The following is a 71,756-nucleotide window of genomic DNA, read 5'->3' on the forward strand; positions in this document are numbered from 1 at the left end:
GAACTCGTATGCCTTCACCGAACATCTTCTTTCTTCCTCATAATTTCATTCTATATTTAATCACTTGCAGTGCCATACATGCAGTACCATTAACATAGAAGCTACAGTCAATATATACGCCTTTAAAGCTGCCACATCTCATATTACAAAATGACGTTCTGGGCTATACGGGTAAGTTTACATCCATCTAATGTGACAGTTATTAATCACACTTCATTGGTTGCCCATACATAGCGCCCTTCTCTTTATCATTGGCTGCTGCTCCAGATAGAATGCCCAATTCCGTTCACCGCTTTAGTGCCGTGGAAAACGCTTGCCGTTGCACTGCCACGCCGCCCTGCTGCTATGTACTGAGAACTGGTCTTATCACTGTATGGCAGTCTCTGAGTAGGAAAGTAAGCTCAAACTATTGAACTGAAAAAAATTTCAAGAACTTGCTTCTGATAGTAATCAGTGTCGTAGAACACAACAAAACAATGTAATAATAGATGAAGTAACAACCCTTGAAATGTTAGAACTGAAAAAAAAGGAAATGACTACACTCAACGAACGATTCCACAGGGCAGCAAGCTGCCTGAAGCGTAGTGGGAACAAGTGTCCTAGCGGTGGGGTGAAGTTTGGGCAATTGCAGGTGCTAGAATAGCAGCTACCGTGGCATGGCTGCGCGTCCACTGCGCCTCCTGAATTAACCTCTCCACTGCTTTGCCAACCCCGAACTAGTTTTGAACCTAGCATTAAAGGTGAGCGATGGTGTCATTTCGTAACATTTTCGGCTCTTGCAGCAACGGCTAAGTAATTTCATCCAAAGTAATGTGTTGTGGTTACATGTCACAATAAAGTATTGATATATGTTTGTGAACCAGGAAGGTCGCCACATGTCGATTTGCACACAGCACTGAAATTCGATGATTTCCTGCATTTAAATAATGTAGAACTGGAGTAGCTTGCTGCCCCCTGACTGCTTAGTGGAGAAAAATTTACAACCTCGGTGGTATTTATTAATTAAACAACTCGTGAAATAGGATTTCACAAAAGCATAAGAAGCCTATCATTAATGTACTCACTAGGACATACTTATAAAATTAATCCGATTATAATATTTGTAAAATACTAAGATAAATAAATAGCCCAAAATCGCACTGTATATTGTCAAAATTTCGTGAGCAATGTCCCAAGGAGAAATAGGCGCTAGGCGCTAGCAGTTAATTGTGAGGCTTTTGCCATGTAGGTAAATGCGTAGTTGGGTGTTTGCGTGAGTCTGAGAGAAAGTAGGAACAATTTCGTTAGGAATGTTTCTTTTTCTTCTCATCGTGCATGAAAAGCATTTTTGTTGCAACTGTGGATTGTCTTGCACGTGGATTGTAGATCGTTGATCGTTGTCGTTACCCAATTTTGAGATAAACGTTGTTTTGTTACTTTAGCCAACGCCATCGTGAATTGAGTAACTGACATTCCTAGTGAAATACCGATTACATCACATAAATGTCTGTCTAAGCCAGAATATCTATGTTGTGTACAGTAGCAATCCATTTCAGACAGCAGTACCTGTCGAGGTCCGACACCTGACCTGTTACTAAGACGGGGAAAACTACTTGAAGAGGCTCTCACACGGACAGTGCAAATGAAGTCACTACTATGGACACACGGGTAAAACTGTAAGAAGGCTGTCCAGATGTATTTTGCATACAATAAGAATAGCAGAGGACCAGCAACTTTTCGTTGAGGAATGACATATATAACTTCAGGTTCACTAGTTGGATTCCCGCCAATTGCTATGTATTCCATGGCGTCAACAGACATTTTTCTAAGAAGTGTCAATATTTGAAAACTGCCAGTATTGAAATATTTAACTGTAAATATACAACTCTAATTGTATCTTACACATCCAACAGTTATCCATTTAATGTTCCATAAGCAGTTTATTTTTATATCTAAAAGGTAAGAATATTCCGTTAGTATACTATTAATAGTCTACTAAGATACTAGAGGGGGGTGTTACGGGACCATTGCTTTTTACAATACATATAAATGACTTATTAGATAGGGTCAGAAGTTCCATGCGGCTTTTCGCGGATGATGCTGTAGTATACAGAGAAGTTGCAGCATTATAAAACTGCAACGAAATGCAGGATGAGCTGCAGATGATAGGCACTTGGTGCAGGGAGTGGCAACTGGCCCTTAACATAGACAAATGTAATGTATTGCGAATACATAGATAGAAGAATCCTTTGTTGTATGATTATATGATAGCAGAACAGACACTGGTATCAGTTACTTCTGTAAAATATCTGGGAGTATGTGTACGGAAGGATTTGAAGTGGAATCATCATATAAAATTAATTGTTGGTAAGGTGGGTGCCAGGTTGAGATCCATTGGGAGAGTCCTTATAAAATGTAGTCCATCAACAAAGGAGGTGGCTTACAAAACACTCGTTCGATCTATACTTGAGTATTGCTCATCATTGTGGGATCCGTACCATGTCGGGTTGACAGAGGAGATAGAGGAGATCCAAAGAAGAGCGGTGCGTTCCGTCACAGGGTTATTTGGTAAGCGTGATAGCGATACGGAGATGTTTAGCAAACTCAAGTGGCAGACCCTGCAAGACAGGCGCTCTGCATCGCGGTGTAGCTTGCTGTCCAGGTTTCCAGAGGGTGCGTTTCTGGATGAGGTGTTGAATATATTGCTTCCGCCGACATATACCTCCCGAGGAGATCACGAATGTAAAATTAGAGAGATTCGAGCGCGCTCGGAGGCTTTCGGGCAGTCGTTCTTCCCGCGAATCATACGCGACTGGAGCAGGAAAGGGAGATCATGACAGTCGTACGTAAAATGCCCTCCGTCTCACAACGTTAGGTGGCTTGATGAGTATAAATGTAGATGTAGATGTACATAATTGACGTTGCCTTTTTTATGTAGCGATTTGCAATTATACTCTCATATCACTAAATTATGCCTAATCAGCTAGTTACGAAATGAAACTAAAAATTAACACAAATATTTTTCGTTCACCTGTCTGCAGAGCTACTCTTCCACTGAAAATTAAAAATCAGAAGCTGGTAAATAAATCAGCTCGATTAATTAAATTCTGCTGAATTTTACCATAACACCATAATTTTAGATTCCTTCTCATTTTAGCGTTGTGCAGAATAATAAAAGTTCACTTGGTGAATTACATATTAAAAGGTCAAAGAGATGCTTTGAAAGCTACATTTCTTAGTTAAGGCTTAACTCAGTGACAACACACGACGAAATGAATGTAGGAAATTTTCAAAACAACAATAAAACTAGTCAGCAGAAGCGTCTTGTATCATCCATTGACTGATCCAAGATAATCATCATCTATCGAATTTGACATAATATGGTGCAGCTATGGCAACTGGATTCTGTTTTGTGTCTCTATTGAAAGGGTACATTACAGCCTGACATTGAAAATAGGTATAACATTCTTTGTTAGTCTCTGTCAGAACAACATATTTTTTGTAATAATAACTCAGTTTCACTTAATACACCGAAGCAGGATACCAGTGTAAGAAAGAATGACAATTTATTTATTTAATTGATCACATGTGCACTCCCACAAAACAAATCCCTATATCCAATTTGGTGAGATCTGCGAAATGAATGAATGTATGGTCGTCTGCTAACCGCAGATAGTGAATGTGCAATATATGATCATCTTTGACACGGTCCTTTGGTCACCTTTGGTGGAACCAAAGATATGAAATTTACTTGAGCTTTGAGCGCCTAAAATATGGCTGAACAATGGGTAGCATGGTCTTCCCCAACCTCGACGGAGGTGCGAGATGACCTGAAGAACGGCCATGTTTCAGCACTCTGGCGCTGGATCTTGTGTTGGTAAGACCGGTCTTAGGTGTCCTACGTAAAGACAAAAGAGTGGAGAGAATGGTATGCATGTGGAACACTTAAGAGTTACATCTTGGGTTGTCGGGTTTTCTGCCGGATATCAGCGTCGTACTTGCACGATATTTCGGTCACGTAGCTCGTGACCTTCATCAGGTGCGACCTGAGACTGCTCCTCGAGTGGACCTGGTCTAGTATTTATGCATATGGCCTTCCCCCTCCACCAACGGCTGCAGGCGCTTCCTCTGTGGTCCGCGCCCATTCCCTGCGACCTGTTGGAGCGTTGCTGCTCCGTTTTTCGTCCGCTGCGGCTCTGGATGTTCCCTCCGCGGTCCGCGCCCACCAGTCCCACTTCTGGGTGTTCCATCTTCGGTCTGGTGCGCCTGGCAGTCCGTCAGGGGCTCGTTTCACATCTCCATGTCTCTGGCTCTTCTGTTTGTGTAGTGTTGCAGCTGGCCCCGTTGCTCCTTTAACAATTCCAGAGCCGGATCCCAGGCTCTGCTTAGCTGGTACCCTGTGTCACGGTTCATAAGATCGTCAGCCATTTTAATTTCTATCGATTCTCTTATAACACTGTCCAAAATCTGGGTGTTTGTGCTAGAATCTTGGTATCCTCATACTTCATGGCATGATCTAGTTCTAGACAGTGTTCAGCAATGGCTGACTTAGTCACTTGTCTTAATCTAGTGTGCCTCTGATGTTCTTTGCACCTGATCTCCACAGTTCTTGTCGTCTGGCCAATGTAGGACATGCCACATTGACAAGGTATATTGTAAATCCCTGGTTTTCATAACCCCAGGTCGTCTTTGACACTCCCCAGCAGTCCCCCGATCTTTTTGGATGGACAGAAAACACACTTCATATTGTGTTTACGGAGGATCCTACTGATTCTGGCAGAAATAGAGCCAGCATAGGGCAGATATGCTACCTTCTTTGCTTCATCTTGGTCTTCTTCAGGAACCTGTAATATAGTGGCTGGTTGGAGTGCCCTCTCAATTTGTCTGTCTGTGTATCCATTCTTGGAGAAAACTGTCTTGAGACGTTCTATCTCTATAGGTAGATTCTCTTGGTCTGACAGGGCACGTGCTCTGTGGACCAAAGTCTTCAGAACCCCATTCTTCTGTGCAGAGTGGTGACAGCTCCTGGCCTGCAGATATAAATCAGTGTGTGTTGGTTTTCGGTACACACTGTGGCGAATTGATCCATCTGCTTTCCTCTGGACTAGTACATCCAGAAATGGCAGCTGGCCATTCTTCTCCAGTTCCATGGTGAACTTGATATTAGGGTTGCATGAGTTAAGATGTTCAAGAAACTCATTGAGCTTGTCCATCCCATGTGGCCAGATCACGAAGGTCAGGCAGGTAATATTAAGGGGATCGTAGTAATCTTTGGAAGTGACCAACGGTCACAATGAAACCACGTGTAGCAATAAGTTGAAATACTTCCGAGTGCTAAAGTTAAGCTGAATTACTGGCGTGTGTACTATGAGTTGGAAATATTTAACAAATGGCATGTGCAGGACTTGAAATTAGAGACGAGCACTTCCACGTGGTGAGTACTGTGTGAGTCTCAATCTGTGTATGAGGCAAAGGATAAAGAGAAGCACTCGTCCATGGTATCAGTTGAGGACTCGCGTGTGTGACGGATATGTTCTTAATATTACTCTGCGTGTTGTGTTTCCATGTGACGCTGGATTAAAACTTTAATACACTGAGAGAGAAGCAAGGTAAGTCAGCCGTCTATCCAGCAACGCCACTTGGCTTGCATTGCACAGGAAGACGTGCATATATCCTCCAGAGTTCATAGTAGGAAAGAAAAGTTTCGAAGTGGGGCAGTGTCGTGTGAAAATGGGATGAATACTAATTGAAGTGGGCAAGCTGAAAGTGAAGTGATTCTAGAGTTGTGACTATTCTTTGTGATGTATGTCGTCAGTGTGATGTATTTCATGTAATTTAAGTATGTGTGGTTTGCATGGGAAGGTAGCAAGATAGGTTCAGAGGTAGTGGGTTGACCATGTTAGTTTTTGTTCCGCTCGATCTGGAGTAAATTTTCGTGATGATGGGTGTGAGAGTCGAAGTGTGAGATATAGCAAAAGATCCACCACCCTGTCCAGAAAGTGCACTGTTGCGTTAGATAATTCGAGACCGTAAGATAGAGAATCACCAATGTAAAGCCCTGCCCACTGGGCGGAGTTTGTCATGTGTAATTATTGTATAAAAATGTAATAATAGAATAATAAAATTTATCAGAATAAAAAAAAAAGATAGTGAAAAGAGAACGATTGGAAAACGATTGGGGGCCTTGGTCTTCGAATATTGTGTAGTCATAATATCCAGAATTTATAATGTGTGCGCCATTCACATTCAGTCTGATGGCTACGTGTTGTTCAAAGCCGTTGGGTAAGAAAGAAAATGTGGTATTGCCAGAGTGTAGTGAACAATCAGAGCTGTGTAAATTACTAATAGTCAGATGTTAGTTATCCGTTTCAGTTGCGTAATATTCAAACAGGAGAATAATTTGTAGCTTAATTGTGGGTACTAGAGCTCATAATCTGTCACTGAGAAATATGAATAAATCCACTCGCTTGGCAGACCACTCACTTGCAGGCCTGACTGCTTGATGCCACAGTATGAGCAAGGCATGTGGGTGCCTCTCACTATGACCCGCTGTTGTCTTGTGTTAGTATCATGTACATGGATCATTTTTAAGATGCGCCCCTTGTATATTGAGTAGACGTCAACTCCTCGGGATAACGTGTCTTCGATTTTGAAATTTGATAGTTTTTTCCTGTCTTCTAGCCGAGGAAAGTGCAGATCATCTTCTGGACTGCTACATTTGTGCCCATAGGTTTAGTATTGTCGATCACTTCTATGATGCGGTGTGTTCTTTAGAGTCTACTACAATCGCTCTTCTTCATAGAACTGAAAGCATTCTCAGGAAAATTGACAGGTGTTGTTTCTACTCGACAAATAGTAAACTACGATGAAATTACTAAGGGCAGTAGGGGATGAACGTGTACTCTTGGGAATTGGGAATCGAAGTTTAAACTGTGCTGGGTTATCTAAATTTTCCTTTTGTAGCGCAATAGCAGCTGTATCGGGATATGACATACGGAAGCTGGGGATTCCACAAGGGGCAGTGAAACGAACACTAGACATATGGAGAAAAAGTAAGTTTATTATTTCGAAAGTAATCACCATACCTGTTAATACATTCGTCCCGCTATGAGGTAAGACAGTCCATGTCTTCATGGAAAAATATTTGTGGTTGCCTAACGACCATTACTGTACCCAGCCGTGCAGCTCTTTGTCCGAAGGAAATCGACGGCCACGAATATCTTCGTTCAGGGCTCCAAAAATATGGATATCGGATGGGAAGCGGTCGGCTCTGTTAGGAGGATGTGTAAGGGCTTCCAGCGAAACTTCTGCGGTGTGGTCGAAACAACCTTGACAACATGTATGCCAGCCCACACCTGGGTATATTCATGACTCCTTGAAAGCATATACCTTCTTCTCTCACATTGGTATAAATGTATTAAGAGTTATGGCGATTATCTTTGAAATAATGAACAGTGTAGTTACTTCCTTCCATATGTCTCATTTTCATTTGACTGCTCCTTATATTTCGGCAATGTTTTTGTAAGACAAATTCGCTTTGTCTGCAAAACAGTGACGAAACCGCAACTGCGACAAGTAAATGTTATTTTCCGTTTAAAGCCTGACAACAAAACTAACAGAATTAAGTAGTACTTGCTTCCTTTTGCAGTCAAAAAGTCTGAGCCACCAGTTCCGTAGAATTACAACGAACATTTCCAGAAATACTTTAAAAGGCTGTAATGTATACAAAGTCTGTACTCCTGATAACGAGAGGGTGAACATCCTGCTCTTGCCCCCCCTCCCCCCCCACAATACCCCTCGTTCTTTGCCGATCTTCCAAATGAACCAAAATGTAAATTGGTTATTTACGCGGACGATGCCTTTTCGCCGGCCGGAGTGGACGAGCGGTTCCAGGCGCTACAGTCTGGAACCGCCCGACTGCTACGGTCGCAGGTTCGAATCCTGCATCGGGCGTGGATGTGTGTGATTTGGTTTGGTTAATTAGGTTTACGTAGTTCTAAGTTCTAGGCGACTGATGACCTCAGAAGTTAAGTCCCATAGTGCTCAGAGCCATTTGAACCATTTTGATGCCACTTCTATGACAGCGGGGAAGGACCTAGATACATTAAAATCATAAAGTGAAAAGTAGTGAAGAGTAGCTAATGACTGGTTTGAAATAAGTGGGTTAAGAATCAGTTCTGACTAAACATCAAATCGTCTCTACATTCTATGTAATATAGAAACAGATAATTCAGCAAAGCTCCTCGACACTCACCTTGACTCAAGATTAATTTGGGAGAATTTTCCCTAGAAAGCTAGCAAGAGTCACTTTTTTATTGTTGGGAAAACTTAGAAGTGTGGTGGTTATAATATGTTAATTACTTCATATCACGCCCTCTTACATACTGAGGTAACATAAAGAGTATTGCTATGGGGTAACTCACCAGGAGCAAAGAAAATCTTTATTTGGTAAGTAAAGGCCATCAGGTCGATGTGATGAATTTCTAATAGTTGATCTTGCAGAGTGCATATTCAAAAGCTGAAACCATCCCGCCGTTATTTACATTATGTTGCTTATTATACATAAAAGAAAATCAACGCAAATGTACGCTAAGAAAATAATTTCACATACATGACACTCGACAGCAGATAAACATAGACACTTCTGCAACGATGCTTCAAAAGGCAACTGACAGATACTAGTATTTAAGAGATACGTTTCTTAATTCATTGTCTCCACAGGCATATGATGTTCCATTATCTGCTTTTAAAAATGTTACAAAGAAGTGGCTAAACGGTAAAACTTTGTAGACACTAGAAGAGTTTTGTACATGCTGTGATGACGACCTTATTTACTGACGTCTTAACTGTGGGAAATCTTAAAGTCAGGTATTCTTAATGCAAATATTTTTACCAACGTGCTGCAGTTGGTATTCGTAGCATAAAATGTCACTATATTTTCTATGTATTTATTTTTATCTCCTACATTTAATGTATTTCTGTATGATGACAAAAAGTACATTGTAAAACGTTTAATCTTTGAATACAAGCCGCGCGGGATTAGCCGAGCGGTCTCAGGCGCTGCAGTCATGGACTGTGCGGCTGGTCCCGGCGGAGGTTCGAATCCTCCCTCGATCATGAGTGTGTGTCTTTGTTCTTAGGATAATTTAGGTTAAGTAGTGTGTAAGCTTAGGGACTGATGACCTTAGTAGTTAAGTCTCATAAGATTTCTCACATATTTGAACTTTTTTTTTTTTTTTTTTTTTTTTTTTTTTTTTTTTTTTTTTTTTTTTTAATACAATGATTTGACACCATTTCATTTTGATTTGATCTGCGGACGCCTAATGTATGAACTGCGACCTTCCTGACAGGAAATCACGAATCCAGTCGTACCACCGAGATGATGCTCCATACGCACGTAATTGGAAACTGTTGAGCCCGCATCTCGTGGTCGTGCGGTAGCGTTCTCGCTTCCCACGCCCGGGTTCCCGGGTTCGATTCCCGGCGGGGTCAGGGATTTTCTCTACCTCGTGATGGCTGGGTGTTGTGTGCTGTCCTTCGATTAGTTAGCTTTAAGTAGTTCTAAGTTCTAGGGGACTGATGACCATAGATGTTAAGTCCCATAGTGCTCAGAGCCATTTGAACCATTTGAAACTGTTGATTAAGAACGATATTGAAAGTATTGTAGAAATGTAGAAACACGCAATACGCTTCCAGTGAAGTTATTATTTGATGCGAATGTAGACGCGTTTGTTTCACAAGGACATCATCGTCATCGTCGTCATCGAGCCCACGCCACGTTTTAGTTGCCTCGATTGTCACGGCTTCACTTCGGCGGGTATAAAGTGCTCACATGAGACGGAAACGAGCTCCAATGGCTGCGCTGCGAGCCCCATCCAGCGCAATAACGTCGCACAATGGGCGGCGCTGCGGAGATTGAGGTGTCCCGGAATGCGCCAGCCGCCTGCTGAATACCTGTCGCCTTTCCTCCTCCCGGAAACCTGCGCGCCCGGGGCGCGACTCACCCGCGGCGCGGCCCGTGCGTGGCGTGGCGTGGCGTGGCGAGGCACGGCGCGCCGCCATTGAGGGACCTGTCTCCTTTGTCCGCTCTTTGTTTCGCGGCCTTATTCAGAAACTGCCACGCGCGGCAGCCGCAGCGCGCACAATAGCTACCTTAACGCCGCCCCTACAGATGGAAACTTCCTACCTCGCCGCTTCTGTCTTCCACCGACGTTACAAATTTTGGACACGCTCGTCCTTACTTGCACACTTCTTTGCCTTTCCCAGGAGCCTCTGCACCGCATAAGGACTGTACTGCAACAGTGCTTTTAATAATTAACTTTTCTATCATTAACATTACTTCAGTTGTGGTATTCTGATAGATACAGACGCATTTATTTTCTGGTAAAACTAGAGGGCAGAACGAGGCCCTCAACCATCATCCCACCTACCTCCCCATGTAGGGTACGTCTGACAGTTTTCTTTTCTTTTTTTTATGTTCCCGAATGGAATGAGCAGGGCGAGTTGTTATAGAACTTCCATCTTTGCGGCTAAATATCCCAGCTGGCTGGTAGAGGGACAGAGGGGATCCCAGATGTGTCACCCCAGGTGCCTTCCTGGGCTCTGGCCTCCCACCTCTGTCATAAGCGAGCCTAGCTGTGGTATAAATGGCTCCAGCAATCACCAACTTGTTCCCTCCAGGGATTCATCTCCGGCACGCCCATTTCTGTTTGTTTATGTATGTGTAGTGCTGAGCCAAGTAAGAGAACAGACCACAATACGATCTCCAAGGCCCAATTCATACAAAAATGGGGTGGCGTAGCAGACTGCTGAAGGTGGCGAGACAGGGCCTTGCCACGGGCGGGAGGTAAGCGATGCACACTGAAGTGAAGCTGTCAGAGACGTAGGACGGTCGTTCAGCCAGTGAAAACTCACAAAATTCTTTGCTGCGGCGAACAGTAAGTGGAGGGCAAAGGCACTTTAATGATGTGAGAACAGGTAAAGTTAACCAACGGTTCAAATGGCTCTGAGCACTGTGGGACTTAACATCTGAGGTCATTAGTCCCCTAGAACTTAGAACTACTTAAACCTAACTAACCTAAGGACATCACATACATCCATGCCCGAGGCAGGATTCGAACCTACGACCGTAGCAGTCGCGCGGTTCCGGGCTGAAGCGCCTGGAAGTGCTCGGCCACACCGGCCAGCGAAGTTAACATTTATAAGAGGAAGGACAATAAATGCAAGGCACTGAAATATAGGGGAATCCATTGTATATGAGAAGAACTGGTCCTGTGCCTGGAAAACCCACCTGATGATTTGAGTAGAACAACAGTGCTACTTTAACGCGTAGTGGAAAAGAGTTTCTCATGATTCTTGCAGACAAAAAGCTGTACTTACATACCAAATATTTTAGAGTTCTAATGTAGCGGACTCTTTGAACACAGCGCCCGCTCAGTAACACGTACAGACACATACACATACTTTGCACACACACACACACACACACACACACACACACACACACACACACAGTATTTTAATTTCCGAATGGGATAGCGTCCTCACTAAAGCACGATGTGCAGAGACAAATTAATATGGTTCCATTCACCTCGGTTTCGCCAGCTTTCCCTTGGTTGTAAAGTGTAAGCTGGAGCTGCTGCTCCTCCCATTTGTTCCCAATTGGTATCTCCCATTTTCTCCAGTACCAGCTTGTCTGATTATTGGCTGAATAAACTGCAACTCCTTAATGGGCTGGGTATTAATTATTAATATTAAATGTCGCAGATTTTCTGAGAGATGATCAAAAGTATAAACAAACAAATGATTGACACTTTAAGGCAGATTAAAACTGTGTGCCGGACCGAGGCTGGAACTCCCGAGTTATAGTCTCGGTCCGGCACACAGTTTTAATCTGCCAGAAAGTTTCATATCAGCGCACACTCCGCTGCAGAGTGAAAATCTCATTCTGGAAACAAATGATTACTACTTCAAAATAATTTGAACGTTTATTTATAACAAAGAGTTCCATAAACTGAACAAGTCAGAAACGAATAGGTCCACCTCTGGCCCTTATGCAAACAGTTGTTGGGCTTGGCATCAATTGATGGAGTTGATGGATGTCCTCCTGATGGATATCGTACCAAATTCTGTCCATTTGGCACGTTAGAACTTCAAAACCCAATGCTCGTTTGAGGGCTCTGTCTATAATGCTACAAACGTTCTCAATTGTGGAGAGATCCGGAGACATCGCCGGCCAAAATAGTGTTTGGAAAGCATGAAGACAATCAATAGAAACTCTGGCTGTGTGCGGGTGTGCGTAATATTGCTGGAGCGTAATCCGAGGATGGTTTGCCATGAAGGACAAAAGAACTTGGCTTAGAATATCGTCGATATACCGCTGTGCTGTAAGGGTGCTGCAAATAACAACCAAACGGGTCCTGGTATTAAGTGAAATGTCATCTGAGACCCTCACTCATGATTATCGAGCTTTATGGTTGGTGACAATGAGGGTGGTATCCCACTGCTGTCTGGGTCCTCTCCAGGTACATCTTCGTCACGAAATCTCATCGACTGGAGTAGAACTGCCTTAGTTGGTGAGTTCTGCTGATGAGTCCTGACAACCACCAAATTCCTGTCTGGAGACGCTACGTATCGATGATGGCGATGTACTGGATTAAAAGTAGTGATATCGGCGATATATACTACGTCATTAAAAGTATCGTGACATCTGGCTGGAAATGACTTACAACATCGTGGCGCCCTCTACTGGTAATGCTGGAATTCAATATGGTGTTGCTCCATCCTTAGCCCTGATGACAGCTTCCACTCTCGAGGGGAATATGTTCAATCAGGGGGTGGAAGGGTTCTTGGGGAATGGCATCCCATTTTCACGGAGCACTGCACGGAGGAGAGGTATCGATGTCGGTCAGTGAGGCGTGGCACGAAGTCGGCGTTCCGAAACATCCCAAAGGTGTTCTATAGGATTCAGGTCAGGACTCTGTACAGGCCAGTCCATTACAGGGCTGTTAATATCGTGTAACTACTCTGCCACAGCCGTGCATTATGAACAGGTGCTCGATAATGTTGAAAGATGCAATCGCCATCCCCGGATTGCTTTTCAACAGCGGAAAGCATGAAGGGGCTTAGAACATCAGTGTGGGCCTGCGCTGTGATAGTGCGACGCAAAACAACAAGGGGTGTAATCCTCCATCATGAAAAACACGACCATACTACATTACTATTGGCACTACAAATAGCGGCAGATGACGTTCACCGGGCATTCGCCATACCCACACCCTGACACCGTGTCCCCTCATTGTGTACTGTGATTCATCACTCCATGCAAAGTGTTTCCACCGTTCCATCGCCCACCGTTTTCGTTCCTTACACCAAGCAAAGCGTCGTTTGGCATTTGCCGACCTGATATGTGGCTTGCGAGGAGCCGCTCGACCATGAAATCCACGTTCTCTCACCTCCCGCCTAACTGTCATTGCACTTGAATTGGATCCTGATGCAGTTTGGAATTCCTGTGAGTTGGTCTAGATAGATGTCTGGCTATTTCTCATTACGACCCTCTTCAACTGTCGGCGGTCTCTGTCAGTCAAAGACGAGTTCGGTCTGTAAGCTTTTGTGCTGTATGTGTCCCTTCACGCTTCCACTTGACTATCAAATCGGGAACAGTGGACTTAGGGGTGTTTAGGAGTGTGACAATCTCGAGTACAGCCGAATGACGCAAGTGAACTCCATCACCGGACCACGTTCGAAGTCCGTGACTTCCGCGGTGCGCCCAATTCTGCTTTCTCACGATGTTTTATGACTACTGAGGTCGCTGGTATGGAGTACTTGGAAGTAGGTGGCAGCACAACGCACTTAATGTGAAAAACGTATGTTTTTGTGGTTGTCCGGATACTTTTGATCAAAATGGTTCAAATGGCTCTGAGCACTGTGGGACTTAACATCTGAGGTCATCAGTCCCCTAGAACATAGAACTACATAAACGTAACTAACCCAAGGACATCATACACATCCATGCCCGAGGCAGGATTCGAACCTGTGACGTAGCGGTCGCGTGGTTCCAGACTGAAGCGCCCAGAACCGCTCGGCCACAGCGGCCGGCCAAACTTTTTATTACATAGTGTAGTGAAACTGGTTATGATCATTTGATGAACTAACGTTCCTTTTTAAATTGTATCTATGAAAGGTCGTTTTTGTTTATGTTTTGTCACGGCACTTGTTAAGTGTTATAGAAAAGAATGTTAAGACATTCATTCCAATTGAAATGAAAATTAACTGTAACTAGTTTATTACTCTAAACTGGTGTTCAGTTTCTGATCTGAGAGTTTAAAGAGACCAAACAGCGGAGGATATCAGCGTCCCATACACCCCCCAGGAAAGAAGGAGATTACTCTATCCGTCTGCGAGGAAATTCCGTATGCAAAGGTGAGCAAGTGTTTTAAATTTTTTGTGCGGCTGATCCCGGCGGAGGTTCTAGTCCTCCCTCGGGCTTGGGCTTGTGAGTTTGTCCTTAGTATGATTTAGGTTAAGTAGTATGTAAGCTTACGGACTGATGACCTTAGGAGTCAAGTCCCATAAGATTTAACACACATTTGAATATTTCTTAAATTGTTAACGTTGTGTGTATCTGAGGTGGAACGTGGTAACGATCTAGTATTCACCAAGTGGGATGTGAGAACCACGTAGAAACCACATTCAAGAGGTCGGCACACCGTCCCATTGTTAGTCGTTTGCCGGTCGGATTCGATTCGTCGCCGGTTACGTTAACACGCGCGACTATCGGAGCGGGTCCAGTAGGTGTTAAGCCCCGTGTCAGAAGAAATAGTTCCACTAAAGTGAAAGACAGTATTCGGATATAAATCACATCAACAATTTTTAGTTATGCTAAACGTCTGACTTCATTACTGATTCAGATGAAAGACATTCAAAATCGGTGTAAATTTTTATTAACTATGAATCAATATGCCAAAATTCATGTAACGGGCACTTCTGAAAGAGAGAATCTTTTTCTTGTTTTCACAGAAGGTTCATTTTTATTTGTTGTAAATGTGTTACGTCATTATTATGAATGTTCTGTGACTTACACTGACAAGTGGGATACGCTTACTCTTAGTGTATTTGAGGCTCTAAAATAGGACAGGGGGATTTAATAAAATTGACAGACTGAGATGAAAATAGCCTTTCAGTTGGGGATAAGTCACAACAACATCCAAACACTAGCACAGGTGCTAGGAACGTTAACCGTACTTTGTTGACAGTCAGAGCTAATGACACACAGAGGAATGTTTTTACTGATATCTCTTGAGTCAGCTTTTGCTATGCCTGAAGTTTTCAAAACATTGTTGCAAATGACATAGGTAGTACTTGGTATTAGACTTTTTTATTTTGTTTTTAATGTCATGATACATTATTTTAAGGATTTCTGCCTCAACAGGACATTAGCTTAATAATTTCCACAACGCTCAATACAGAATCAATAAAAAATTTAATGTGTCCCCTCATGATCTGCAAGCCAAACAACGTTAAAACATCACACGCAAATAAGGTACTTATCAACTTACTGCATTAAGATAGGCAGGAATTTACCGAATGAACATTTTCAAGTAATTTGCAGACTAATAAGATACTTCCAGATTAATACAGAGCGAAGGACACGAATGTACGTGATACATGTAAAGTAATAATTAAGAACACAGATAATTATTCATACTTATTATACAGATGAATTGAGCTGTTACATATTAACGTGGTACTTGAAACAGCCAATGAAGCATTCTTTTCCAAAGTTTATTTGACGAGATGTGCGAAAAATTGTGGTTACTTACAGTCGATACCAATTAAAACTACATATAAAACATTATTAAGAAAATCTGATTCATCGGTGGAAAGGCAACGACATTGTCTATAAGTCTGGTACATCAATGTATCGTTATCATCTCTACATGAAAGAATACATTACATAACTCGCTGAAATACTGTGAGCGGATATCCTAAATAATTTAGAATCAAGCCCCGAATCAGAACATACCCTTCGTCTCGAAAAGAGGAAGTGATAAAATGCCGGCTTTTGTCCATTTACCACTCGCGTTTAGTGAGACGACCAAGTATCACTCAGGGTCTAAGCTTTCCGATTACAAACGAAGGCACACACAGGGGTGAGGTAGCATTCCTATGCCTGTTCCAGTGAGCTAAAACTGGCACACCTTTCTGTTTGAGGATATGATATTCGACCCAGTAACTCTGTACTAAAAAGTGGTCAGCCATTAATGCGCAGATGTCGTATTTACATTTTTAAAACAACTGAAGCAATTTTATGGATTATGTGAATCACGTTTTGTTCACGAATAACAAAACAGAAAATTCTTACAATCTCTCATTTTTAATCACTGCTGCGTCTCAGCGCCACCTCTTGAGGTGATTCTGTATTAGGCTCAGTACTGGCACACGACGCTGCGGCGCATAATGTTTACTACCTCAGCCCCCATCTTACTGTTAGTTGCTCCTGTGAACGGGAACGCGTTATGCAGATCTTGGTGCCTCTCGCGTCCATCTAGAAAACGTAATGATTTTACAGTTTTATATTTCTAGTTTTTACTGAGTGTAACGAAGGCGATGTTGGCCTGATATATTCGACGATGCCCTTTGGTTACACTGACTAAAGGATTCTTCTAAGAAATACCAAATTAAGGTATTTGCTCTTTCAATAGGTGATCTGTTTATACTTTCAATAGGTGATCTGTTTATACATGCTTGTGGGTTATCCAAGTCTGCAGAACGTGATCGCGATTCTTAAATAGATGTATTTGTTCTGTTTTCTATGTAGATAACCTGAAGATGCCTAAATAAAGCGAAACGCGTCGTTGGAAAATAAAAAGACTAAAATTGCAACCAAGACTGTTTTTAACCAATACTATCAACAGAAAATTGTTAAGGAAATCCAGTCGATCTTGAAAGAATTTTGTGTCTCTTTTAAATCTCTCCCTCCTTACATTCAAAGCACTAATTAACAAGTTGACCATCTCACACTACAAAATGCGTTTACCCAAGTTACTGTCAGAAGCGAAGCGTGTGTAGTGGGGTGGGGTGGTTTGAATGGATGGAGAGAGGGGGGGGGGGGTTGCTGAGCTTGCACGTGTGTTTGCGAAAAATTTACGTACATTCGTTCACTTTTTCCTTCGAACATTCATTCATTCTGATCCGGATGTCTCAAGAAGAACAATCCTGATTGCCGAGTCGCCGACAGTTGACAAAGAATAGCTGTTAGCTATATTTAATACGAATTGAGACTTATTTACAATTAACACAAATTTAAAGTTAGTTATGGACCTATAATTCAATAATTTTGATCCGGGCACTGATTCGTAATTTAACTGCCATTATTGTGTTACAACTCCCCGAGTGCTGCAACACTACTAATTGTTTAAACGGTATCAACAACGGCTTCAAGTCCTGGGAATGGATAAGAGAAATATGAACACTGGTGACGACTGTTGCTTCCAGGAGGAATGTTTAATACTTGAAAAATAAAATCACATAAATTATAGGAGTGACAGATAAGATTACATTCAAAGCTTTTTTCTTTTATTTTAATATACTGAGATCCGCAGTTTTCAGTAAGATAAAATACGCTGAGAAATAAGCATGAGAATCTTTAAATAGCCTGTGCAAAGTGTGCAGCAGTTACCTATATTATAAAATATTATTTCTTGCTTTTTTAAGTAACTGAATCGTTTTCATTAGTAGCGTTGCTTCCAGTTCATTAAACAAGAAGAATAGAAACTACACTAAATAAACTGACAGCCTCTTCTGTAAGTTTACAGACTTATTGTTTTAGCTGTGTCTTTATTATGTTTTAGCTTGCTATTCACCGGCACACAAAGGTATTTTAAAAGTATAATTCCATTTATTGTATGGCAGTCAATGTATGTTTATGAGAATGATGATGCACTTAAGAAACGTAGTTAACGTACAGTTTCTCGAAAAGCTCGCGGAAAAATGTTGTTTCCTCGTTAACTCTGTGACGTGATGTGCTTCTGATGCTGAGCGCCCGTTCTCTCTCGCCGACGTAAATGGAGAGCAGAATTCGTGTTATGGCCACACTGAGTACGGCGCTGCGAGCAAAGTGAGTGCTTTCGCATGCGCGTTTGAGAATTTGTGCAAATGTTTGTCGATCAGCCAGTGGCGTGATGGGACCGGGATGAATTCATTTAATGTGTGGCACTGGCGAAAGCATTAGGCGGTTCTCCAACACCGTTCTCCACCACGTCTCAATTATCAACGCATCCCCTACGTTAAGCACTTCATTTCCAGTTCCAATTACGTGTAAGTTCTTTCACAGACATTTTGCTCTGTTTTTCCTTCCGTTAAGGACTAACTAACTGACCAGTATTTGCGCCAACTTTGTACTCTCAACACGAGTAAGTGTTTAAATACCTGACATCTGTAGCGTCATTGTGTCAGGTTTATTATATTTTATTACTATTGAGAAGCACTTAAGGTTTCCAGAAATAATAAAGACAGGGAGTTCGTGCTGTATTTATCCGGGCATGTTTTCCTTAAAAGTCGGACTACCTATTTTAAACAGAAATAGAGTCCGGTCAGAATTTTCAGTCGTTTACTGATGAACAGTTACGGTTAGTATCCTTACATTATATCATTACATGATATAATATGTAAATAGAACCAGGTTCTGTTAACAGCCTAGCTTATGTTACGTAATTCAACTATCGAAAATTTTATTTTGGCGGCAAGGTTACTAGAAAATCTTGGACCGAATACAAAAATCTTTATTTTATAGCAATTTGAAAATGATTGCACGAAAAAGTCAAGAATATTTAATAATGCTATGATTTTCTTTTATTACAGTTCTTAAAGTAGCTTCGGCCCACAGTTAACTTGTAAGACGATTCTCTTGGTAGTTATTAATCTACCATGAAAAGACCAGAAAACAATATTTAGGAATAAGATCGGACTTCTAAAACTAAAAATGATTGCAGGTTCTAACTGACTAGATGATTAAATTAAAGGCACGAACAAAATCGTGAACCAAACGAGAAACTTCATTATTTAATTTATTCACTTTTACCAGCATAAAAAAAACATTTTTCTACAACTTTCAATGGAAGGAATCGTAATAACACGGAGTTTATACTCAATTAAATATTTTGAGATTTTTTAATGTAAAACAATTAACCCACAACTCACATTGTTGTTAGAGCAACAATAAAAGCAACAGCAGTCGCCACAGTCAAGAGATCAAAGATATTTTCATCTCGGCATTGATGTCACTAGCAATAAATTATTGTTGGAGGGGGTGGGGGGGATTGAAAAGTGACTCAGTAGATACGCTATAGTTCTCGAAGGACGTAAACGGGAGATCCTCTAGAAAACAGTTTAAAAAATTAGGACCTAAAACCACTTTTTGGAGCATTCTGGATGCCTCAGAACATGTATTTCAGTGGCACTTGAAATTCTAAAGTGTGCCAGTTAAGCCTGAATTGAAAGGCATTTTGCGATTAAAAAAGTAAACTCCGCCCTAACGGGCCATGAATGCCCAGCGGTACCGACTGGCCGCCATGTCTTCCTCATCCCACAGGCGTCACTGGATGAGGTTATGGAGGCACATGTGATCAGCACACCGCTCTCCCAGCCGTACGTCAGTTTACGAGACCGAAGCCGATACTTCTCAGTCAAGTAGCTCCTCATTTTGCCTCACAACGACTGAGTGTACCCCGCTTGCCAACACAAATCGGCAGACCCATCCAAATGATAGCCCAGCCTGACAGTGCTTAACTTCGGTCATCTGACAGAAACCGGTGTTGCCACTGTGGCAAGGCCGTTAGCATTTTGCGGTTACCGAACATAAAAAGTTACATAATATTGCCATATGAATTTAAGCGTGTGTATGATTTTGATGTCATAAACAACTGCAGAAACTGTTCCTCAAAGAATAGTTTTTCAGACTAAATTCCGCTTGATTTTTATTGAAAATGTAAATAAACACAGTATACTACTCGGTCTCATTTAATTTATTTTCCAAACGTTGAAATACATTTAAAACCACAAACGGAAAACTTTGGAAAGTACGAATAAAAATGTAAGTAGTCAAAAAGTCAGAAACGATTATTAAATACAACTTCCAGAGCTTAAGGTAAAGTAACCTATCAATTTTCATCCTCTACTGAACCACACACGTTTCTCCTGTTGTTAAATTTGGATGTAAATATTCTAGCATCGTTACTGATTTCTATTTGATCCTACAGCAGCTTGTGCTCGCTCCTGGCTGCTACATGATTGAGACTCTGCTGTGTCATCGTTGAACGCTGATAGTTCCTTAGTCGCCGTACAGCAATAAAGCTGCATTATGCTTCGCAGCTTGAAGCTGTGCACACAAGTTTAAGTCTTAGATATACTTCAACGTTAGCAAATAGTTTTCGAACCGAAACATCTTCAGTGTGTTTCATACACTTTCTTGTATTCTGTGTCTTGGATGAAGGAGTCAAAGTTTTGTTTTAAAAGTTTCAGTACCAGCTTCCAGGTACTGTGCTACCACATCATGTTCGTCTTTTCTCCAACGACACTTTTTCTTAAGAAATCGTCTTTCTTCATGCCAGGTTGGTGAGGTATCACTTATTGAAATCCTTACGAACGATTTCAAAATATTCCCGTCAGTAAAGTGCCACGGCTAGGAAACTCCTTTTTTCCTTAAAAGTGTGATGTGGAGTTCGACTGTTAGCCGTTGTGCCCCCTGACTACATTCCTACAAACTTACAGCAAAACCAAAAAGATTTGTGCTTACCTACCCCACTCCCTCGTCAACTGTGGTTATAACACAACAATTTATTTAAACTTGGAATACTCTATTTTCAGTGACTAGTTTGACTTACTAGCATGTTAGTAATCCAGCAAACCATTAATTCTTACCACTCAAGGGCAGTGACTTTCATGCATCTCGGTACATGTATATTTAATCTACTGATAACAATATATTTGTATAGAGTTTTTGCCTTATCACTATAGATTACATACAGTGCAGAATTTTATAACTGCTAATGCAAAATTAAATTAAACATTATTTCATTTATGCGTATTATACGCTGTCATTACGTGTATTGTGAATGAGGGAAAATATTTCTTTTGGGTCCATCACTGATGTCACATAAGCCTCCTGGAGTGCTACCTCTGAATAGAAACATGTATTTGACATCAAGATTCAACTAAAATATTATTTCACTTGGAACATAGAACATATATGGTTTGTCATTGGCAGTCTTTCATGACAAGATATATTATGGGTTACATTACACTACATTTGTTTGTCACAATCTCTATTAGATACAGATATTTTTTTAGAATTTAGTTTGTGAGTTGATTGATTACAGATCATGGCAATTTAGTCTGTATCTTGAATTTTGACAATTATTCTCAATAATGATTGTTTCTGTCGCCTGATTGAGGTCTATGGTCTGAACTTGTGGCTAGAATGATTTTTGGTCGTAACCTATTTATGTTCGATCCACTGGAAAACGGAACAAACACAAAGAATCGACGGACAAGCCTCAGTGTTTGTTCAGTTTTAGTAGTTTCTCTAGACATTTGTAGGAAAATATTATATATTTCAGGGGAACATTAAACCGATTTTATTAAATTTTTCTGACTTTGTGTTTTGAAACTTTTCATATTGTTTCAAAATCGTAGTTACATTCAAGTACCTTTATCCATTTGTATAACTTTTTCTGAATTTACATAAATCATTAAGTACAACATTTCTTCACATTTTACTTTGCAATAAAACTTATATAGTTTGCTTTTAAGTAGCTGAAGGCATTATGTTAGTAACTGTTCTCTACCTTTCGGTTTTAAAATATTAGGATATCAATTACACAAGTGAAAATGAGTTTAATGAATTTGAAAGTAGAATAGAAGCCTGAAGAAGTTCTGCCGAGCCGTCAGACTGAACACGAATCACGGCAACTCGCTGGATGTGTTGTGGATCAAAGCCAGGAGCCTCGGATGTGCAGAGGAAAACTAATGGGTTGGCCGAGATCTCGGCAGTGGTCGGCAGGATATGGGACAGCCAGTCTGTGCTCTTCCGGAGGTCAGACATCTCACTGAATATAGGTATATTGAACATATCCCACTTGTATTACAATGTAAATTGTGTGTCATGATGCTTCAGTTGCAAAGATGTCTTAGAATGACAAATGCTTAACAAGGGTGCAGTTTTCATGTTCGTTTTATTGTCTGTGGTGAGAGATCCTAATTTAGATATGTTTCTTTAAATATATTTGCTTGCGTTTTCTTTTTTATCGGTGGCAGTGTTGTGCACTTTACACAGCTTTCACTGTATCATATCCACTATCGTTCGTGTTGTGGTTAATAGTCAATACTGGTCAAATATGATGACACCACACGCAGTTGTTGGGTGTCCTTTGTAGGGAAATCATGAATGACATCTCAGTGTGTTTTAAATACTGAATGATCACGTGAGTGGCATCCCACAGTGACAATCCAAAATCTAGTGTTTACCATTGTCGTCGACTAATGCTTTCATTTTGACTGCAACGGTAGTTTGCTGCATACGCTGTGATAACCCGCGAGTGTAACTCGAATCCGGCATACACCGTGGCTCGTTCCACACAAGAGCTCTTTCATAGAATGATGCACGCGCTCACATGATTCAACATATCACACTAGTATCGTCTTACAATTCAGTGTTCATTTCCTACACAGTCAGTGCACTTCCACTTTCTATGAAATTCTCTGATAGTACTGACATCGACATTTGGCTGCGTTCCTAACGATGTATCAATAAAGTCCTTTACTTATCTTGATGTACTATCACAACTATTCACTTTATATAACGTCCAGAATAGGTCTTTCCTTGAGTTATGTATAATTACTCACTGTATCATTTTACTGAATAGTTCGTCTTACACGAAATTCATCTATGTCATTAACATACGTACGTTATGTGAAGTTTAATTCCTTGCTAAAACTCTCAATTTGCTCCTCGAATTTGTGTATAGCCTAGTTTAATTGTACTGTGTGCCCGTGCTTTACATATGTCTATCATCGGCAAAGTATGTAGCACCCAGTAAAATTCATTAATTCAAGGAAACCGTTGTTCAAGAATTTTGTAAAATTGTTGCACATTTGAACAGCACAAATCACAAAAGAGAAAATGACTAACTCTCTTATAACCATAAATCAATGTCCATTTCACCAAAATGTCCCTGAGTTAAATGCGCAGTAATCAAATTAAAACCTCCGAAAGTTGATGATTGATACCTCTTGGTTTTCTAAATAAGATACATGCAAACTCACCAATTACTTAAACCTACTACTGGAAACTGGTTAATATTTCTACATATTTATGTACATATTTTGTTTGCGTTCTGCACAAGGTGCCTACACCAAATGTTTCGAGACTCGCGTTTTGGCATTCATGTGTTAACTTTAACAATTGACTTTTCATTCCTTACACTTTTATGTTTAGGTAGTTGTTCCTTTATTTACTATCCTACTTTCAAAACGAAAAGAAAATGTATCCACTGGAATAAATAACTACGCACTCTTTATATTTCTGGTGTCAATAAAACTTACATACAATGGATTCTTTGTCTTACAACTATTATGTACACTCTTTTTGCTTTGAGTATTACTGTGTCCCAAAACGCAATCTGAGTCGTTGATACGCTTAATTTTCTACAGACTCAGAGGTAGATTATTCAATGAAGTTTTCTTGATCAAAGTTCGGAAAACATTTTCAACACATACAGGAGTTCACTTCTAACACACTTGTATACATTCTTCAGTTATCTAATACACCTTTGAGTTCTTGTACTTTAAATAGGTCATTCAGTGAAACATAATATCTGACAATACTTCCACATTTACACAAAAGAAAACAACAAAATACATACCTTAATTCTAACAAATGAAGTATGAAAACACAAGGAAAATCACATAGTTTACGTACTTCTTAAGTTTTTGTGAGGATACAATTCTCGAATTCTCTTTCACTCAGATGACACTAGTAGAAACCGAATGCCTAAAATGCACCTGGCAGACAAATTATCAATGACCAGGAATATACTCTTAAATGCTCCATTACCTGTATTAACTTCTCCTTTACCTATATGCTAAATTCTTCGATTTGGCTCCAACAGCACCTATATTTCCACAGTTCCCATGAGTAATGTATGAGGAGTATCGTCTCACATATTTGTTTGTATAAGCTGTGTCTCATCACTTACATCTCCCCCTTCATTGTACCAGATTAAATTGATTTGTTTGTCTGTCCTGTCTTCTACGCAGTTCCCAACCACTATATGGAGGTATAATGTGGTAGACTTCAGTTTCTTGTGTTATTGGTTGATGAGTGTTTGTTCTCAGTTACTTTTATTAACCTAACTGAGTGGTTTTAAGGTCTCCCGTTTGGAATATTATCGTTTGCTACTTACCTGTCTCTGGTTAGAACTCTGTTGATCTACATTCTGTGGCATGGAATTTTGTTGCCAGTTATCCCATGAATTTCCGTCCCAAGTATCTGACATGTTGTTGTCATTGTTCTCATAACGTGAGTTGTACCTGTTATCGTGTTTCCATTTCTTCTTGGATGGTGGCCTATAAGCAATCTCATTGGCACGATTGCGCCAGAAATTTTCCTTCAGGGTGGCCACAGTCACAATTACTATTGTGGTTGCGCACATGATTATTATCATGTTTACCGTAATGACGTTCATTTCCTTCGTCCGTGTCGTCACCACTGCCGTGGTTAAAGGTTTTCGTATCTTTGTAGAGCAAATCAGTTGAGTCTGTTATCGATGAATGTTGCTCGACATCTGTCTCTGATCCTCGTAATAACTTTTCCTTTAGATACAGATGCAGTTTCACTTTAAGTGTACATTGTACTTTTCTGCTTGTATCGGTTCATAAAAGTGTCGAGTCCTATTTATGTACTTTCCAAAACACGTATATGAGGTCCCTGTTTATTAAGATTCTGGGTTGTATACCTCTTTTCTCAACCATTCTTCTATACAGGCAGACTAAAATTAAGCCAGAAATGCTCCCTCAAACTGTTCATATAAATCACAGTGATCTATTATTTCAGATTCCCAAAGAGCTCAGTCAGTCTGGTTGCGTGCTGCTACACATTAAATGTTCCGTGTGTGTGACAAGATGTAGGTAGTAATTTTTTACAAATATCACAGGATGTGGAACTTTTTAGGGTTTCAAACTCAAGTCAGTAGAAATAGAACACTTGTGGGATCAATTTGTTGTCCATCTGTCTGTCTGTCTGTCCAATTGTCGATTGTTCAGCATGCCTTACGCTCAGGAACGCATAGACGTAACAATTTAAAATTGTAAGTTTACTGCCCCTTGGTGATGTGAAAACGTAAGCTTCTAAGCTGATACAATGAGAAGACATCTCCTTTTATATCACATATTTTGATACAAACTTACTCATCAAAACCTACATGGTCTTTCCCGTTGACCTAGAATCATGATAGTTGCCAAGAAACAAGATTTCACTCTACAACCAGAGGAAGAAATCCGAAAATTGCTAATCAGAATTTATTTAACTAAAAAAAACTTTTTGGTTATTTGTTGTCTGATTGTTTCTCTCTCCCTCTGTCTGTTGATACCCCTTTTTCTAAGGCACGGGTAGACGTACATTGTTGAAATTTATGTCACATACTGCGGACTTTAGTCCTTTGGTCTTGGTAAAATTTTAAGCTTGTAAATCAAAAGCTACGACCGTTTCCGTCACATATTTTGATACTCGCAAACTCACTCGCCAAAACCTGTGAGGTGCTTCACGCAGAATCACGAAATCATTCAGATTTGACACTACAAATAAAGGAAAAAGAATCCGTAAATTGTTAATTTGTAATTATATCATACGAAAAAATACCTCTTTTGTCATTTGTCATCCGACTTAAAATTTGCTAGTAAACCATCCTCGAAAGTCTTGTAATCCCCGGGCCCGATAATTGCCAGTACCGATGTCGATAACAGGAAAAAATCGTCGAGATCCTCGATTGCCAGAATAGATGAACCGTCTATAAACATAATTAAGTTTGTACAGAACCCTCCGTGTGGCAGTCCTACTCGCACCTGTGCAACTTTTTTTTTTTTTTTTTCAGGTATGAAGTCTTGAGGCTGCCGGTCTTTTAAACGGCTTTTCGAATTAACACACGACAAAGCATTCGCCGTCTCCATCCCTCATTGCAAATAGTTTGCATATGGACTAACACTATAGCTTTCATCATGAAACAACATTTCAGACAGCGACGAGGCAAGGTATTTATTTTTGTTGCCACCGACCGAAGCAAAAGTCTCGTCCCATTATTGTATACAGCTAATAATTCATGTTGCAGTTTGCACTTGCGAGCTACCAGGCTCTCTTTCCAGTTAGGAACTTCATCTATAAGAACTGACTTAAGCACATACTCTGATTCAGTCCCTTTGCTACCTTCATTGTGATCAGATGCAACATCTGTACTTAAATTTTGCACAATGGCTCGTCATTCATTCTTTAGACATTCGTTAACCTGTGCGTCTTTTCCGTGTAGCCAATGAACGAATTCATTATTAACTTTGTTACTCTGATTAGTTAGGCACTCGATAACTTCCTCATCTTTCTCATGCAGGCGGCTCATGAGCTCACTGCTCATTTGACTGCTCTGAGTAGTCAGTTGCTATACGGTGTTTCGTAGTTCAGAGCGAGAGTCTTTCAATTCCTTAGCATCTGACTTTAACTATATTACCGCCACAGGCAATCCTTTCCATGTATTCTTTAAATTCACTCTCTCTGTAGTTTTTATTTCTCTTGTCCGGTGGCTACCTATTCATATCAGAGTAACACTTGCATCGTACGTCATCAGTTATTTGGTGGATGCATGAAAATCTCTGTCTTCCTCTACAGTATTTTCCCTCTACAGCTCCCTCTAGTACCATGGAAGTCATTCTCCGATTTCTTAACAAATGTCCTGTCATCCTGTCCTCCTCTTGTCCGTGTTTTCCACATATTCCTTTCCTCTCCGATTCTGCGCGGAACCTATTCATCCCTTACATTATCAGGCCACCTAATTTTCAACACTCGTCTGTAACACCAAATCACAAATGCTTCGATTCTCTTCTGTTCCGGTTTTTCCAAAGTCTATGTCTTGCTACATACAACGCTTCAGTCCAGACGTACATTCTCGAAAATTTCCTCATATTAAGCCCAATGTTTGATACTAGTAGACTTCTCCTGGCAAGGAATGCCCTTTTTGCCAGTGTTAGAATGCTTTGTATGTGCTCCTCGCTCCATCTGTCATCGCTTATTTGGCAGCCTAGGTAGCAGAATTCGTTAAATTCATCTACTTCGTGACCATCAATCCTGATGTTAAGTTTCTCGCTGTTCTAATTTCTGCTATTTCTGATTACTTCCGTCTTTCTTCGATTTACTCTCAGTCCATACTCTCCTCATTAGATTGTTCATTCCACTCGGCAGATCACCCTATTCTTCTTCACTTTCCGTCAGAATAGTTATGTCATCCGCGAATCGTATCATTGATATCGTTTCACCTTGGATTTTAATTCCCACTTTCGAACCTTTCTATATTTCCATCATTGCCTCTTCGATGTACTGACTGAACAGTAGGGGCAAAAGACTAAATCCTTGTTTACACCCTTTGTAATCCGAGCACCTCGTTCTTGATCGTCCACTCTTATTATTCCCTCCTGGTTCCTGCACATATTGTACGTGGATTGCCCAGAAAATAATGTACCGCATATTTTCAACAATTCTTTATTGAACATAACGAAAATTACACACACGAAACAATAGTGTTTTATCAACACACCATATTTTTCCACGTAATCTCGATCTCGTTCTATGCCCTTCCTCCAGCGCGAAACAAACGCGTGTATGCCCTGTCGCCACCAAACCTTGTCCTGGCGGCGGAGCCATGCTTCACTGTGCCAATCCCTTGCGGATTGACAAATGCCGTGCGAACTGCCTAGTCGTAATGCGTTTGTCCTCGCGAATGGCAACATCAGCTCGCTGCAGCATGTCAGGTGGGACAGCTGTGGATGGTCCCCCTGACCGCTGCAAATCGTGGACCTCCACCGAAACGCCGTATGATGACCTCACCCTCCGTTCCCACCGATTAACTGTACTTCTATAGAACGTCAAATTAAACACCTTTCAGTCGTCAATTTTGAACCTTATTTTACTTGACAACCTGTTACAGCGTTTTACTATGCCATCTTCAGGCTTTGTTACACTGACCGTTTCAACCATCACCGGCCAACTCTTACCTCAGGAGACTTGATGTGCCTTACCTGTTAATGGGACAGTTCCTTAGATTCGTTGTTATTAAAATCAAACTGATGAAGACAACAACAGCGATCAAGTTCTACAAAATGTTTGTCTAACATTCGCCAGGTGATGGTTGAAGTGGTCACTGTAACAAGGCTTCAAGAATGAGTAGTAAAACGCTGAAACCGGTTGCCAAATGAAATAAGGTAGAAAATTGACGGCTGAAAGATGTTTGACATCCTCTATCGAGCAGCCGAGTCGCTAAAAAGATGGATATACAGAAATTGTACTTCTGTCGACAGCAGATACTCCATAGACTTTGCACAAACGTTTATGAATACTCTACACAGTTTCTTTCTCTACAGAGAGAAATTCAATGACGGCACGTTGCTTGTAACGTACATCACCTACAGACGCCATTTTGAAACTGTACTGTATCTACACTACCTATCGGAAGTGAGGGAAACTTGTCTCGCACACTCAGGAGGCATCAAATACAGTACTACGCACGTTACGTTTCGCATACGTAGAATTGTTTCCGGCCGAGAAGAAAATGCGATACATTTCTTTCTGGGCAAACCTCGTACATTACGCGTCTCTCACTATAGCTTACTCTAATTTTCTTCTCAGAATTGCAAAGACCTTGCACAATTTTATGTTATCGTTCGCTTTTTCCTGGTCGAAAAACTCTATGAACGTTTATTGATTTTTCTTTAGTCTTGCTTCTATTATCAACAACAACGTCAGAACCGCCTCTCTGGTGCCTGTTTCTTTTTTAAAGCCGAACTAATCGTGATATAGTACATCCTCGACTTTCTTTTCCATTCTTCTGTATGTTATTCATGTCAGCAACCTGGGTTCATGACCTACTAAGCTGGTTGTGGGATGTTTCTCACACTTGTCAGCTACTGTAATCTTCGGAATTGTGTGGATGACATTTCTCCGAAAGTTAGATGACATGTGCTCATACATTCCACACGCCAACGTGAATAGTTGTTTTGTTGCCAACCACCCCAATGATTATAGACGTACTGATGGAGTGTTATCAATCCCTTCTGCCTTATTTAATCTTAAGTCCCCCAAATTTCTTTTAAATTCTGATTGTAATACTAGATCCCCTATCTCTTCTAAATCGACTCATGTTTCTTCTTCTATCACCTCAGACAAATCTCCCTCATAGCGACTTTCAATTTCTTCTTTCCACCTATTCGCTCTCTCCTCTGCATTTAACAGTGAAATTCCCGTTGCACTCTTAAGGTTATAACCCCTGCTTTTAATGGCACTGAAGGTTGTTTTAACTTTCCTGTTTGCTGAGTTTGTCCTTTCGACGATCATTTCTTTTTCAATGTCTTCCCATTTTTCCTGCAGCCATTTCGTCTTAGCTTCCCTGCACTTTCTATTTATTTCATTCTTCACCGACTTGTACTTCTGTATTCCTGAGTTTCCCGGGACATTTTTTACCTTCCTCCTTTCATCGATCAGCTGAAGTATTTCTTCTGTTACCCATTATTTTTTCTCAGTAATCTTCTTTGTACCTATATTTCTCTTTCTAACTTCTGTGATTGCCCTTTTTAGAGATGCCCATTCCTCTTCAACTGTACTGCATACTGAGCTATTGCTTATTGTTGTATCTATAAACTTAGAGAACTTCAAGCGTATTTCGCCATTCCTTAGTTCTTCCGTATCCCACTTCTTTGCGTGTTGATTCTTCCTGACTAATACCTTGAACTTCAGCCTACTCTTCATCACTACTATGTTGTGATCTGAGTCTGTATCTGCCGCTTACAATCCAGTGTCTCCATCTGACCGTGATGTAAGATAACTGCAATCTTCCCTTTCACCGGTCTTTTCCAAGTATACTTTTCTCTTGCGATTCTTGAACAGAGTATTCGGTATTGCTAGCTGAAATTCATTATAGAACTCAACTAGTCTTTCTCCTCTCTTTTTTCTCGTCCCAAGCCCATATTCTCCTGTAACCTTTTATTCTACTCCTTCCCCTACAACTGTTTTCCAATCCCCATGACTGTTATATTATCATCTCCCTTTACGTGTTGTATTGCCCGATCAATATCCTCAAATACTTTCTCTGTCTTTTCATCTTCAGCTTGCGACTTCACCATATATAACTGAAATTTCGTTGTCGGTGTTCGTTCGCTGTCATTTCTGATAAGAAGAACCCTATCACTGAACTGTTCGCAGTGTCATACTCATTGCAATACCTACCTATCACAACGAATCCTATTCCCGCTATACCATTTTCTCCTGCTGTTGCTATTACCCTGTATTCATCTGACCATAAATACGTGTCTTCTTTCCATGTCTCTTCGCTAACCCCTGATATATCTAGACTGAGACTCTGAATTTCCCTTTTCAGGTTTTCTAGTTTCCCTACCACGTTCAAGCGTGTGACATTCCAAGCCCCAACTCGTACAACGTTATTCTTTCATTCATAATTCAATCTTTTTCTCATGGTCACCTCCGTCTCGTCAGTCCCCTCTGTCGCTTCTGATCCCAAACACGCATCCATTCCGGCGACCTGCGCGGATTGTTCATTCGATAAATTCTCGAAATCATTACTCATTTGCAGTTGAATGGTGGTCCTTATTAGTACCGTAGGCTTATTTGCAAGACGTTTAAAATATTCGTTGACTTGCACCGTTTGCTCTTCCGCGAGGTTAACAAAATTTTGTTTTAACAATGATGCTAAACCTTGTATAATTCAGCAAATGGACCTGATGCGGGTTCAATAATTTTCATCAAGTTCAGCAGGTAATCCTACATTATTCGTGACGAAACTCGTACCTTGTGTCGGCCGATCTGGAATTTGCTACTCTACGGCATTTACTTCCAGAAGCCTCTTATCCGCTTCTTTTGGTTTTTGCTGAATATTGTCTACCATTCCCATTTCTGTGTATTAGGACTGAATAATTACATTTGAATTCTACTGTTATTTTCTCAATCATACACTTGAAATGGTATTTAATTTTGCTGACATCGAAGAAAGAAACAACCCAGCGGTTCTTCACCGAGATGCTATACACCAAACAACACTCCATCGTCTTATGTCGCGCAACTTTAACTGAAAATTTCTAGGAATTCAGATACGTTCACATTATTCATACAGCTATAAATGATGGAACCACGCTGATCCAGTTTGCGTTTTCCCACTCCGGAGCACAAAGATTTTAGCTTGAACAGAGGTCTCCTTTCCTGAAGATTCGCGATCTGCAACCTCGCTTAATTAGATTCAAATTTTTTAATTTATTGATATTATTTGAATTGGCTTTTTCTCCTGACATTTCATATTCGCATTTCCTGTTGTTTGTTTTCGACTCATTTGGTGGTAGACACAAGAAAAAGAGAATACATGAAAAAATTATGGAACGTTACCATGTACAATATTTATACGATTTACATTTTGTTGTAATGTCAGTTTTATTGGCAGTCCTCGCCTGCTATCACCATTTATAACATTGCCGACCCTGTGTGATGTAATACAGAACTTAATCTCAGCTTCTTTTAATAGTCTAGTTTGAAGTTATGCACCAGAAATAAACCATCGAAAATTCTGTGTTTGATAACAACGTCGTAAGAAAACCTGGGGTCGAAAGTAAAAATATTTGCTATCTAATATTTCGGAAGTGATTTCATAAAAAAGTAAAAAACAATTATTGGTGACCCTATGATTATCTTTTGCCGCCAGTAATAAAGTAGCTACTTCCGACAGCTCATTTGGAAGACGATTTGTCTGGTACATTTTAATCGACAGCTAAAAGAAGTAATGTTTTCCGTATGGAAAAACAGTGGATCATTAAATTACATACGGGCACAAAATTGCTCTTAAAAAGATCGCGAACCACAAGAAAAGCCTCCTCATTTAAATTATTAGTTTTGAGCAAAAATAAACTTCACTTTCTGCGACTTTCAATGAAGGGTATCTTAATAAGGTGGTGTCTATATCCAACAAAATGTTAAGAGATATTTTAATGTAAAACGGTTAACACACAACTGACATTATCGCTCCAGCAGCAGTGATAGCAACAGCAGTCGTAACAGTCAAGGGGCTTAAACGTTTTTTTTAGACGTATATATAATCTACTGATAACATGATCTCTGTACAGAGATTTTATCTTGTTGTTCATAACAGCTTACATACATTTGAGCACTTAATAGCCTCCAACACAAAATGATACTAAATATTACTTCGTTTATACGTATTAAACAGGCTGTGTTATATGTACTGTTCATGAAACGAGGGAAAAATTTTCTTGTAAATCCAGCTGTGATGTTACAGCCAGACAAAGATTAAACGCACTTAAATTTAAAAACAATCAGAAAAAAATACAGGTAATTTGGCAGCTATCATAGCAAGTAAGTATTAAGTCCCCTTGATTGCTAAGCCTCCTCCCTAAGACAGTCTTATTCCAAAATAGTCTAAAAGTTCTTCATTAAGCATAATAAAGTATTATGTCTTCTTCTGGGACTGAAAACGAAAAGATATTCACTAACTTTGGGGATTTCATTTGACTTATAAAGACATATTAATGGATTAGCGGAGGTGCAGCGCAGAATAACTCTTGCTCGCACTTGATAGTCTCAACAACAGTAGGAGAACAGCAAGTTCACTGCATACGGAGCGACCAGCGAGCGCGACGGCGAAGGTTAATAGACTCGATCGCTCTTCACGTAGCTTAGTTGTGACATTGTGTGTTCATATTCATTCGGTCTACAAAAAAAAACATACGCTGACATAATAACGGTAATGTTTGGTATAATGGGCAATTATATGAAAAAGAAACAAATGAAAAACGCAAGTAAACGGTTTATTATTACAAAGGTAATCGCTGCAACTCTTAATACATATATCCCACAGTGAGACAAGCGGCTCAATGCCTTTATACAAAAATGTTTACGGCTGCCTTCATAAGCAAGACTATAACCAGTAGTGAACTGTTTAGTCCGGAAGAAATAGACAGCCAGGAATGTCTACCTTCAGTGCTCCAAAAATATGGAGTCGCGTGATGAGAGATCTGGACTGTGTAGAAGATGTGTAATGTCTTCCCAACAAAACATCTGCAAGTTGGTCGAAACGACCTTGGAGACATGAGTGTCTGCCCATGAAGAGTTGACTGTCTTGCCTCACATTGGAATACATGTTTTAACGGATATCGCTATTACTTCTGAAATAATGATCACTTTACTTACTTTCTTTAGACCTATGTCATTTAACTACTCTTCACGTATATGTTTATGATACACCATCTCATTCCCCCTTATTCCTCGCACTTATACAGTGAGGAGCCAAAGAAACTGCTACACCTGAATAAAGTCGTGTAGGGCCCCCGAGAGCACGCACCATGGTCCCAACACGACGCGACATGTACTCGACTAACGTCTGAAGTAGTGCTGGAAGCAACTGACACAATGAATCCTGCAGGGCTGGTCATAAATCCGTGAGAGTACGAGGGTGTGCAGATCTCTTAAGAACAGCGCGTTTAAAGGCATCCCAGATATGCTCAACAATGTTAATGTCTGGGGAGTTTGGTGGCCAGCGGAAGTGTTTAAACTCAGCAAAGTGTTCCTGGAGCCACTGTGTAGCAATTCTGGACGTGTGGGGTGCGTATTTCCTGCTGGAATAGTCCACGTCTGTCGGGATGAACAATAAACATGAATGGATGTAGGCAATCAGGATGCTTACGTATGTGTCACCTGTCCGAGTGGTATCTAGACTTATCAAGTGTCCCAAATCACTCCAACTGCAAACGCCCCACATCATCACAGACAATTCCCCAGCTTGAACAGTCCCCTTCTGACATGCAGGGTCCTTGAATTCATGAGGTTGTCTCCATACATATATACGCCCAACCGCTCGGACGCGCAACATCATCACTGACAATTCACCAGTTTGAACAGTCCCCTGCTGACACGCAGGTTCCATGAATTCACGAGGTTGTCTCCATACCCAAACACGCCCATATGCTCGATACAATTTGTAATGAGACTCTGTCGAGGCAATTTGTTTCCAGTCATCAACATGTTGTTGACATGGCCGAGCGGTTCCAGGCGCTTCAGTCTGGAACCGAGCGACCGCTACGGTCGCAGTTCGAATCCTGCCTCGGGCATGGATGTGTGTGTTGTACTTAGGTTAGTTAGGTTTAGGTAGTTCTAAGTTTTTCGAGGGAGTGATAAGCCTAGTCATTATGTGTTAATCGCTGCTTATTCTTGATACGCTACACAACATTAACATCCACCTTCAGCAGTCAAAGAAATGCTACTTATGCTGACCGGAGAAAGTGAGGGACTTGTGCTACCTTCGAAATAATGTTATGTATGACGATGAAGCAAGGCTGATATGAGGGACAGGCCGGCAGGGACAAAGAAGGCATTACTCGCTAAAGAATGTCTACCAGTCTCGGAATTCTTCTTAATTTCAGGGATACATTTTTCGAAAATGCATGTCTGCGGCATAGCAATGGTCGGCAGTTTATAATCTGCTATGCGGAAAACCTCAAAAAAGAAAATCTAAGCATTTAAATATATTACAGAAAGATGTTAGCAATTCAGTAGACTGATCATATAAGAAAAGAAAGAGTTCTACGTGGAATCGAAGCAGACAGGAATATGTGGAGAACACTCATAATAAGTGACAGGATGATGGAACATACATGAAGACATCAGGGATTAACTATAGTGGTACAGCTGCTCTAGTGGTGACAGAGACTGAAATATATGCAGCAAATTACGGAGGGCGCAAGGTGTAAGAGTTTCTCTGAGATGAAGCGGGTGCGCAGGAGATAAAGCACTAGAGGGGAGCTACAAATTACTCACAAAACACATCAACCCAAATAAGCGAGGAGAAAAATTGTAGTGAAGAGAAATGACATACCCCTCTGCCCAAATTCTCAGTGCCATGATGGCAAATAACAAAGTGCTGCCTACATATTCAAAAAGCAGGCAAGTGTCATTCCCGCCGACTCCAGGGGACTTTCTTCATAAGTCTTCCGTTAGAAACGGGCCATACTAGGTGACAAAGTGCTCTCGAGATCCCGTCTGCTGCTCAGAGAATTGGCCACTGAATAATGTTGAACAACAAACACACTCCGAATTAACCTTGATGAATCCGACAGAAGATAGCGATTGAAGAGAGGGACATCATCAAAAGTTACTGCAATAACATCGAAATTCGTTTCCTCGGATTGACGTAAGAAATCTACTGAATTCCTGATATGATGTGCACAATAACGTAGTAGAGGGCGCAAGAGTGTGGCAGAGTGTTTTGCCGCACAACTGATCTGAGCACCTGTATGACTGAAGATAAGCCGAATCTAAAACTTACCGTGCATATCGATCTCTTGCTGCATTCGTGTCTTGAAAAGTGTAAAAAGGTTAACATTTTGAAGCATCGGCGTGTCTCAAGGACGCTACCAGACTGATTCTCGTGTATTATTTTAACATTCAATACGTCAGGATAGGCTAAAATACCACTTTCCACCCCATGACAATATTCAACCGTTTACATCTCACCTTCTGTGTCCATGTTCACTTACCCCTCTAAGTGACCGAAAAATGCTAATGTCATCCTCAGTCGAATTTTGTTGTTAAAGCAGATACAGTTTCACATTGATGGTAATCGGTTAGCGAAGAAATTTCTTTCCTGTAGTAAAAATTTCAAATATTTACCGAAGTATATGTCGCTTTAGCGAGAGTGTACTGACGTTTTATTACAGTAGCTAACGCGGTGAAGATGAAAAAACAGCAATTTCTCAGAGTACCGTGTCGTCTGAGAAGCATATTAATTTTTGATGCTCATAAACAATGTAGAGAGCGTGTATAGCTTTCAAATCACATATACTACGGTCTGCAGTTAATAACTCATATCCTTACTACATTTACCACTAGGCTATTGTGTGGATGACACCGACTGACAGAACATGCCGGAGAAATCATCGATTAAATTTTACTGTCGAAAATTGTATTTCAAATGAGACATTAAATTTGAAGCCTATATACAGGCACAAAATCAAGTCCGTACTCAGGCATATTAACTGTTTCTAATGTGTGGCAGTATGAAGAATGCGAATACCGTAATTATAGCAAATCTGCGTCCAATATTATGACTCGATGCGACGAACATAGTAAACTGGGGTGACGTAGATATTAATGTACGGAACTGGCATTTGGGAGTTATGACTGATGACTGGAGTAGGCAATGGATCATCGATACTGGACGGTAAGTCAATCCAATCGTATCGCCTACTGGGATGAATCGCACCACGTTATTTTTTTATATGTTTTTTTTTTTTTTTTTTTTTTCCATGTCGGTAGCCGTGTCTGGATGCGCCGTCATCCATGAGAACAGTTTGCTCGAAGCATGCGCTGCCCACGGACGCAGGCCGGTGAGTAGCCGTGTTGTAATGTCGGTGACATTCACCTGGACTGCTAATGGACCTGTCAGCGTGGACAAAGTGAAAATTACTGGGGACCACCAGCACCAATTCTTGCTTCATGTCTCCCGCAACGGCAGTTGCTCCTTCCCGCGTGATATCTGTCTCTAAAGATAAAAATCGTGTTAAAGTGCTCAGAGGAGTAATGTAGTCAAGTAATATTGATGTTTTTGTCATGAAATTCGCCTGAAGAGGACTGCAGCAAGCCGGTCTAATCGTCGGCAAATCGGTTGTTTTGGTGTGTTTACAATGACGCGGCCTAATACCTAAAACTACTTCTATGTCACGGTCTAAAGCAGTGCTTAGCTGCAGGCCTCCACCTTTATTGGGAGCGTAGGCAGAAATTTGTAGCTCGAACACTTCTTTTACGACGCTTTTCCACAAATAATTCGTCCGGTTGAAAACAGATGTCTCGTCGAAAGCAATTACATGTCCGTTTTCCAGAGCATGTTCTGCTACCAATGATTTATCAGGATAGAGTACATGCAAACACAGGTTACACACGGCGCTGTTCAATAACACGCACAGTCTGTTTGACATACGAGTACAACTGCACACATCCATTTGGTACTGTATTTGGCCCTGGCATTCTGATCTCTTCATTACTTTTTGAATTGTGGGATTAATTATTGGATTTTGCTGAAAGGAATGGCTGATCTTTCCTGTTACTAATCCAAGGAACGGCGTGCTCGGTGGCTTCCTAATTAACGTGTCTTTGGAGAAAGCGCAGCTCTAAAGCCAGGATAACAGAAATCACACGACAACGGCGGAGGTGGATTCGGCCGAAGCGTTCGTGGAGACTGAAACACTTGACGTGGCTAGAAGCTAGGGAAAATTTTACAGCTACACATCGCCGTGAAGGCATGTATTCAGAATGTTTAAGTTTTTGGAAGTTTTGCGCCCTGGCAAGCTAATTCTGCGAGTGAAGCAGTTGATATTTCAGAGAAGGTCTGTCGTACTTCTCTTTGTGACCGTGTGCCGTTGCCTTTGTCGTCAGATAAGCAGTGCGATGTTCCTTCACAGACTAATTTCTTTAATTAGCCGATAGGAACTCTAATGAGCTGTGTCAGAGCCACTAGTGACAAAGGGGGAGGGGGAGAAGGGGGTGAAGGGGCGGGTGCGAAGGAAGGGAACGCGTTGACAGGTCACTGACACATCAGCAGAATGGGAGCTACTCGACACAGACTTTACTATTCATGCAAGAATAAGCACGTTTTGTGAAATTTAAATTCTTTGTTGATTATGAAACAGTGTTAATGAGCTGACAGTTTTCGCGAAAATTTGACATGAGCAAGTACGTTTATACATTAAAATGCAGTGATCAGCGATAAATCGCGTGGAATGTAGCTGTATTTTTCTTCTAGTTGCATCGATTTACTATTTTTGCTTTTAAAACTTATAAATAGTGTGCTAGAGATGACAATTTGTCGATGACTGTTATACGCTCCGGCTGGCTCATACATCTGCTTTACGTCTTACCAAGATACAAAACTGCTTGCACTTAATAAGCTCTAAACTTGATTACGTTAAGCGGTGTGTGCACGATAATGTCCTATTCAGTTGAAATTTTCTAATTTCAAAGTCTTGTTACGAGACTATGGTAGAACACCTAACAGAAAAAGATTATCTGCCGGTATCGAATATTCTGAGTAAACAGTAGACTAGTGGCTCCTTTGATCATTCATCTTAACACTTGCTATCTGACATGAAATGTTGTTTACAGTCACTGAGTTGTCATCACTTGTTACAGGTTATGAGTGTGCACATAATACGACGAACAGAGACTCCTGTTCTGAGAATTTCCCTGAGGAGCTCGCCCATATGCAAACAGCCTTTTGGGATGTGTATTCTCCGCCCTCAGGATTAATACGATATAAATTGGTTTTAATTTTTATTTATTTATTTATTTATTTATTTTGGACGTATGCTCCATTAAATGTCAGGTTGAGGTGGTACTCGTAGACCATATAGCACTGCAGACATCGCTTCGGCGAAGAATAATTTATTTGATGGAAGTCTGGAGTATGTATTATACTTTACCAATGAAGTATCATTTACAGTAGTTTCTTATGATACTTTTCCTACACCTGTTTACTGATCTGAAGATGGTTGTAGAAAACATCCGAAACTTGACATCTGTCGCTGAAAATAGCGGTCTAGGTATAACGTGCTTCTTTCTTTAAAACATTTACTATTTAATAAAATACATGTGATTAAAGTTGGAGGAACAGGCTGGCTAGTCCTTCCAACAGCTCCTCCTCTTCTCCGGTTCGACGCTGTAATGCACTGTCACACATACACACCCTACTAAGAGCCATGTCCCGCCTTTTTCAGTATCCAGAGGGACATCCAAATACCGATCACTTCAGTGTAATTATTGTCTTTGAATGAAAATGTTATTTCTGTTCGTGTCATTGGCTGCTTCCTTCCGTTACCTTCCGCACTATCCTAAAGCACTTCCTCCGGTGTACGGTCCGTTTGATCGAGCTATGATACTTGAGAGTGATACAGCATGCGGAATTTACATTCGTCCTTAAGTTTAGCCCACCATTGCATGTGAGCTGTCTTTGTGGAAAACGAATCTCAGATAAACAATATAGTAATGGACAACAAGTGGATTTCCATTCAAATAACAGATTATGCCAAATTTTTTTTATCAGCTTTTCATTTCGGCCATGGATCTACTTGACATCTTGTGCGTGAGGGTCTGCATAAAATGAACATATTTTACAACAAGAAGATTTTTAAAATCGGAAGATGGCAGCAAAGACTGTTGAAACCGCTTGTCTTAAATAAAGAAATGTTTAATGCGAGCTTGGCTGCTGAACGGTTTTTAACAATTAAAACAAGTCGCCCTTCACTTTCTCTCAAAATGAGAAAATTCAAACAAGTATGTGTCAGCAATACGTATGTGACATGGCCTTTTGCACAATGTGCTTTGTGTTTTAAAATATTTCAGCGGTGACAAATCTTTTATAATGTGCTGTTTTTTTTCCAGTTGACATCTTGTGCTTCAGGTTCAGCGTAAAATATACATGTTTTACAACAGAGAGGTTTTTAAGACCTGAAGATAACGGCAAAGTAGGTCGAAACAGGTTTCTTGAATAAAGTTATATATTACTCGATCTTGGCCGTTTAATGGTTTTTAGGAACGAAAGGAAACTTATACGCTATCTAAGGACTTTTCTGTGGCACCAGAATACCGGTGCGCCTGTTCCGTCTGAAACAACAGGGCGACCGCAGACAGACGCGTGTCTGGAGGGCAGAGCGGCGCCAAAGTATACTCCGTCTCCGCGGCCGCCCCCATCGATCGCAGTCGGAGGGCCTGGGGGAGCGCTATCCTCTGAAAGCTGGCGGACCGCGCCACACACCATATAGGAGAAACACCCACAGGGTCCAACGTGTTCGGTCACGTAAGTCCGAACGCACGAGAGCTGCACGTATGCAGAAATAAATTCTCTGCAGAGAATAAAGGAAGCATAATATCTGTTCAAATATACGACCAGGCTCCCAAGATATGGGGTTGGGCATCAGGTTAAAACGGTATCTAAAACGAATGACATGGCACAAAAATATCGAGAAATAATTTAAATTCTTAGTCGACAAGCTAGTACCAGTTTCCCAAATAACTAGCGATTGAATTCTTATTAAACGAGGGGTTTGTATCTGCCATTCAACACTAATAATTCATTCCCACCTCAGGAATATGTTTTCAAAAATTAAATTTTAAATGACAGCAACAAGTCCTTAATACTCAGTGATTTCATTTTTACTTATTGGTGTTTGAAGCATCAACCATCTTCATTGACTTACATTTTTTCTCTACATCTTTAAAGCTCTAATAATACTCTATCAATGGTTCAGAATGGAGAGCTTCTGCTGTTGAGAATAGCAAGTTTGTGGTGCTGTAATTAAATTACTATGAAGTTGTGTAACAATGATTCTGTTGAGTAAGACGGAGAGGTACCAAGTGTAACTGCTTACAGTTAAAAGCGATTACTTATTCCCAACGTACGCTGAGAATAACTCTTGGGGTCGAGCCGTTGTATCACATTTTGTTTACATTTATGTTTACGAACAACTGTCAATTGAAGCACAGATTCAATAAAAATAAACTTGCCATGAATGCTTACATAAGTTTATATGCGTTGCATATTCTTTTGTGAAATATCTCATTAACACTCACTTATACAAGAAACGTCTTAGCACTCTATCTGCAAATCGGATATGTCCGAATAATGTAAATGAGACCCTACTTGTCTAGAAGAATTTGAGAAAGCGATTGTAAACGAAACCAGGAATCAGACCTACGGACCTCAGTTTTGTAAATTATAGGTAGAAGATAAAGGTGAACCGCTAATCTGGCTTTACTGTACTTTCTACACCAGGGACATTAAATTTAGAGCTCAACCTGTTTTGAAAGTAAAGTACGCCGTGGATGTAATGAAACGCTTGCTTCCTCAACTTGATCAGTGATTGCATCAGACCAGAAGGATTGAAGTGTCGTACTGATAAATGGGCTCATACTGCTTCATTTACATCTACAATTATACTCCGCAAGCCACCCAACGGTGTGTGGCGGAGGGCACTTTGCGTGCCACTGTCATTACCTCCCTTTCCTGTTCTAGTCACGTATGGTTCGCGGGAAGAACGACTGTCTGAAAGCCTCCGTGCGCGCTCTAATCTCTGTAATTTTACATTCGTGATCTCCTCGGGAGGTATAAGTAGGGGGAAGCAATATATTCGACACCTCATCCAGAAACGCAACCTCTCGAAACCTGGCGAGCAAGCTACACCGCGATGCAGAGCGCCTCTCTTGCAGAGTCTGCCACTTGAGTTTATTAAACATCTCCGTAACGCTATCACGGTTACCAAATAACCCTGTGACGAAACGCGCCGCTCTTCTTTGGATCTTCTCTATCTCCTCCGTCAAACCGATCTGGTACGGATCCCACACTGATGAGCAATACTCAAGTATAGGTCGAACGAGTGTAGAGCACTTGCCCGCGAAAGGCAAAGGTCCCGAGTTCGAGTCTCGGTCGGGCACACAGTTTTAATCTGCCAGGAAGTTTCATATCAGCGCACACTCCGCTGCAGAGTGAAAATCTCATTCTGGAAACATCCCCCAGGCTGTGGCTAAGCCATGTCTCCGCAATATCCTTTCTTTCAGGAGTGCTAGTTCTGCAAGGTTCGCAGGAGAGCTTCTGTAATGTTTGGAAGGTAGGAGACGAGGTACTGGCAGAAGTAAAGCTGTGAGTACCGGGCGTGAGTCGTGCTTCGGTAGCTCAGTTGGTAGAGCACTTGCCCGTGAAAGGCAAAGGTTCCGAGTTCGAGTCTCGGCCGGGCACACAGTTTTAATCTGCCAGGAAGTTTCATATCAGCGCACACTCCGCTGCAGAGTGAAAATATCATTCTGGACACATCCTTTGTTGATGGACTACATTTTCTAAGCACTCGCCCAATGAATCTCAACCTGGTACCCGCCTTACCAAGATTTAATTTTATTTGATCATTCCACTACAAATCGTTCCGCACGCATACTCCCAGATATTTTACAGAAGTAACTGCTACCAGTGTTTGTTCCGCTATCATATAATCATACAATAAAGGACCCTTCTTTCTATGTATTCGCAATACATTACATTTGTCTATGTTAAGGGACAGTTGCCACTCCATGCACCAAGTGCCTATCCGCTGCAGATCTTCCTGCATTTCGTTACAATTTTCTAATGCTGCAACTTCTCTGTATACTACAGCATCATCCGCGAAAAGCCGCATGGAACTTCCGACACTATCTACTAGGTCATTTATATATATTGTGAAAAGCAATGGTCCCATAACACTCCCCTGTGGCACGCCTGATGTTACTTTAACGTCTGTAGACGTCTCTCCATTGATAACAACATGCTGTGTTCTGTTTGCTAAAAACTCTTCAATCCAGCCACACAGCTGGTCTGATATTCCGTAGGCTCTTACTTTGTTTATCAGGCGACAGTGCGGAACTGTATCGAACGCCTTCCGGAAGTCAAGAAAAATAGCATCTACCTGGGAGCCTGTATCTAATATTTTCTGGGTCTGATGAACAAATAAAGCGAGTTGGGTATCACAGGATCGCTGTATCTGGAATCCATGTTGATTCCTACATAGTAGATTCTGGGTTTCCAAAAACGACATGATACTCGAGCAAAAAACATGTTCTAAAATTCTACAACAGATCGACGTCAGAGATATAGGTCCATAGTTTTGCGCATCTGCTCGACGACCCTTCTTGCAGACTGGGACTACCTGTGCTCTTTCCCAATCATTTGGAACCCTCCGTTCCTCTGGAGACTTGCGGTACACGGCTGTTAGAAGAGGGGTAAGTTCTTTCGCGTAGTCTGTGTAGAATCGAATTGGTATCCCGTCAGGTCCAGTGGACTTTCCTCTATTGAGTGATTCCAGTTGCTTTTCTATTCCTTGGACACGTATTTCGATGTCAGCCATTTTTTCGTTTGTGCGAGGATTTAGAGAAGGAACTGCAGTGCGGTCTTCCTCTGTGAAACAGCTTTGGAAAAAGGTGTTTAGTATTTCAGCTTTACGCGTGTCATCCTCTGTTTCAATTCCATCATCATCCCGGAGTGTCTGGATATGCTGTTTCGAGCCACTTACTGATTTAACGTAAGACCAGAACTTCCTAGGATTTTCTGTCAAGTCGGTACATAGAATTTTACTTTCGAATTCACTGAACGCTTCACGCATAGCCTTCCTTACGCTAACTTTGACATCGTTTAGCTTCTGTTTGTCTGAGAGGTTTTGGCTGCGAGTCGAAAAGTTCGGGTCTGTTTGTTATCAGTAGGTCCAAGATGTTATCTCCACGAGTCGGTTCTCTGTTTAATTGCTCGAGGTAATTTTCGGATAGTGCACTCAGTATAATGTCACTCGATGCTCTGTCCGTACCACCCGTCCTAAACATCTGAGTGTCCCAGTCTATATCTGGTAAATTGAAATCTCCACCTAAGACTATAACATGCTGAGAAAATTTATGTGAAATGTATTCCAAGGTCATATAGAAATCACTACCCTCTCAAATCGTGAAGTTTGATTTTGCTTCGTCCTCAACATCTTGGTACTTAATTTATAATGAAGAAAATCTGATGCAATCATTCTGTTAATTTTATCGTGTCAACTTTTCTTTGTTTTATAGTTATTATGTTGAGAGATGCAAGGCTGGTGCTCTAGTCGGATTAGGTGGACTATGAGCGTAGCGCATTTCATCTACCTGGCGATGCGTGTGGAGCGGGTCACCCAGCATACCCGGGTGGCAGACGTAAGATATCTGAAAGCACGTTCCTGTAGCTATGAACAATAGTTTAGAAACCTGCCAAACGTTAACAGCAACGAATCTGATGGTCATTGAGCGTAGAACAATTATCGCAAGCAGTCTCCCAGTGAGAGGATTAGTGCCTCCCATCTGGCTTAGTCGCTAAGAGGCCCACATAAATAGGATTTCCTTCCTTTGATTCTGTAGACTACCACGGATCAGTTCCTTCATCTCTGAGCAGACAACTTGGTTTATTCATAGAGTCAATTACATTATGTTTCTTAGGAATTAAAGTTGCTGTTGCAAAACGTACGTTTTCCGCTCTACTGGAAACGTATATTTGTGAGTTTCACTGTAGGAATTCCTTTCTCATATCGCTTGATGTTTAGTTTCCCAAGCATCTGCAACCTACGTACTCATGTTGACTTGTAAATGTTTTAGATCCCCTAAGCGGTCTCCACTGTAAAAATATCTTCCCTGCTGGCCAGCATTCCGTATGCCCTTATGATCTGTAAAAGTATCATCCAGTGACTTCCTCTCTCTCTCCTACGCAAGATTACTGTCTTCTAGCACACTAACACCAGAAAAAGGAGGCCAAAATGTATGCCAGCAACCTTAACGCGCTCAACATTGAGAGATATTGGGTCTTATGCAGTTAGAGACGTATGACCTCTTATTATCGTGACAGGATGGAGCCGATATAATTATGGATGCTATCAGCAAGGATTCGCCAACTGCAGCAGCCATTTTACGCACAAGTTTCTCCTCCGATCTGTCTGAGATATAGTTGTTTCGTATACCTTTAGTCGTTCATCACCAAATGCTGCTCTAGCTACAGTTCGTCGTCAAAGTATGATGTTGACAACAAAAATCAAGGTTCCACTGGTGTCAGTGTAGACAGTGGAGCTACCCACAAAAAACTCAAACACACACACCTATAAAACTATTGAAATGACAACAATTCTGTGTAAAAAAATATATATATGTATAAGTAGGCTGTATAGGTTTTTATGTTGGTAACACCATGTAGCGCTCTGTATGAAAATCACTGACTGGTCTGTGTGCAGTCCGTGGCTGGTTGGCACTGTTGAAATATTGGCTATTACAGTGTTGGGCAGTTGGAGGTGAGCCGGCAGCAGTGGTGGATGTGGGGAGAGAGATGGCGGAGTTTTGAGAGCGGATGATCTGGACGTGTGTCCATCAGAAAGAGTAAATTTGTAAGGCTGGATTTTATGAACTGATATATAGATTATGACTTTTGAACACTATTAAGGTAAATGCATTGTTTGTTCTCTAACAAAATCTTTAATTTGCAAACTATGCCTATCAGTAGTTAGTGCCTTCAGTAGTTAGAATCTTTTATTTAGCTGGCAGTATTGGCACTCGCTGTATTGCAGTAGTTCGAGTTGTGCTAAAAAATTGTTTGTCAGTTAAGCAAGGTCATTTATAATTTTTCTAAGGGGACGTTGCAGATGATCCTGGCAGGGTCACCTTATGTAACGTCACCTCAGAAGAATTATAAATGACTGTGTTTAACTGACACACAATTTCTTAGCGCAACGCAATCTGACTTTCAATAATCCCTACAAAAGAATGGCCCTGACTAACATTCACCTATACCTTTCACGAATCACTTACCTCACAAAAATCTTCGTTACTCGAACTACTGCAATACAGCGAGCGTCAATACTGCCAGCTAAATAATAGATTCTAACTACTGAAGGCACTAACTACTGATAGGCATAGTTAGCAAATGAAAGATTTTGATAAAGAACACCTCCAACTGCCCAACACTACAATAGCGAATATTTCAACAATGCCAACCAGCCGCTGACTGCACAAAGCACAGTCAGTGATTTTCATACAGAGCGCTATGTGGTGTTACCAACTCAAAAATCTAAAAAGCTTACTTACATATGTTTTCAATGACACTTAAGTAATCAACTTCAAGAGACTGTTGTATAGCATTCCTTGCCAGTAACAGTCTCGTAAAGAGTCCAGATAGAACACTACGCGTACCTGTAACTACCACACCTCAGATCAGGAGGTCAGTAGGTGACGAGGTTGGATATATGCGTTTCGGTTACAAGTATCTGAGGCGAAGCTCTGAGAGCTGGTGAGTGTTTCAGTCTTACATCCGAGGGCCTCAGTGAAACTGTGGTGGCAGCTGGGGTGGCCGAGCGGTTCTAGACGCTACAGTCTGGAACCGCGCGACCGCTACGGTCGCAGGTTCGAATCCTCCCTCGGGTATAGATGTGTGTGATGTCATTAGGTTAGTTAGGTTTAAGTAGTTCTAAATTCTAGGGGACTGATGACCTCAGAAGTTAAGTCCCATAGTGCTCAGAGCCATTTGAACCATTTTTACCATATTTTTGAAACTGTGGTATCTGTAATAATATTTTACTAACATCACTGGTACAATGAATACTGTCTTCTCCAGCGTGCAGGAAACGGGACTCGCTGCTCGCTAAGGCTTCCGTGAGGGATGTTAGGCAGTAGCTCAAGTGGCTTGTGGCAGGTGAAGCACGTTGTCCGACAGCCAGGCTACGCTGGGTGCGGTGGCACTGGCCAGCGACGGTGCCCGGGGAACCGCCTATGTAAATACGTTGGGTCTCAGGGGGCCGCGGTGGTTTAGCTGAGCGGTCTAAGCGTTGCCGTCATGGACTATGCGGCTGATCCCGGAGGAGTTTCGAGTTCTCGCTCGGGCATGGGTGTGTGTGGTTGTCCTTAGGATAATTTAGGTTAAGTAGTGTGTAAGCTTAGGGACTGATGAGCTTAGCAGATAAGTCCCATAATGTTTCACATTTTTCGGTCCCAGTGGACTCGAAGATGTACGCACGTTTTACCTTACCCACAGCAAATTCCGGATGATGGCCGCCTTGAAGACGGAACCCTAAGGCTCCCTCAGCACACACAGCGTACAGCCAAGAAGGTGATACACGTACAGCATGGGAGGTGGCACTTAGGTGCCTCCCAGCAAGCAGAAGATGGCAGCTAGCAGTCGGACGGTGTGGCTCTTCTCCAGAGGAAGGCCCAGTAGGGCCGTTTTCATCAGCCACTGCTTGTGACCCGTCAGTAGCAACCGTTTGGAGCTATGAAGTTCCACTGCAGCTGACAGGCTGCGGTCTTAATTGAAGTCTTGAAACAGGAAGCTAGCATCACATCACAGTTCGCCAGCAGAGACTGGAGAGCCTGTCATTTAGACAGGAAAATTGCTGTAGATAGAACGACCGTTCACTGAGGAGGAGATGTCTAAAACAGGGATATTTAAAGACAAACATCACGTCATTGTAGCGAGTATGGCGGTCATTTACCCTCATTTAACCAGAGGTGTCAGCGGTTCTATCTGCGCAGTGGCGGCGCAGCTACGTTTGTTTTCCGTATCTCCGCATTTCTCATCAGCACTAGGACGCATTTCAGCAGTGGAGGCTCGATGTTGACGTTATTACTCAGTGTTAGAAAGTTTCCATAACGACGTTCTGGATGCCATCATACCGTTCCGTTTGCGGTAGTTGTTGTGGCTTTGCTCTCTGTGTGGTAGTGAGTTACTGGTTTATCTCTGCTTTTGCCTTATTGGCAGTCCTTGCTTGATCTAAATTATGATTCTGACACACGGTCTGAGTCATTCTAGGTTCCTTTGGATTCGGTGCCGAACAATGGCTTCGAAAAATTTTTATTGCATCAGTTTATGTTTATTTTGTGTAGTTTTAGGGTGCATTAACAACTGACATCATAAGCGTCCATGTCAGAACCTTACATCGTCAAGAGGTAAAAAAATTTAAAAGCCACTATACGTTAAGTCCGATAGACGGAAGGAAAGCGAGCTAAGAACAAGGACTTCCTCCTGGAGAAAGTTCCACAAAATAAGCTTAAGAGACAGCGAGGTCCCGAACCAAAGATTAAATGTCCTTCGCCATATTGCTATGACGGATAATAAGTAAAATGCGGTCGACAACACGCGCGTCGTTCGCCGATAACTCAAACGGCGTACATACATCAGAACGTAAGTGGTTTAAAAAGGAAAGGGAATTCCGTCAGGTAATGCTGAACCGTCGAGGGTTGACGACGATGAGCGCTAAGTGGGCGAGGATGATCACTTAACAAATGGCGATGGCTAAAACGACAATGCCCAAGCTAACTACAATTATCTCCTCGCTGCTTCAGGCCCAAGACTAGTTCGACAAAACCGCTGGGAGAGCTATAATTCTCTGGAGCTTGTTCCCCTAAAGACCAGTGGTGATGCCAAAGTGACACAACCTGCCGACAGATGGAAACACGGAGATCATCCGAAAGGATGGAAGAGCTAGCGGACCGAAGGAGGGCTGCAACCTTAGCAGCAGCGTCAGCAGCCTCATTTCCCGTCAGACGGACGTGACAAGGGACTCACATGAACATCACAGCCGCTCCCTCAACAGTGAGGATGTGAGACATTCCTTGGACCCGTTGCACTAAAGTACGAACTATGTACACCACTTAGAGCATCGAAAGGGCACTCAGAGAATCGGAGCATATGACACAATTAAAAAGCCTGTGTCGCACGATAAACTAGGACTGATAAAGGGGGAGGATCTCTACTGTAAATACTGTGCAGGGTTCCAGAACCCGATACTGAAAATCGACGGTGCCAGTGTCGAAGGCATATAAATCACCACTTTCAGAGCGAAAGCCAACAGTGTACACAAAGGAACTATCGCTAAGTTACGTACGAGTGTTGAGAAACTTACATCGATAGATCGAATCTGAAGTACACTACTGGCCATTAAAATTGCTACACCAAGAAGAAATGCAGATGATAAACGGGTATTCATTGAACAAATATATTATACTAGAACTGACATACGATTACATTTTCACGCAATTTGGGTGCATAGATCCTGAGAAATCAGTACCCAGAACAACCACCTCTGGCCGTAATAACGGCCTTGATACGCCTGGGCATTGAGTGAAACAGAGCTTGGATGGCGTGTACAGGTACAGCAGCCCATGCAGCTTTAACACGATACCACAGTTCATCAACAGTAGTGACTGGAGTATTGTCACGAGCCAGTTGCTCGGCCACCATTGACCAGACATTTTCAGTTGGTGAGAGATCTGAAGAATGTGCTGGCCAGGGCTGCAGTCAAACATTTTCTGTATCCAGAAAGGCCCGTACAGGACCTGCAACATACGGTCGTGCATTATCCTGCTGAAATGTAGGGTTTCGCATTGACCGAATGAAGGGTAGAGCCACAGGTCGTAACACATCTAAAATGTAACGTCCACTGTTCAAAGTGCCGTCAATGCGAACAAGAGGTGAACGAGACGTGTAACCAATGGCACCCCATACCATCACGCCGGGGGATACGCCAGTACGGTGATGCCGAATACACGCTTCCAATATGGGTTCACCGCGATGTCGCCAAACACGAATGCGACCATCATGATGCTGTAAACAAACCTGGATTCATCCGAAAAATGACGTTTTGCAATTCGTGCACCCAGGTCCGTCGTTGAGTACACCATCGCAGGCGCTCCTGTCTTTAATGCAGCGTCAAGAGTAACCACTGCCATGGTCTCCGAGCTGATAGTTCATGTTGCTGCAAACGCCGTCGAACTGTTCGTGCAGATGGTTGTTGTCTTGCATACGTCCCCATCTGTTGACTCAGGGATCGAGACGTGGCTGCAGGATCCGTTACAGCCATGCGAATAAGATGCCTGCCATCTTGACTGCTAGCGATACGAGGCCGTTGGGATCCAGCACGGCGTTCCGTATTACCCTCCTGAACGCTCCGATTCCATATTCTGCTGACAGTCATTGGATCTCGACCAACGCGAGCAACAATGTCGCGATACGATAAACTGCAATCGCGATAGGCTGCAATCCGACCATTATCAAAGTCGGAAACGTGATGGTACGCATTTCTCCTCCTTACACGAGGCATCACAACAACGTTTCACCATGCAACGGCGGTCAACTGCTGTTTGTGTACGAGAAATCGGTTGGAAACTTTCCTTTTGTCAGCACGTTGTAGGTATCGCCACCGGCGCCGACCTTGTGTGAGTACTCTGAAAAGCTAATCATTTACATATCACAGCATCTTCTTCCTGTCGGTTAAATTTCGCGTCTGTAGCACGTCATCTTCGTGGCGTATCAATTTTAATGGCCGGGAGTGAAGTTTCCTTAGGAAGCAAATTAAGTCCAAGGTGAACACAGGTCGCCGCACGAAGCCAAGGTCGTAAAGGGTTCATACTCATCGGTAAAGTGGCAGGTAGCGTGAAGTTAAGCTTCCTGAGCAATAGCCGAATGTGAATGGATGGGTGGTCGCACATAGCAGACAAACGGTATGTGTGTCCACTGAGGAGAACGTCACGCCGGTATGACAGCAGTAGTTCGGCAGCTTCTGTGCAGAGGCTCTCAACTGGACGCATGTAAAAGGCGCCAGTGGCCAAACGGATTCCACGGTGGTGGACTGTATTTAGACGGAGTAAGATGGGTGGACGTGCAGATGCATAAACGAAACATCCATAGTTTAGTTTCTCATGGACTAGAGATTATGCAGACGGAGTAGGATTGTCAGATCTGCAGGAAGTACCGCTTAGAACACGTAGGACACTGAGGGACCATGTGCAGAGGGGCCAGAAAGACACATGGGAGGCTCAAGAAAGTTTTCTGTCCAGCATGAGCCAAAGAAATTTCGTAGTTTCAGTAAAGGGAACAGCAACACGTCCAAGATTAAATACGCTGGAAAAAAACTCGTTGTGCTACCACAAATTTCTACAACCAGTTTCGTCAGTGGAAAGCGACAGACATTGTCGATGCTCCACGAGTAAAGACGATCGAGACCTCGCTGAAGATGCCACTCAACGAGACAAGTCTGTAGAGAATGTGCCAGCACACCTATCGTCGACGCGAATGCTCGCATATCATTTCGCCGTTTTTCGCCAGGCAGTGGAGCTGATCTCAAAAGTTTGTATATATATTGTCCCGAATAGTTAAGAATCATCCCTGCCGTGTGGGTCGAGCATAAACCATATTTGAATCACGTTGTAAATCTAGTCGTGTGAACTACCAGTTGAAAGTCGATCGCGTTTTTCCAGAGAGATTTCATACATCTTCAACCACGACGCATCCAAATACAGCTTTTTTTCTATTATTACTCTGGAGTAAGCTATCACCTGAGTTCCAGTCTATTTTTACTGATTTGGTTCCCTGAGTAATTCGATTCAGTTACTATAGCAGTCTTTACGGCAACGGCATTGCCGCAGTGGATACAGCTGTTCCCATGAGATCACCGAAATTAAGTTCTGTCGAGTGTGGTCGGCACTTGGATGGGTTACCATCCAGGCCGCCGTGCGCTGTTACCATTTTCCGGGGTGCACTCAGCCTCGTGGTGCCAATTGAGGAGCTACTCGACCGAATAGTAGCGGCCTCGGTCAAGAATACCATCATAACGACCGGGAGAGCGGTGTGCTGACCCCACGCCCCTCCTATCCGCATCCTCCATTGAGGATGACACGGCGGTCGGATGGTCCCGGTAGGCCACTCGTGTTTTTTTATGTTTTTTTTTACTATAGCAGTCTTTGTGCATTCTTTGAATCCTATTAAATCTGTTTGTATAAAGATTTATCAGCTTCCTTCAATAACGCTTGAATGTTCACAGATACGTACTAGCTGATTATGGACTTTAGTAAACAGTGGAAATGTCTCCTATATTTCTGTTTTATTGACACAAAAAAGTTTTAAAAGAATGGTTCAAATGGCTCTGAGCACTATGGGACTTAACATCTGTGGTCATCAGTCCCCTAGAACCCAGAACTACTTAAACCTAACTAATCTACGGACATCACACATATCCATGCCCGAGGCAGGATTCGAACCTGCGACCGTAGCGGTCACGCGGTTCCAGACTGGAGCGCCTAGAACCGCACGGCCACACCGGCTGGCTAATTAAGTTTTAAATTAATGAGAGATGGCACTGGAGGATCAATGAAAGGAGAGTTGATCCTAGTGTGTATTGTTTCGGTATGATAACAGTCAGTCAGCAGTACATGCCTTCGTGTACCTATCACCAAAGGTATGCTTTTCCATGAAACTGTCCTTTGCCATTAATGTCGATAAATTAGAAATATGTCTCTGGGCCTTACAATGGCTAAGCTTCTCAATTCTCACGGCACGATATTAATTACGGGTTCGAATTCTTTCAATGTCTGTTCCGCACATGTTTTTTAACGGGCACTATTTGTCACTTTTCGTTTATTAGCGGAATCACCTTGACAACGAGCGGCAAAGATACTAGTGTGATAACGTCCAAACTATTTTTGGTCCCAATACTTTTAATAATTCTCATACAGCGAATAAAGTCCTAATTAAACATAAGAATTTCCGTATTGTCAGCAAATCTCTTCACTGCCGTAAGTATACGATCGGAGCGTTTCATTTAACACGTAAAATCACCATTCACTTGAATATCAATGTTCGTACACCCAACCACCTCTAATTGACTCCGTCTCTGAATTTATCCCAAAATAATCTATTCTCCACCACTCCAAAGTCTAACCCAGTTCTAAGAATGCAATTTAATTAGACTTCTAGTCGCAAAATTCCGACTAGCACGGAAGAACTGCGAACACACTCGCCACCGCTGAAAACAAACACTCAAACAAACCTTACAATGCTGCGCATTGGTTTATATATTACATTCAAAACAAAACGCAGCTCTGTTATGTGTTCCTAGGATTCCCTTTGTACAGCTTTGCGTTACTCTATTTGGAATATCTACTCTTTGTAAAATTTTAACTAACTATCATTCGAAATACTATTACCGTTTTTTTGGCTCTTAGGTCATTTCGTTTTACAGAATTTAATCTTATACTCGTTTCTGTATAACCAAAGACATTGACGAAAACGGAGTTGGAGATGGCTGGCGGGAGCCAAGCCATAATAGTGTTAAAGGCTATAGCAAAGAGGACAACACTCAGGACGGAAAGTTGAGGATGAACGTGTCCGGTAAGGTTGAACCCACACGGTCTTTCAAAAATTCCTGAAGGAAACGGGGCAGGCGGCATCGGAAGCCCCAGGTGTAGAGAGAACGGAGGATACCAGTTCTCCATCAGGCGTTGTGGGCTTTATCCAAATCCAAAAACACGGCCACAGTGCGGTACTTCTGCAGAAAACCGTTCATGATATGGGTTGACACAGTGACAAGATGGCCAACTGCAGAACAGCGAGCTCGAAATCCTCCTTCTGCATCCGTGAATATCCTTAACGCGCAACAGTCGTCTGTGTGGAATAGGTTCTGTGGAAAAGGGAAAATCTTACTGAGACAGGAGAGCTGCGACTAACAGAGCTGTGGCGGTGCCTGCAACTGGAGACGAAACTGGCCCTGGGTGAAAACCTCTCTGGAATTATGGAACAGACTGTCGAAGGCACGCTGCAGGGACTCTCTGCCAGTAAAGCTGCAGAGCGCGACTTTTGTAGTAACGGGCAGCGATACTAAGCTCCTCACTATTTTCCCCGCGTGATGCTTGAAGTGAAAGGTTCTGCGTCTCTCATGACCTCTGAAGCAGGTCCCTAAAATTTTCTGGTGGATTCGCTTCGCCTGAGCGTGCAAGCTGTCCCGTTCACCCTCCCATGACGAAGGAAAGTCTGTCTTGCCAGGATTGCGTCTTGGTGTCACAACAATACCGTATCCGGAATTTCTATGTTCAGGTTATAGCTGCAATCCACCGACAAAATTTGGAGAGCCGCCCATCCATATTTTCCAAGTCTCCAGTGTAGCAATAGAATGGTTGAAATGGCTCTGAGCACTATGGGACTTAACATCTGTGGTCATCAGTCCTCTAGAAATTACAACTACTTAAACCTAACTAACCTAAGGACTTCACACATCCATACCCGAAGCAGGATTCGAACCTGCGACCGTAGCAGTTGCACGGTTCCGGACTGAAGCGCCTAGAAGCACTCGGCCACCGCGTCCGGCGTAGTAATAGCGTAAACGATTTGACCAGTATGTTACCCAATATCTGTGAAGAAACTTTCACAATAGTCGAAAAGAGTGTGTTAAGTAATCTGCAATTTGTGCAAAACAAATCACAAACTAATGCAACGATCTCTAGATGCAACGCTTGCTGTGTAGTGCTTGCCGTCGCTGCGGTGGGAGGTCAGTATATCGTCATCGTCCCGCTGTTCCATTGCATTCAGCGAACCCATACACAAGGTGCATATCGGCCAACTCATTAACAGTAAAAAATGTTCAAATCTGTGTGAATTCCTAGGGGACTAAACTACTGAGGTCATCAGTCCCTAGACTTACACACTACTTAAACTAACTTACGCTAAGAACACATCCATACCCGACGAAGGACTCGAACCTCCGGCAGGAAGGGCCGCACAATTCGTGACATGGCACCCGAGACCGCGCGGCTACTCCACGCGGCTTCAACAGTAAACGTACCCATACTGCTGCATATAACTGTTAGTGTAGGACCAACAGTTCCAGGAAAACAAACCCGACATATAGCCGAGCAATAATAATTACGAGCTTGACTAGAAAGAGTAAAATGGACATATTGTTGTTAACAGCAAGTAATAGAAGAATTTAGTTTCCTACAAGACACACATTGCATACACTCGACATTTTCAGTTTTGTCCAAATATTTTCACTGATTTACCGACACAAAAATGAATGAAGGTAAGATATAACACGCAAGCAAATCGAAGACGACGGACCCCATATTCCAAAATAGAGAAAATCTCTCTGAACGTCTTCCAAAATTTTGTATCAATGCTTGGTGTCTATTGTTCGGACATATTCGAAAGAAAAATATCTCTGAACAACTAGAATAATTTTACATCAATGCGTGGTGTCTGTCTTTCGGGCGTGTGGGAAACAACAGACACCACGCATTCACACAATTGATTCACCTGGACGAGCAATGGGTCCACGTTCTTCGGTGCCGATGCGGAAGTACTCGTATGTCCGACCTCTTGCGGGAATCTCATAGCAGCGAGCATCGGGAAAATGGACAGGGACTGCGAATAGGTGGCGCTCCGTGGGAATGTGGGTCCACTGTGAGGCGCGCAGGGATAGCCAGCGCAGTTGCGATAACACCGTGTCCCGTATGGCTCAGTGGTTAACGTATCTACCTAGTAACCAGGAGATCCCGAATTCGAATGGTCCGGAACGCATTTTCATTCGTCGCCGCTGATTCCGCGTAATTTCCTGATGCAACTGACATCAGTAAGCCCTTTCCTTCCCTTTCTGCCCCCCCCCCCCCCTCTCACCCCTACCTTCAATTTACCCATAACTCCTAACTTTTGCCAGTGGAGTTTCGATTAACATTGTATATGATGCAGTTACCTATTTCAGTTTATATAGGCCCCTTACAGGAAGTAAGTTCAGTTGTGAATTTAACTGTTAACGATGAACAGAAAATTCCTTTCCAAAGTGACGCGTAATAACGGTGTGGTATGTTTGTATCTTCATTTGCACAAGGAATCGTAAATACACATTATGTCTACTTTTAAAAGCCGTATAAAATACGAGGGTTAGAACTTTATTAGCGGCAACTATTATTTACAGCTCGTACAAAATAGACACGTGAAACTTCCTGACAGATTAAAACTGTGTGCTGGACCGAGACTCGAACTTGGCACCTTTGCCTTTCGCGGGTGGGCGCTCTACGACTCATGCCCCGTCCTTACTTCTGCCAGTACCTCGTCTCCTACCTTCCAAACTTTAAAGAAGCTCTCCTGCTCCTCCTTCTTGCTTAGCTCAGTTGGTAGAGCACTTGCCCGCGTAAGGCAAAGGTCCCGAGTTCGAGTCTCGGTCCAGCACACAGTTTTAATCTGTCAGGGAGTTTCATATCAGCGCAGACTCCGCTGCAGAGAGAAAATTTCATTCTAAAATAGATACGTGTTTGAAAGTTTTACTGACCCTCAAAGTAGCACATGCGTTGTGTATAACACGTTGCCAGCGATGTGGAAGTCTAAGGATACTCTTAGCAGTGCCAGTTTTGTTGAAGTTCAAGCGGATCGGTATATTGCCCGACGAATTTATAGCACTCTGTTCATTTTTGGAACACAATCTAGATATAGAAGTTATGACACTTTCTGCAGGACCTGACCATCATTTTGCAGGACAATGCTCAAGCACGTACAGTGCAAGCTTTTACTAATTTGTTTGACTGACGGGGCTGCTAAGTGCTATACTAACTATTGCACTCCCCTGACTTAAGCCCTCCTAAGTTTAACTCGATTTCTAAACTGAAGGAAACACTTCGCGACAATCGCTTCAGAACTGCTACAAATTCGTCAGGCAATAGACCGCGCTGCTTGAACTGTCAACACAACTGGCACTGCTAAGAGTATCCTACGACTTCCACATCGCTGGCAACAGGTTATGCATAACGCTGAGAACTACTTTGAACTTCAGTAAAACTTTGAAACACTTATCTATTTTGCACGAGCTGTACATAAATAGTTTTCACTATTAAAGTTCCAGTCCTCGTATATTAGTCCCTAGTTCTATTTGAGATTTGACTTACATTTTTGAACAACAAGCATCGACTTAACATATCAAAATTTTGTTGAGAGCAATGTCATATCTTTGCCAAGCCCAATTACATCACCTAACCGTTGTAATATCAACATTTATAAGTCTATTTATAACTTAAATTTGACTCTTCATCTACTCATATTGTAGCCTCATCTTCACATTCTGGCTTCTGAAAGCTTTTGACTCGGTGCCCCACTGCAGATTCCTAACTAAGGTACGAGCATATGGGATTGGTTCCCAAATATGTGAGTGTCTACAAGACTTCTTAAGTAATAGAACCCAGTGCGTTATCCTCGATGGTGAGTGTTCAGCGGAGGTTATGCATAACGCTGGAGTGCCCCAGGGAAGTTGGTAGGTCCGCTGTTGTTTTCTATATACATAAATGATCTTTTGGATAGGGTGGATAGCAATGTGCGGCTGTTGGCTGATGATGCTGTGGTGTACGGGAAGGTGTCGTCGTTGAGTGAAAGTAGGAGGATACAAGATGACGTAGGATTCGTGATTGGTGTAAAGAATGGCTGCTAACTCTAAATGTAGATAAATGTAATTTAATGCAAATGAATAGGAAAAAGAATCCTGTAATATTTGAATACTCCATTAGTAGTGTAGCGCTTGACACAGTCACGTTGATTAAATATTTGGGCGTAATATTGCTGAGCGATATGAAGTGGGACAAGCATGAAATGGCAGTTGTGGGGAAGGCGGATAGTCGTCTTCTGTTCATTGGTAGAATTTTGGGTAGATGTGGTTCGTCTGTAAAGGAGACCGCTTATAAAACACTAATGAGACCTATTCTTGAGTACTGCTAGAGCGTTTGGGATCCCTATCAGGTCGGATTGAGGGAGGACATAGAAGCAATTCAGAGGCGGGCTGCTAGATATGTTACTGGTAGGTTTGATCATCACGCGAGTGTTACGGAAATCCTTCAGGAACTCGAGTGGGAGTCTCTGGAGGAAAGGAGGCGTTCTTTTCGTGAATCGCTACTGAGGAAATTTAGAGAACCAGCATTTGAGGCTGTCTGCAGTACAATTTTACTGCCGCCAACTTATATCTCGCGGAAAGACCACAAAGATAAGATAAGAGAGATTAGGGTTCGTACAGAGGCATATAGGCAGTTATTTTTCCCTCGTTTTGTTTGGGAGTGGAACAGGGAGAGTAGATGCTAGTTGTGGTACGAGGTACCCTCCGCCACTCACCGTATGGTGGATTGCAGAGTATGTAAGTAGATGTAGATGTAGAACAGAGGAAAGTCTGTCATTCACTTGCGATCGTCTAACGGCGTGCATTACTAGCAGAAAATTCTACTAGAGATCTGTTTGTTCACAGAACATTTATAAGTGCGCGTACATCGAGGAGGCAGCTGTAGGGATGAAAGAATATCCAGTTCGCTGCCAGAGTCGCAAGGTGGCACATTCCAACCTCAAAATACTCCGTGCCTAAGCAGCATTTACGGGATGGATTCTAAGTGAACGAGCGGCCGAGTTAGCGTGTCGCGACAGTGAGCTCTCGCCAGTGGGCCGCGACCCCTCTTTGCGTCACTAATTGCTCATTAGTAGCCGCAGCGGAATGCGGAGGATCAGCAGCCATTGTGAGTGGAAGCCACGCCCATACGTTCAAACAAGGAACAAATCTGCGGCTCAATTCTGTTTCAGACCGGGCCACTGTACACAGAAAGAAGATACACCCCACGCTGCTAACGACCGCAGAAACACACGGAGCATTCAAATCTGCCGACATTCTCTTGTTAGCGTAAACCAATGTTTGACTTCAATCTCAGATGTTGTATGCAGACATCGTAACTGGCGCCATTTTGTTGATTAGCACACCGGCTTTCATGTTTACCCTCCGTATCACAAGCGCGCGCTGACCGGCAACCTCATAATTTGTCATGTGTTTACCAGCAACCAGAGCTGCAGATTTATTTATAAGAGCTGTGACCTTTCTGCAGTGACAGAAGGATATTCAGACAGCTCTGAGCAATTAACAACATGTCAGTTTTATCTTTGTCTTGCACGACTGGCAGAACGTAACATTATCAGTTCTTTCTTTGTTGTTTCGAATTTCTCTTGTACTCTTTTATCTGCTTTCCATGTTGCATGTTCCTTTCATCTGTGCTTGCTGTTCGAAATTTCTTATTTCACCTGTCTTGAAAGCTTTCTAAATTTAGTATTTCATTCTTAATAAAGATTTATTTCTGTTACTTCTGATTCCTCGATTTGTGTCTTTCTAATATTTGATTTCTGTAACCCATGCTGCAATTGATTTATTTTGTCATAAATACAGGAATATTTCTTTCGTTAGCCTGTTCACATTCATTTAGTAGAGCTATACGAAAAGGACTAATCTTCACTTTGCCGTTGCTTCAGATATTTTCTCTACATTTTCATAAATTTCCTCATTACTACTCGTTTTCAAACCACTTATTGCTTGTATTGCACCCATTATTTCTTTGATTAACCATTTTTAGGTATATCTAATCCACCCAGGTTAAGCATTTACTTGCGTAGGAACGTTCAGTTTGCACCACTGATGTGTTATGTTTTAGCTTTCTTTTTGTAGACCTGCATTTCCTTTCTTTAGATTTTGCATTTTATTAACTCATTCATTTACTGCAATTTTTTCAAGTCCAATCTGTTGTATGATTTCTCCAAAATGTTTAAATTTACTAACTAACATTATTTTAGCGCCCTTTTTTTACTTCTCATGACATTTTTCCATTTCAAATTCAGAGACCCTTGTTTCCCACATTGTTTCCAGACGATCTATAACTGCTCTTGTCAGATTATCTGAGAGTATTGGAGAATCGTCGGCAAACGTCAGGGTGTTGGCCTTAGCTCAATTTCCTTTGCTTCCCACAGTTATTGGTTCAATCTACTGATTTCTATTTACAAATTCCAGAGACTTATATTTTTCTTCTCAAATGCAGTTCAACAATAAATGCTATAAGTAGTTCCCCTGTGCAACTCAAGTTTTATTCAAATGGCTGATATATGTCTCCATATATTTCCCTATACATACCGTATTTTTAGAGTTGCTAATTTGGTCTTAAGACAAATTATCTAACAACCTATTGCTCCTTGGTCTACAGAATCAAATACTTCCCTGGTTCCAGTAACAGACAGTTTGATACCAAATGTTGAAAATACCGCTTCAGTTGTAAAGGTTCTTTTATTATCACACGACCGGTTTCGGGCTCTTTTAAGCCCATCTTTAGGAGGCGTAACTTGGTGTGAAGCCCCCGAGCGCCGCGGTGGACGTGTACTAGGCGCAGTGTGCTACCTACGAGCTCAAAGCAGGGAGTCAGAACAGGGACACTTTTACACATTTGCTGATAAACATTCTTTGATGAATTATTAATTCGAAGTTTAAAATCGGTTCTGTGCAGAATATTTCCTTTCTACCAGTTGCTAACATATCATTTCTGGAGTTCGTTCTTCATGGTGGTTTTTTTCATATTTTGCATGCCACTGGAAGAAGTGACATTCCTCTGTAGCTGCTTCAGTTTCAATTGTCTCCTTTTCTTGGCATTGAGTGTCTTAATATTATTTTATACTGCTTTGGAATTCTATCTGTGATCTAAATTTTCTGGAAAAGCAAACGTAGATCACTTAAACATTTCCTTCTCGCCGTTTCTATAATCTCCTTTTGATGGAGTCTTCACTATTTGCTTTGTTGTGTTTGAATGGGTTCATGAATTTCTAGCTCAGTTAGTGGGAAATTTTGTGGAAGATTTTGTTCAAATGGTTCAAATGGCTCTGAGCACTATGGGACTTAACATCTGTGGTCATCAGTCCCCTAGAACTTACAACTACTTAAACCTAACTAACCTAAGGACATCACATACATCCACGCCCGAGGCAGGATTCGAACCTGCGACCATAGCGGTCACACGGTTCCAAACTGAAGCGCCTAGAAGCGTACGGCCACATCGGCCGGCGAAGATTTTGTAATAATGCTAAAAACGATATTTCATTGTTGGAACTGAAGAATTTGAGAGCCTGTAAAAATGCTAAAATTTCACAATTTTCTTTGTTATTAATTGATATTTTGCCATTTTAATCTTTGCAATAAATACTTATTGGTTGTTCGCCTTATATATATATATATATATATATATATATATATATATATATATATATATATATATGTTTGAGAGTCTGGCAAAATTTTCTAGTATTATTTTGGTGAGATTTTCTTCTATTTCTATATTTCAAATTGTCTTTAGATTTTCCAAACCATTTTTGGTACGTCTGTTGAACAAGGTGTCTTCCTTTTTAACATACTTCTTTGCATTCCTCATTCCACCACGACAACATCTTATTCTTGGCCAATTCTAACGATTTCTCTGTCACTTTAGCAATTTTTGTGTGGAGTTCTAGCAAATTACTTTTTTAGTTGTGTCAGTGACTTCTCTAAAATTCTCCCCCACCTCTTTTGCAATATTGTCTCTTCTAGAATTGTATCTCATTACAAATTGGGAAACGATTCACATCATTATATCTCTGAGGTGAAGGTATTTGTGATCTCGCCCAACTCACTGGAAGAAGACGTAGCTTTATAAGCAGACTAAAATTGATATTAGTGCTGCGAGAGAACAACACAAGGCATGAAATAAATTGATATCTAATACCTTGAGAGATGTTAAGTTACATTCATGGGGAGAATAATCAACAACAAAAGCCAAAGCTAACTACCTCCGTCTGCCTATAGATATTGCACTGTCATGGTAACATCAAATAAACATCGTAGCAAGAGTAAGAGGAATGTGACTTCTAAAAATATTTAAAGGATGCATTAATGGTGTTTCAAACGAAAGATTTGTGCGCATGCACAAGATTTTCATTAAACAAGTTCTCGAATACTCTACGCCTGTCTGGATGACTAAAATCAGCCAAAAATGTTATTCGGCACAGAAAGAAGACTTCTAAGAATAGCTACAAAATGTAGTGGACGTACGCCACACGACGCTACAAACGAAAGAGCCAATAAAAAATCTTTATAATACCGGCTCATCGAGCTTGCTAGTAAAATCAGACTGAACAGATACACTAACGGAGATCTACTTACAGATAGAATAATAACTTTCAGGTTGTCAGGATATCAATATAGTTACCTGCTGCGTACACTCAGCATGATACTACACCGCCTCAACACCAAAAGAAAAATCAAAGAACAAGCTCATCAACAGAATCAGATTCATAATCAGAAAAGGACAGCAGACGATAAATTGAACGTTTTTTGTTCTCTTCATTTACAAAGAAAGTGAGTCGAACAGGACAACCAAAAAATAGCTGAAAAAAGCGTAGGCTCTTTCATCAGCCCACTCTCCTTCTTCAACAGAGAGAATGAAATAAAAAGTTTCGTGCCACCTGAGGCAAAGGTAACGTTCGAAGTGTCCCTGCAAATGAAACATATCTGGTCACTTTCCTTAAGTACATAAACGATGTGTCACTTTTAGGTACGAGAAAGTGCCATTACTGTATTTCTAGAGGCATATTCAGAATGGACAGACTCTTTGGTGCGGTGGCTCGCACCGGCTGCTTCAATACAGATAAATATTATTCAGTTTGAAAAGCTTGGAGAAACATTCTTCTGATATTCCAATACAGGACCGTTACTATTTATAATGTACGATAGATGAAGCAGTGGATAGCGTCGGATGGTGCATGAACTTGTTTGCAGACGATGCTGTTGTATATAAGCAGGTAACAACAGCAGAAGACTTTTGCGATCTGCAAGAAGGACTTCACAGGATAGGTGAGTGGTGCAGTGACTTTCAGTTGACCCTGAACGTAAATAAATGTATCATACTCCGCACACAAAGCAGAAGACGTCGACTACTTTACAATGTCACAACCAGCGACAAATTGTTGAAAACAGTAACTACCGTAAAATACCGAACAGTAAGCGATGTCCACATAAATCACATAGTAGGAAGAGCTCATACCAAACTGAGATTATAGGAAGGAGCTTAAAGAAAGAAGTCGGTTACGAAACAATTGTTCCCACGACTCTTGATCACTGCTCATCACTCTGGGAGTCTAGCCAAGTTGGATAAAGAGAACACATAGGCAAGATCCAACGAAGATTGGCACTTTTCACCACGGCATTTTTTAGTGGCCGCTAGAGCGTTGCGGAGATGATCTGCAATTTCTACTTGCAGATGGTACAAAAAAAATCATTTTGCATCACGTCTGCATCAAGTTTACTACAGGAAATCCTTGAAAGTTCATTCCGAGAAGAGTACTGCTTTCAGCCACAGGCTTCTGACGAACGGACCACAACGAGAAAATGCAAGAGATTAGTACTAACACAGAGGTTGCCGACAATAATTCTTCCGAAGCACCTTTGATATTTGTAACTGGAACGGGAAAGGGGACTTCAGATCATGGTGCAAGAAGTACCCTCCACTGCATACCGTAAGGTGGCAAGCCGACCACAGATGTGGATGTAGCTGATAATTCTAGAGAGCTGCAGACTCCACGGGTAATACGGAGAGGTTGCATATTGTTTCTAATCAACATGACTTAAATGGCACAAAAAATATCAGAAAAGAGACAAAAGGCTCACACAATCAAACAGCTTTTGAATATTAATGGAACCAAGTAGGATAGCTCGTAGTCGAATCCTCTTTCTAGTTTTTAAACCGTAAGACGTTTTCGTGGGATTTTAGCCAAATGCGAATTCCACATTCTTCAATAACTAACATAATACTTCATTGCTTTATAATAAGTTGACTCCGAAAAATAGCTTCTTGAAGGAATCAAGTACATTTTATGAAGTTTGCAGTGTCCAACTGATAACTTATCTACATATGGGGGCAACTGAGATATACCGCAAAACTGATTTGTAATACTACTTGAAAGAAGTAAGTTTACCGCACAGGATGCTACACATTTTCCATTTTTGATAATTTGTTGAGTGCGCTACCACGTTTCGGTTGTGTACATTTGCTTTATTCATTGATTTTTCTTATGATGTTGAGGCAGTGTAGTATCTTCCTGTGTGTACGCAGCAGGTAACTATATTGATATATTGACAACTTGAAAGTTATTATTTTGTCTCTGCGTATTTTGAAGCAATAGGCATGAGAGCTGCGACAGTGATATTCGTTAAAGTACCAAGCAGCACTCACTCATGTCATTTATTAGTGCGCTACTGCTTGTGCTGTAACGAATACCATGGATACAGCTCTCAAGCTTATTGTTTTAGAAGAGCTGCACTGCTGAAACATCGTACTAGTACTAAATAAAATACTAATAAATCGGAAATGTATGACAGCCAATACACGTAATTTACTTCTTTCAGAAAGTTTGTTAAGGCTGTGGACTCATTTGCAATAAAACTGCTATTTGATACGAGTAGATCAACCAGTTCCTAAGAACATTAAAGCATTTCAAAATCAGATAGCGACTTTTCACTCACCCTCTCTCTGGTCGACAGACAAGATGATACACGGGGGCTTAAGCTATCTCGGTACTTGATACAAACATTGTCATCATTGGCTCAAGATTTTTAGAAGATATTTATTACACCGCCCCGCCCACGTGGAAGTAGTAAGTGCGATTGGTAAGATTTCAAATGTACATGGCATAATAAAGCTCACATATAATTACCTGAAGATTTGTAGAAACGAAAGGTAAACCGCAAAAACTGATGGAATTTGCCACTTGATACAGTGCGCATAATTATTGACTTTATATAGGGGATTGTCGGGTACGATGACGCCATTAAGGCATATTGATATTTTTATACCCCTTATATAGAAAACAAAACATTTATTTACAGTAAAATGATTGCTTCATGTATCCCCTTTAGATTCAAGCCCTTGAACATTCCCTAAAACTGAAGTTTTTCTAGATAGACCTGTTTTTGTTAGTGATAGTCCCATTCTTCAACTTACCCTACAAGGAAGGTAAGATGGCTTTGCGGTATGGGTAAGATGATGAAATTAGACATTTTATTGAAACTTATCTATTTATCACAAAAGTCGCCAACAAAGCTTTTCTCCTTTGCTTCCCAGTAATTTAAGCCCGTACACTGAGCATGAGCCCACTCTTGGCATCGAGAACATTGATACCACAATTCAATCTTTCCAACTTCACCACAAAAGATACAGTCCCTTTCAACTACATAATCGGAATCACTGTCGGCGTACTCAATCTCAATGGATGAGTTCGAAGATGAGTCGCAGAAGTCCATTCCAGGATCCTTTCTTTGTTTAGTTCCAGAACCTCCGCCGAACGCAAGTTTACGTTTAGGACCTTTCTTCATATTTTTTGCCTCTGCATTCTCATTCTCTTTTAATTTTTTATCTTTCTTCATTTTTCTGTCTTCTATCTTCCTCTCTTTGTCCTCTTGTCTTTGTCTCTTTTCTTCCAGAGCTATTTTCAAGGGTGTGCTTGTTATGTGCAGAGACGGCAACTTATTTTTTCGTTTTCTTGGACTACCTTTAGGTGCAGCTTGAAGTAAGGAAGGTAAAGCAGAGGTAGATCTAGAGTTAGAGGTGGATGAGGGCACTGATAATGCACCAAGTTCTGCATGGGGTAATGGAGCTAAAACAGAAGTAGATGTAGGGTTGGATGAAGGCCCTGGTAGTGATTATATTTGGGGTAACGTATGAAGTTGCAGATATAGATGAAGGACCCGGTAGTGCATCAAATTCTGCAGGTGGGTTTGCTGATCTCTCAAGAAGAGCATCTGTTTTGGGTGCAATTTCATTGATAATGTTGTCTGTGGTTAGTGATGGAGCGAAGACTTCATCACTGAATATCTGTGAATTTAATGGCTCGATCCCTGTGTCCATAAAACCCTTCATGACATTATTCACAGTCGCAGCTTTGCTAAAGGCAGTGTCGAACGGTCTAGCAATGACTTGTATTGTAATCACTTGGCTTGCACGACTAGCAAGGTAGCCACTACATGCTTTGCTGCAAGCAGTCTTCAGAGATCCGTAAAATGACACATCCAGCGGCTGCAATCTGTGGCTTGTGTGAGGTGGGAAACCTTGAAGAGTTATGAAATTAGCTCTGCACAGAGTAACGAATTCCAAAGTGAGATGCGAAGTATGATTATCCATAAACAAATGGACTGGATTTCTTTCTGATGGTCTCACTTGTTTAATGAAGTGCTCCCACCATTTTAGAAAACTCTCGCCATCCATCCAACGAGATCCATGGCCAACTCCAACAGATACAGGTGGTTCACCCTAATGATGTGCTGGCTGCATACTAATCCTCGGATAAATAAAGAAATGTAGGTATAAACTGACCTGTGGCACTAACACAGCAAGCAACGCTGACATTTGTTCCCCTCTCAGAAGAGGAAACCTTTATTGCCCTTCTTTTGCCAATGGGGCTCAGTACTGGAGATACCTTTGAGGGAACTGCCGAACATTCTGTCTCATCAACATTAAAAAATCTGGTGGGCCTCAAATTTGTATTTTGTACTTATTTCTCTCTAAAGCTTAAAGAATCCCTCTACATTAACTTTATTAAATGCAGCCAATCTAGCTGTCGACGTAAGTTCTGGTTTACGAAAAGAAAACTTGAAACGTCACATGAAACTTTAGATGAAATATTTCCCTCCCATCTTTTTAGCTTTGTTGAATCTGTGGTCTATATTCTTACAGTCAGCATAATCGTAGACAATTGAGCAAAGTCAGACATTGTCAGTCCAAAACTCTTCTGTCCAAATCGATGACGTATCGCTCCAGTTCTTGTAACTGTTCATCTTTAAATGTATTTTTGAATCTGCCTGCATTTTGTGGCAAATCCTGAAATGAAATAAGGAGCGTGAATTATTAGGTTCACGATGAGATTTTCAAAAGATTAAATGACGAAGTTTTTACTTTTAATGAAGAAATAAACAAACAAAATATTAATTTTAAATGATATTTTCAAATTTATTTACATATGAATGAAAGAAGAGCTTACTTAATCAGCATGTTTTATTTTACATAACGATGTAAAGTAGCTTCAGGGAGGTTGAAATTCCTAGCGGTGGCATTAACAGGATTCCTATTTCTTACATGCTGCATTGCCTCTTTCATTGATTCCTTGCTCCATTTCTGCCTATGTGTCTTCCTTATATACTTTCCCCATGTTTATTACTTAGACTGTAATTAAAATGACACGACTATACAATAACAAAGGGAATTGAGCTTGAAAACAGAGAGAGGCGGGTAAGATGACGGACTCGCCAACTTAGTCTCTGCGTAATTCGTCATCTTAACCGCAGTCGAAAATTTGGATACAAACATTAACATGGGCAACGTCTCACAGAATACATTCATTAAACCATTACTAAAGCATCAGTATATCCGTAAGACTTAAGAGGAATCAACTATTATTCATTAAAATAAAAGTTTTACTTACATGAAACTTATTTAAACTGAAGGAAAAATTGTTACGAAAACAGCGTCCACTTCCAAGCCTCTTTTGACAACAAAACAAAATGGCGAAGCGTTTCTAGTTACACAGGCACACCCGCAGAGTGCGCTAACGAAGCAATACCATAGTGCACGTAGCACCATCTGTTGAGTTAACGGAGAAATTCAAAATTCGTCATCTTAGACTCCTCGTCAACTTGCCCGACTCTCCCCTATGCAGCCGCAGTTTCTGTTGCGATATGATGATAATTATGTTTGTAGTGACGGGTTTCTAAATCCATTATTGTTAAGTAAATGAAACTCGGCTCCCCTCTCTTGGCGTCCCCCTTAGTGTGAGAGGTAAGCTGTCTCTGAGGGACGTAATTTCACGAGGAGATGAGCGGCAATTTACGTTGAACATTTAGAGGAAAGATCCAGAGGCAGAGTGTCTGAGCGCGCCGTTTCCATTAACGGTAGATGTCTCTGTAATCCTGAGAGAGGGAGATACAGTGCCTACGAGGACACGGTTACAGTGAAATATGTCACTAGACCTAGAGTACAGGTAGTAAATTACGTCGCTATTTCCGTTAATCTGTCCAACAGACGACGTGCTTAGAAAGTCTATGCGAGTCCCTAACACCGATATATTGTCTGCAGCCAGTCGTAAAATGGAGATGTTATTAGGTCTGAAAGAAAATGCAATTAGATTACCAGAAATAATTTACATTCACTGTGAAATTGCGTAGCTGACGTATTGTGTTCTGTGTAGCTCAGAGGTGCATATAAACACACGATTATGAAATTTATAAACAAAGCTCTTGAAATTCGCGCGTCCATCACTATATATAACGCACATTAAAGATGATGCAAGCACCATCTGAAGCGACGCAGATCTGAAATTCTATAGTAAAATTCATGATGAAAGTAATTCGAAACTTTGTATTTGTACGAGTCGTGTACGTAATGAACAAATATTTTTGTTTTTGTTTCGATATGCGTTGAAGCCAGCAGCCTCCAAAAGACTAGTAGCACAGACCGCGATTACCTCGTTGTAATTTTGATGTTGTCTTAACTGGATCGATGACTCAGGCCTTAAGACAAAGTACTTTCCAGAAACGGCAAAGACGACAGACAGAGATCACTACAAAACAATTAAAAGAGAAGTGAAAATAATGGTTACCCAAGTTGAAGAGGAGTCCTGGGACAAGAAATGTGCCGATGTATAACATCCAGTTGGTTACAACAAGGCTCAGAAGTTTGGTAATTTGTCCATTAAGTGAAACCTCTTGATAAAATTAGAAGAGGAGCTAGAATGTCTGCCATTTCTGGGCGAAAGGCACAGTTTAAAAATCCCCCTTCAAAAATCAAAAAATGGAAAGGCGGCCGGTCCTGGAGGTACAGTACTGTAATTGTTGAAGTACGAAGGACCTAAAGTGGTAGCAGCACTGTTTACCATTTTTAATGAAGTGATTCAAGGAGATAAAGTACTTCAACACTGGAAGATTTCGTACGTTACCACCATATATAAGAAATGGAGCAGGGGGGATCCAACCAGTTACAGGGGAATTAGTGTCGTGACTCCAGTGAGTAGATTGTTCACTTGTTGTTGTTGTGGTGTTCAGTCGTGAGACCGGTTTGATGCAGCTCTCCATGCTACCCTATACTGTGCAAGCTTCTTCATCTCCCTGTACTTACTCCAACCTACGTCCTTCTGAATCTGCTTAGTGTATTCATCTCTTGGTCTCCCTCTACGATTTCTACCCTCCACGCTGCACTCCAATGCTTAATCTGTGATCCCTTGTTGCCTCAGGACATGTCCTACCAACCAGTCCCTTCTTCTTGTCAAGTTGTGCCACAAACTCCTCCTCTCCCCAATTCTATTCAATACCTCCTCATTAGTTATGTGATCTACCCATCTAATCTTCAGCATTCTTCTGTAGCACCACATTTCGAAAGCTTCTATTCTCTTCTTGTCCAAACTATTTATCGTCCATGTTTCACTTCCATACATGGCTACACTCCATACAAATACTTTCAGAAATGACTTCCTGACACTTAAATCTATACTCGATGTTAACAAATTTTTCTTCTTCAGAAACGCTTTCCTTGCCATTGCCAGTCTACATTTTATATCCTCTCTACTTCCACTATCATCAGTTATTTTTCTCCTCAAATTGCAAAACTCCTTTACTACTTGAAGTGTCTCATTTCCTAATCTAATTCCCTCAGCATCACCCGACTCAATTGGACTACATTCCATTATCCTCGTTTTGCTTTTGTTGATGTTCATCTTATATCCTCCTTTCAAGACACTGTCCATTCCATTCAACTGCTCTTCCAAGTCCTTTGCTGTCTCTGACAGAATTACAATGTCATCGGCAAACCTCAAAGTTTTTATTTCTTCTCCATGGATTTTAATACCTACTCCGAATTTTTCTTTTGTTTCCTTTACTGCTTGCTCAATATACAGATTGAATATCATCGGGGAGAGGCTAAAATCCTGTCTCACTCCCTTCCCAACCACTGCTTCCCTTTCATGCCTCTCGACTCTTATAACTGCCATCTGGTTTCTGTAAAAATTGTAAGTAGCCTTTCGCTCCCTGTATTTTACCCCTACCACCTCTAGAATTTGAAAGGGAGTACTCCAGTCAACATTGTCAAAAGGTTTCTCTAAGTCTACAAATGCTAGAAACGTAGGTTTGCCTTTCCTTAATCTTTCTTCTAAGATACGTCGTAAGGTCAGTATTGCCTCACGTGTTCCAATATTTCTACGGAATCCAAACTGATCTTCCCCGAGGTCGGCTTCTACCAGTTTTTCCATTCGTCTGTAAAGAATTCGTGTTAGTAATTTGCAGCTGTGACTTATTAAACTGATAGTTAGTTCCATGTTTTCACCTACACTGTCACTTGGCTGAATGTGTATAAGGCTCTGTCGCATCATTCAAACACAGCCATATTGTCGCACTAACTGAGAATCTCTGACAAAATCGACGTTTTTCCTCACCTCGGTGGCGATTAAAAACGTGACACTTATCGTAACCCATGACCTAAATCCAGTCCCTTCTTCTCGTTATTATCCTAGTTACTTCTTTCCACGCCTATTCTACAAAGAGCCTCGCCATTTCGTGTATCAATCCATGTAATTATTGTCATATTTCCGTATTTATTCAACCGAAACATTTCCATTCGTTTTATCTGTTTATTTCCACAGACCATGATCCAGATTAACTCTGTATTCCAAACGGAAGTTCTCAGAAATTGATTTCTGAAGTGAAGACCTATTTTGACACAGGAGGCCCCATTTGATCAGTGAGGCACCCTTTGCCAATGAAAATCTGTTTCTTACGTCCTCCGTGAGACATTTATGGTTCGTCAGATTTGTTTCTATGGTAGCAGAAGTTCTTCACGTCGCCCGTGTTCCTCAAATTCTACACAAGGCTTGCTTCATGTACACTTCTCTATAATTCCATCTTTGGTATCATACAAACGGTGCCCAGCACACCTTTCTATTCAAAATAGCCTGCGGTTCTTCATCACATTCACAGAGGACAGCAGTGTCACCAGAACGACTTAACTGGTGTGTGAACCTTCATTAAGCCCCTATACCTCCCTCTTATTTCTATTTGGTGCATTTGATATGCCAACGTACTTGCCACAGTCATCACACCGTTTCCCGTCAGATCGCCGAAGTTAAGGACTGTCGGGCTTGGCTAGCACTTGAAGGGTCACCGTGCGGCTCTGTCGAGTGATGTAGGCAAGCGGGGTGAACACAGGCCTTCTGAGGCCAATTGAGCAGCACCAGTCAGGAAAACGGACAACTGCCGGGAGAGGGGTGTGCTGAGCATATTCTCCTCCGTATCTGCCTCCTGTCATGCCTGAGGGCTGAGGATGACACGGCGGCCGGTTGGTACCGTCAAGGCCTGTGCGAACGGCGTGTGTGTGTGTGCGTGTGTGTGTGTGTGTGTGTGTGTGTGTGGGTGGGTGGGTGGGTGCCTTCAATATAAAGGTTGCTTAGTAATGGGAGAAGATTGCATAGCTGGTTGAGTTGTTATGGAGCCGAAAGAGAATATCGCTGCCCGTCGATAAAGAAGAGGGCCGCCCCGTAATTCGTTTCGGACAGCAGCGGAAATCTGGCAGATGTGTCAGGCCATTGTTGACCGTCCATCTGTATTAGCTTGCACAGCTGCAACACTTCCGCTGTTGTCTGAAACGAATAACGGCGTAGTCCTCATCTTTATCAAAGGGCAGCGATATTTTCTTTTGGCTCTTGTAGCGGCGTTTAGACGTACTGTGGAGAGGGGATTCTATGTGGATCACGATCACAGAAATGTAACTGCAAACGAATAAAAACTCAATTTCGTAACCTCATTTTTTTCGATGTATAAGTCTAATTAAATCGATGTAACGTCAGTGAGAAATGAACTCAGAGAACAACGAAAGGTATGCAGTTCTATTTACACTGCTGTTAATAGACGTCATGTTAAAAATAAATCATTTGTCTGTGGCAGTTGACAGTAAAGACACCAAATGTATGCGATGTAAGCGTGTAGCTCTATGATCTGTCCAGGCAGCTACATAGTTCCTTGACCCGTCGGGTACCTACGTTCTGAACTCGATCGAAAGGGCTGAAGACGCACGTCACGTCTAACATTGGCCGGACTCTCAAGATGACTGCAAAAACAAGGTATCTTAACAAAAAAAAAAAAATGGTAGGAATTGCTCTGAGCAGCATGGCACTTAACATCGGAGGTCATCAGTCCCCTATAACTTAGAACTACTTAAACCTAACTAACCTAAGGACATCACACACATCCATGCC

At 41.6% G+C, this 71,756-nt stretch overlaps 1 non-coding gene across 1 annotated transcript; it reads left to right on the plus strand.

The window, feature by feature from the left end:
- The first annotated feature begins 42,005 nt into the window (after window positions 1-42,005).
- On the plus strand, window positions 42,006-42,080 carry Trnas-uga. The gene has a single exon. It is a non-coding gene; the product is annotated as a tRNA-Ser (tRNA).
- The last annotated feature ends 29,676 nt before the right edge of the window (window positions 42,081-71,756 follow it).

This window comes from Schistocerca americana, chromosome 5 (genome assembly GCF_021461395.2).
Source record: "Schistocerca americana isolate TAMUIC-IGC-003095 chromosome 5, iqSchAmer2.1, whole genome shotgun sequence".
In the NCBI taxonomy this organism is placed as follows: domain Eukaryota; kingdom Metazoa; phylum Arthropoda; class Insecta; order Orthoptera; family Acrididae; genus Schistocerca; species Schistocerca americana.